At 34.7% G+C, this 72,089-nt stretch overlaps 2 protein-coding genes across 2 annotated transcripts; one reads left to right on the top strand and one right to left on the bottom strand.

Moving 5' to 3' along the window:
- The first annotated feature begins 10,497 nt into the window (after positions 1-10,497).
- Positions 10,498-26,090, top strand: LOC133197631 (matrix metalloproteinase-2-like). Its single transcript, XM_061333748.1, has 9 exons — positions 10,498-11,850; positions 15,757-16,022; positions 19,602-19,783; positions 21,189-21,287; positions 21,441-21,599; positions 21,759-21,931; positions 22,292-22,439; positions 22,701-22,970; positions 23,270-26,090. The coding sequence occupies exons 1-9, from the start codon at positions 11,602-11,604 to the stop codon at positions 23,533-23,535; spliced, it is 1,812 nt and encodes a 603-aa protein (XP_061189732.1). The 5' UTR covers positions 10,498-11,601; the 3' UTR covers positions 23,536-26,090.
- A 333-nt stretch (positions 26,091-26,423) lies between these two features.
- LOC133197632 (short-chain specific acyl-CoA dehydrogenase, mitochondrial-like) lies at positions 26,424-59,448 on the bottom strand. Its single transcript, XM_061333749.1, has 12 exons — positions 59,342-59,448; positions 58,272-58,423; positions 57,406-57,555; positions 57,059-57,170; positions 48,488-48,603; positions 38,369-38,404; positions 37,740-37,910; positions 37,533-37,589; positions 37,169-37,249; positions 35,665-35,760; positions 32,745-32,801; positions 26,424-26,735 (listed from the first exon to the last, which is right to left on the bottom strand). The coding sequence occupies exons 1-12, from the start codon at positions 59,403-59,405 to the stop codon at positions 26,580-26,582; spliced, it is 1,248 nt and encodes a 415-aa protein (XP_061189733.1). The 5' UTR covers positions 59,406-59,448; the 3' UTR covers positions 26,424-26,579.
- Positions 59,449-72,089: the final 12,641 nt, after the last annotated feature.

Below are 72,089 nucleotides of genomic sequence, written 5' to 3' on the forward strand. Positions count from 1 at the left end.
GAATGAGGGAAAGGTAAGAACCGCCATCTGTAAGCCTTATAGTCGTAGATATTAGGGGTGAATTAAACCCACTCTCAACGTACCTCCTTTCTTTGGACGTTAAAGATGCATGGGGTAGACCAACTTTCTACAACCCTAAAGGTTTAGATACTGGGGATGGGTAAGACCTACTCTTGACAAACCTTCCAGCTTCAGACATTAGGCATGAGTTAAGACCACCTTAAACTATCCACTCTACACAAGCCTCTTGCATTCGGGATAAGTAAAACCCACTTACCTCAATCCTTCTAGCCTCGGACGTTATGGATGGGCAAACTAACTCATTACAAGCCGTTTAGCCAAAGATGTTGGGGATGAGTCTACCTGACACTTCACAAACCTCCCAGCTTCGGTCAAAGAAACTTCTTAGCTTCAGACGTGAGAGACGAATTAAATCCATTTTCCACAAACCTCTTAGCTTCAGATGTTTAGGATGGTAAAGAGATACTCTTCACAAACCTTCTAACTTCATATGTTGAGGATAGGAAAGTCACACTCCACATAAGCCTACTAGCCTCAGACATTTGGAATGGTAAGACATACCCTTCACAAACATGTAAGCTTCAGAAGTAGGGCATGAAATTGTAATATAAAATTTATATAGCACTCTATCAATTAGAATCCTCTATATAAAAAGAGATAATGTTTAAAATACATAAAAAACATGTGAATAAAATTAATCATAATGTCACTATCTAAATATAAAGCCATATTTATATTAAGAAATCACAAATTAAAAGCTAGTTTGAAAAGATGCGTTTAAAGACCCTTTTTAAAACTAGGCAGTGAAGCACATTCTCTAAGTTTAAAAGGCAGAGAGTTCCAGAGACTCGATGCGGCCTTCTAAACGACGGTCTCTGTATGTTTTCGTGCGTGTCAGAGGTACCTGGAGAAGATGCGAGGATTCTGAACGTAGTGATCGTGGCGGGTTGTAAACAGTCAGGATATCTTTCATGAAGACTGGAGATAGGCTGCGAAGAGATTTGAAAGTGTATAGAAGGATTTTATATTGGATCCTGTATTGAACTGGGAGCCAGTGAAGATGGATCAAAGTTGGAGTGATTTGGTCGGATCTTTTGGAGCGTGTGATTAGTCTTGCGGCTGTGCTTTACATGCTTCGTCACTAATAAACGGACGGATACGGCCAATTCTGCGAATGTTCATATATGCTGAACGCGAAATTGAGATACATTGCTTTTTTCCTTGGAGAAGGTTTTGTAAAAAAATACGCCTAATTTTTTTTTATATAAAAGATGCATCACTAACGATACAGTTACCGAATCCTAACTCAGAACTCTTCATATTTTTAATTCTATGTTTCGTTGCAAAGACTTTAAGTTCAGTTTTATTTTCGTTGAGTTTAAGAAGGTTGGTACTGATCCATCTACGTATGTCCGATAAACAACATGAGAGTCTTTGAGACATATCGGTCCAATTATCACTTGGTTCAACAATGATGTATATCTGGGTGTCGTCGGCGTATATATGGTACGTCATTTTATGACGTCTGCAGACTTCGCCGAGGGGTTTAGAGAATAGACAATAGAGTCTCGGACCCAAGACCAAGCCTTGAAGTACACCGAATTTTAGAGAACAAGCGTCAGACAACGATGAACAAACAGCAACACGTTGATATCTGTCACTGAGGTAAGATTTGATCCACTTCAATGCGGTAATACTAAACATATTGTCCATACGTTTAAATAGGATGTTGTGGTCTATTACGTCGAAAGCCGCAGATAGGTCGAGCATACCAATAGCGCAGCAATTTTTGTCAAGTGCACATACGATGTCATGGTGAACCTTCATAAGCGCAGTTTCTGTGGAGTGTTCCGTTCTGTACGCTGACTGAAAATTGTCATGCAGTTAATGCATCTCCAGATGAGCGTTGATTCGTTTTGCTACAATTTAACCTTTTCGAGTATTTTTGAAATGAAGAGATTCGACACAGGACGAATAGTTTTGAAATTATCTTTGTCTAATCCTGGCTTTTTAATCGACGGTCGAACAATTGCCTGATTAAAGACACCAGGGACGTTAGATTCCGATGGTGACTTGTTTAAGATTGAAGTGATAGACGGCAGGGAACTCCCAATGCACTGCTTCAATAGATGTGTAGGTAAGGGGTCAAGTTCACAGGATTTTGCTGATGCTTTAATTAGGAGTTTTCGAATCTCTTTTGCACTTGCAGTTGCAGTTGCGAATTTCGTAAGTTGCTGACCATCAAATGGAATATCAGAGTGAAAAGGATCTGTTACATCATTGTACAAGGCGTTTCACACAGTGATGCTTGGATATTGCTTATTTTTCCGTGAAAATATTCAGGAATGTTTTCCGATAATTCCTTTATGCTGGCAGATGACGGTAAAACCGGGTCGGACTTGATTCCCATGAGCTGATTCGTCAGATAATAGAGCTTTTTAGAGTCTCTGCTACACTCTGTAATTTTATTTGAATAAGATTCTTTCTTGCACTGCGTTAAGGAGTTGCTGTTTGATCGAATTGATTCTTTGTATAGAATCTTTGTAAGATGATGCACAGTCACATTTGTCCGTCGCCAAGTGCGTTCTGCTTTTCGCTTATTTCGTTTAAAAAAACCAATGCGAAAGGTGCATGATCATTAATCACCTCGCGAATATGCTCATTGTACAGGTCTACCGTGCTTTCGATTGAAATATCGTTCTGTATTTCCGATTGACGAGACTCAATATCAAGGCAAAATTTATCGTGATCGATTTCGCGTATTTTGCGAAAAGAAAAAGACTTCCGTTGTTTTTTGTGCTAGAAGGATGGAATGAATCCCGTTATGAGCACAAAATGCAATTCCTTTTAAATCACATATGAGCTGATTATCAACGGTTTGAGCGGAATTTTGAAATTGTGCTTCTGTCTCTGGTAATGAAAACATCGAGAATGTGTCCACGCAGTGAGTAGGATCCATCACATGTTGTGTTAACCCGTGCTCTCGAAGCGAGTTCATGAACATTTTAGAGTTTGGATCCTTATCCTTGTCAAGATGGAAATTCATATCACCGGTAATAATTGGTTTGTCGGATGAAACAACGTACATGACGACTCAAATACTGCGACCATTCATCAAAAAAATTCAAAAAAACTTTTGCGACGGTGGACGATAGACAATACATATGCGAATTTTAAAGTTCTGTGTAAACACTGTGCATTCCATGTCTTCAAAATGATAAAACGAATTGTCTACCTGTAATTGAGTAATACGAAGATTTTTGTTGTAAATGAGTGCAACACCACCACCACCATTACAGTTTTTTCTGGGGACGTGAAGTATATATCATAAGCGTTTGGTCTCCTATCACGATGCTGTCTATGTCACATCCAAGCCAATTTCAATAAGGGCTAGGGCATCGATGCCGTTAGATACAATGTGATTGCATAGCAACAGTGATTTATTTTTCACTGATCGAGCATTCAAAGTATATAGATCAAAATTTTTCACAGATTTTACAGGCTGTTCCAGCTGAATTGAAATAAGATTTCAACCTATAGGCTTAAGACGTAGGGAATGGGAAAGACCCACTATCCACAATCGTCTTACTTTAGAAGTCTGGGATGAGTTAAACCCATTCCCCATTTAAACTTTTGACGTTGGAGATGAGTTAAATCAACGATACACAAGCCACCTAGCTTTTGATGTTGTGGACGGTTTATACCCTCTCTCAATCTCCACAAGTCTCCTAGCTTAAGATGCTGGGGTTGAGTTAAACCCACTCTCTGTAAGTCTCATAGCTTCTAACGCTTGGGATTGTTAAGACCAACTCTCCATAAGCATCTCAGCCTCAGACGTTGGAGATCAGTATGAACCATTCTCCACAAACCTTCTTCTTTCAGACATTGAGGATGTATCAATCCCACTCTACATCAGCCTCCAAGCTTCAGATATTCGGGATGATTTAAAACCTTTCCATAAGTCTCCTATCTTCAGACGTTTGTGATGGGTAAGACCAATTTTTCACAACCTTTCTAGCTTTTTATGGTGGGGATTGATAAATCTCACACTCCTCAAGCCTTCTAGCTTTAGGCTTTCGGGATGAGTAAATCCACTCTTCACAACCTTTCTATAGCTTCTGATGTTGGGGATGAGTAAGGCAAACTCTCCATAGCCTCCTACTTCTCATGTACGGAATGAATTAAACCTGTTCTCCACAAACTTTCTAGCTTCAGACTTTAGGGAGGGGTAAGAATCACTCTTCAAGCCTTCTAGCATCAGACTTTTGAGATGAGTTATACCCACTCTTCATGAGTCTCCTAGCTCCAGACTTTAGGGAATAGTAAGACCCACTCTCCACATGCCTTTTAGATTCTGAAGTTGTGGATAGGTAATACCCACTTTTTCACAAACCTCATAATTCAGACGTTGAGGATGGGATCCTTTATTCAGAAACTTCTTAGCTTTAGATGTTGGAGATGTGCTATACCCTTTGACTCTCTACAAGCCTCCTAGTTTTAAACGTTGGTGATGAGTTAAGCCCACTCTCCACTTCTTCTAGTTACAGATGTTAAAGACGAGATAAACCACTCTCCATAAGCCTCCTTGCGTCAGACGTTGTTGATATGTAAAACCCCATCTCTATAAGCTTCCTAGCTTCTGAAGTTTGTAATGAGGTAATTAACTTTCCATATGGCTCCTTTTAAAGGTACTGAACGCTATGAATTGGTAAAACCCATTCTTTGCAAACCCTCTAGATTCAGACATTGGGAGTGAGTTAAAATATCTCTCAACGAGCCTCCTAGCTTCAAACGTCGGGGATGGGTAAGACCTACTGTTTACAAGCCTTCTGACATTGAGGATAGATAAGGCTCACTCTCCACAAATCTTCTAGCTTTAGACCTTGGAGATGAGTTGAACCCATTCTTCACAAAAGCCTTGTAGCTACTCAACAGTGGAGATGGTTAGGCCAACTGATCGCAAGCCTCCTACTTCACTGCTTCAGGCGTTGGGGATGAGCTAAACTCATTTTCCATTTTCCTAGCTTCAGACATTGATGATGGGTAAAGCTCAGCATTGTGGATGGGTAAGACCCACTCTCCTACATTGTAGCTTAGGACGTTGTGGGTGCGTTAGACCTACTCTCAACAAGCCTTCTAGCTTCAGACGTTAGGGATGGACTAAACCAACTTCAATAAGCCTCCTAGCTTCAAACATTGCGAATGGCTATAACCCACTATTCTCATCCTTCAAGCTTCAGATGTTTCAGATGAGTTGAATAAAACCATCAATCTAGCTTTAGACGCAAAGAATGGAGTAAACCCACTCTCAACAAGTATCCTAGCTTCAGACGTTAGGGATGAATAAGGCCTCTTCTCTCCGACTCTCCGAGTCTTATGGCTTGACGTTCAGAATGAGTTAAACCCACTCTCCATTAGCCTCAGAACTTCAGACAATGGGGATGAGTAAGACCTATTCTCCACAATCTTCCTATTTCGTATGTAGTTGGCCAATTTAGACCAACCTTCTAGCTTCAGTGATTAGGTATGGATATCACCTACTCTCAACAAGCCTCCTGACTGTAGACGATAAGGATGGGTAGATTTTAGGATTTTAGATTTTGAGGATTTGTAAGATAAACTCCCCACAATCCTCAAGCTTTAGACGTTGAGCATCTTCAAGAAACATTCCTAGCTTAAAAAGCTGGAGATGCGTTAATCCTACTCTCAACAAGACTCCTAACTTTAGACATTTGGAATTGATAAAAACCACTCTCCATAAGTTCTTAGCATCATACGTTGGGTATGGGTATGACCTACTCTCAACATCCCATCGAAAGTCCATCTTGGCCCTGAATGTCCAGTGGATTGTATCTTAGTTTATTAGGAGCCATTTTCGTAAGCCATGATTTGTTTTTCGGTCTACTCTGATCCCTATTACAAGAAGACCTCTAGCTAGAGAAGAAGATAAGAAAGAATTTGAAAAGAAATTTTATTTCAAGAAAGAGTTTGATGGTTTTTAATGTGAAATCCTGTATTTAGATTTAGACGTGCAGAAAAAAATCACACACCAATATATATATGAGTAATAGGACGGACCGGTATTTTGTCTTTGTTTATGTAATTTTTAATATATCATGAGCCCTGCTAGAATAGAAAGACAGAAAGAAGGGATCTAGTTTAGAATTTATTTCATTTGATTGCATCTTAACAATACATGTATGCATATAGACTAAATTAGTTTTATTAAATTTACTTTATATTTATAAAATGTACATTTGAAAATCAAAGACGTACAATAGGCCTGTATTTCAAGACAAGACTAGTATTATGTTCATGGACCGTGAATTTTCAGGTATAATGCATGAAACAGGTTTTCTTAAACTTGCAACATACTGACATGTCCATGTTAATTTGTATTTTATACTTTTATCTTGATTTTTCAAGATTAATAATATATGTATACCAATTTGCCACATTAGACCATGCATGATATGAATAAAATATCAAAAGAAGATACAGGATATTTTAGGTATTTTGATGTCCCAAGACATTTGATATGATTTATATATATATTACATCACGTACAGCATCCGAAAGCGGACATTCCTTGGTATTTAAGTGACAATGCCTTTGACTGAACATTGACCGTTTTCTTCTTCCTGCGGGGGATAAACAATTTCTTCTTTACTTCTGTGTTGGGTTATTGCTCTTTGTTACATTTCGCTCAAATACGTCATAATGGACTGAATATACTCCGGGTGACTCACAACCAAATTACAGCCCCTGGCCAGATATTAACAGACCAAGCTATTTCTATAACTTATGATTGTCATTCTTTTCGTATTGATTTTGACGCCATTATCTTTCCTCTGCATCCACGCAGAATTAACTTATGCAATCAAGTGTTTTTATCATCAGCAAAAATCTGCTGGCAAATAATTCTAATGAAGTTAGTAATGTAATTATCATCTCAGACATGACATGAGGTTTGGGAATATTCAATATGACATATCTTCATTGCTCGATTATTCCATATTCTTTGCATGAAATACATTTATGCATGATCGCAGAATAATATGTTGTTATTTTTAAAAAAAGTTTTGAGAAATCAAATATATATGTATTTTTTTCCTAAAAGAAATGAACGTTATATATTTTAATTTATAATCTAATCGATAGGTGCAAAGACCATCAAAATATGCGAAAGAAGCATTTATTGATTCAGTCAAGTAACCAGGAACCTGTTTTACAGAAGAACTTACGATAAAGACCAAAAACTTAAGTAGATTGTAAAATTTTACAAAATTAATGATTCTGCTTGAAATTGCTAGAAAAAATATCTTTATAATTCTTTTTGAAAGTTTAAAACATTTTTCAAATTAATGTATAAAATAAGGGGTAATAAGCAGAAATAAATTTTGTTCTTAGTCGTAAGTTCTTTAGTAAAACAGGTTCCAGTTACATATTTAATATCTTTATGGGAAATAGAAAGACTTGGTAAATATTAACAATTGAACAAATTAATCAAGATATGAAAACATTCCGGCGGCAAACTTCAGTGAAGAGCCGGATTTCTTGTCTCTTGTGCTTTTACAATAATGGTATTACATCTCTGGAGCATCACTTGACCCTAGAGACATTCATCCTGAGTGGGTGCGAGAGCAATTTGTCTAAAGATAACGAATGGCCGGTGCGAAATGTTCGTTCGGGCAAAGTTCACGGTCAGTGTCTGACCGATGTTAATGTAGTCGTTAGACTGTGCTGTAATGGCTTGTTGTATGACTGTCTTTTAATTACCTGAATAATGTCCTTGTATAGGGGTCAAACAGCTTTTATTCGGAATACTATATCTAATAATTTGAATAATATCACAGTGCATATGGCATATACTTATTAAAATATTAAAGCAAATAATCTAAGAGATATGTCACTGATAGAATGCTACATCTAGTCATTGTGAAGGCTGACCCATTCCCAAGATGCATTCATAAAATACATGTGGATATGATGTGTGACAATTAGTTATCAACTAGAAAAGAAGCTAGATAAATATCATGATAGGTGTATAGACTTTCCTTCGCAGGTGTATTTTAGCATAATATTATGACATTAATATTAGAACCTTTTTAAAAAAGGTGAATAAAATGCATGTAACAGGAGCAGGAGTAAATATGTTTTATTAACGGATACTATGCTTTATGTGGGGGAATGCGTAAAATGCGAGAAACAATATCCGAAACGCGTGACCAAAAAAGGTCGCCGTAAATCAAACGCTTTTACAATTGATGGCTCTGTAACTCTCTGTTATGTCTGTCCGAATTATCTGCTCCATAGAGCTATAGTTCTGCAGCTAGAGCAAAAAAACATAATTATATAAAATGTACCTGAAAGGAAAAAAGTCTAAAGGCTGCGCATATATATTAAAAGTTATCCATTTGAAAGCTTGTTGACTGAGAGACATATTCCTTCATCTAAGCATCATGACATTTGTACCTTTGGCCAAACCGAGCTATTTGTCGTGATAAAAAAATCTCAAGATTCTAAACGGTTCACCATCATTTTGTCTTTCTACTTTGTTTTTTTCATATTAATTATTATTTTACTGTTTATTATCATTAAATTGAAATCTTTTAATGATTGTCATGTTTGATTTTTTTTTTTTACATTTCGCTATTAAGTAAACGACACAGTCTAGAGATTGAGATGACAAAGTGTGATAATAAAGGGCAGACAGACGGGCAGATAAAGCTCCTCATTTTGGAGAAATGTAAAAAAAAAAATGTGAATACGTGAAAAAAAAAGCTGTCGAAAAAAGACATTACTCTAGTTTCCAATTTGTTTGGTGATGTAATAGGTACTATAATAAGTAACTAATTGTAACTGAAAATAAAGTGTGATGATTGTCGAAACAATGCTATCAACAGACGCAGTTATTGTGTAAAATTGACAAATAGAACACCATAAGTGGGCTTCGTTAGTTCTCCATTGATTTATCTCTCATCAAAGCAAACCATTTAATTCTGGGTAAGTGGCTTTCCTTTATTGACGTGTCCCACACTTCACTTTCCTGTTGGTCCACATGAGGATCACTAGCGCCCTACAAATATTTACCTAGACTAGCAAAGTGGTCAATTCCACTGTCTGTGGAAGACCACAGCAAGCCCAGGGTTTTCTTATTGCGATCATAACTGGTACCCCTACAATAATGGGTGTGACGGGTCAAATGTCGATCGTAGAATGACACTTTAGAACTGTACTTTGCCTGTATGACTTTTAATTAAAGTATACTTATCTTAAAACCTGAAGAAACAGTTCGAGTGCGGAAACAGCTATTGAGGGCACTAAAGATTTGAAATGAATGAATTACAATCATATTTTAATGGGCAGTTTTGACATCATCGAGTTGTTGACCGCGGCTGGTACGGTTTCAAGTCTTTAAGGAAGAAACAAAAACACAAAATTATTCTTTAATTCCTCACCATTTCCTGTAAAAAATTTTCTGTGTATATTTACTAGATATACCAGTCCTACTTGTACTTTAATTGAATTTTATAACTCAAATCTAAAAATAATGTAATGAATGGAAATTACTTACTAGTATATAGTAGCATTGTTTTATTATTTATATATTTATTTATCTTTTTGTCATCTGTACTTTTGATTTTAAAAATACCTTCACGCAGACAAAATACAACTGACAGCACCCTATATCTATACATTCAGTTAATCTGTCGTGTGGATTACAGACTTGATTCTTTATTGATATATCGTCCTCTGAAGATTAACTGATTGCATGATAACCTAATTATGGACCAAAATGTTTGCGGTTGCGGTGCGGTTTGATGTCTTGTTATACCTGCGCGAAATCCCCACCCAGCTTATATTCCCTGGGAGTGTTGTATCGTATTGCTCTCGCTCAAGAAATTCTTAAAACGTGCGTTATTTGCTATTCTGTCATATTCTGTTTCGTTCTTCGCCTATAAACACCACATAACTATTTAACTGTATCGTATTAAATTATTCTTTTGTAGTTTGAGGGCGACAACAACGCACCTGATTGTGAATGTTATATTGATTCGGCTCTTTATCAAATATTGATTCCGTGGCAGATTTAATGTATATATTATCATGAATCATACATTAAAAGAAAAAAGCAATGTATTTATATATTGATTGCAATAATAGACACATTGAATTAACGTTATTGACAGCTGTTGGCTGTCATATTTATCTTCAAATCTTTTTCATGCTATTATATTTTAAAGGCTCGTCCTGATGTTAGTTTTTATTTGATGCATGTTAAGTCCTCTAGCAATAAAAAGGCTCAATCTGAACCAAGTTTTGCATTGTGCAAGCGATATCGATGCAAAATCCAATCAATGTAATTTACATAGTAATCAGGCTGGTTACAGTACATGTAACATTGCCATTATCTCGTTTCCATCTTACAACGTTTAATATCAGTCAAGATATTACAGGGCGATTCCGAGACTTTGTTAGATATTTTAATAACCTCGACTACGGTTCAGTAGATTCATTTGGGTTTTTGTTCCTACGGGATTTGTGAATCGATATTGTGATTGAACTGTTCGATCAAACGCGCCTGTATCGACCATATGTTTCTGATGAAGAGGAGTAGCATGTGAAAACAAAGAAGGATGTTCGGAAAAGATATTCCCCCAGTACAAGTGCTAATCAAAACCACGTGCTGACAGTAGCATCCAAAATTACCCACCATTCTCCTCAGAATCCTGTGACTCATCATGATCTTCCATGCTCTTTGAAAACATTGATAGACAAGGCATTTGTCTGGAAACATAACCTCTAGCAAGGGAATCGCTCAACTCCGATGCACAGGAACTTTTTCAAATAAGCCTGGATATTGATTATTATAGGATATTTTCTATGTATATTGAGGATAGTCAAAGGAATATACGGAAAATAGCCGGTGTATCACATATATTTCTCTTATGATGAAAAGATGTTTACAGAAACCCGGAACAGTTTTTGTCCGATTAACCAAGGCGAAAAGGATATACGTATGAGCGGTTTCTTTGTTTACATTTGTAGAGGATGATCGCCTCCGGAGGAAGGATGAAGCATCACTGAATGTCTTCATTGTAGATATGAATTAATTAGCTGTTTATTAGGAGGTGTGAATAATCTTGTGACTTTTGTCTTAAGACTTAGACCTTATCTTCGTTATATTGTGAAGGACTCAGTAATTTATGCTCGAGGGATTAGATTAGGTAAGCGGAGGGTTCAAGCAAGGTGCGCCCCACGGTGTGCAGGAAACGGTGAGGTTATTTAAGTCGTTTTTTGTGTGAATCAGTAACACTTGACCTGAAATATACGGCGATTCTTTTTCTAATAAAAGAAATCAAAATGTAATTGGACCAGATGCTCAGCGAATGATAAATTAGACTAACGGCTGGATTCTGAAGACGGCGCGCTGGCTATTATTGGGGTTTGTTTCTTCTCAGAGGAAAACAGACAGTCAGAGGGTAATAATAGACGCTAAAACAATTGATGCCTACATAACCGAACCACATTTAATATATGGTTAATTTATGAAACAGTGAATGTGCCGTAATACACATGGAGGCTGATCGGGAAATGTACAAGCAGATCCCTGGCGTGTGTTACTGTGGGCACTACACAGGCGTGGAGGGTGCGGGAGAAACGTCTATCAAAAGGAGGAATATAGGTTCTAATAATGGACATGTGCCTTCACGTCAAACAATGAAGACTTCCTTAATCTTTGTGATATACATAGTGTTTTTAGTAACAGATTCGGTGTTAGGATCGCCAGTTTCAGGAGGTTCTAATCTAGATGCAGATGCTTTTGTAAGTAATTCTTATATCGTCTGTTTTGTTTCTTATAGCAGACGAGAGCTGGTCGCTATTAACATGATTAACCTTGATATATATACGGAGTGAATCATTAAATCTACCTTCATTCAGGATTTCTGTATGTAGGTGTTATTGACCATGTTTACTTAGTATATATGTTTATACGCTTAAATGATTTTTATAACAACAAACTTCGTTAAACTGAAAGGAATGTTTTTACATGTGTCTGTAAACAATGTAGTTGTGTTTTGAAATGTAATACTTCAAACGTGTCCAAAGGGATAGCTTATCGTAACTCAAAGGGGGCCTATAAACGGCGAACTTACTATAGGACATGTATATTAATAAGAAGTTCATACAAGTAATCTCAATTTATTCAAACTAGTTACAATTTCTTCCTCGCCATTCGAGATAAACAAGTATATTTTTCATGGAAAAAAAACCCTGAATCCCCTCTTTTTTCCAAAAGAGGACGCGATGAGATGGAGTTACAAGTGCTGTTATGGCATCTTCCTTCTTGAGACGTAAGAGATGACACTCATGTGTGAGATGTTTATCAGTATCTTCAGAACATATGGCTGTGTGTAAAATAGATTATGTCATAGATACAATCTACAGATGACAGACCGACTGCATGTATTCATATTTACAGTGTATAGTCATCTTACTCCGAGATTCTTCTTACGTAATGTCAATCTTGCATAAAAAATACAAGTATTTGCTAAGTTTTCCTGGGTGTAAAGAATCTTTAAACCCGAGGGTAAAATTTCTGCAAAACAATTTTGCATCATCACACATAATAAATTCCCTCATAAATGAATGGTGATTTTTATTCTGTCTATCGATTTTATGGTATGAAATGACCAAAGCCCTGTGATCATGCAGGGCACATTAGATATTGTAATTGCTTCACAATGTGTGACATATATTGACGTGTTAAACTAGCACATGCCAGCATTCACTTGATTATTTGTTAATAAGATGTTTTTGAGTCAAATAGATGAAGTGATAGGTCACATTAAATTAATCGTGATGGTTAGGTTTTTAGTGTATCACTATCACACAAACCTTTGGAGAGTGAAACGCCGTATACTCATCAGTTTGTGATTCACAGAGAAAACAGCTGATATTATTTTAAGAAAAAAAAAATCGTTATACATTGCGTTGTTTTTCCTTTAATCCCTCATGTTTTAAGTAATATAAAGGCAATAAATACAGGTACCATTACTCAAGCAAATTAAGGGTTTTGATCAATTGATTAAATTCAGCACGGCGTCTGAAAAATGTCCCGAGTGACGGACTTTATGCTTCATCTCTAGAAACGAAGTGATGCGGGTATAACTTTGAAATATATACGATTAAAGTAAGAGGAAAGAATTTAAAAGCGTAATAGTAATTTAAAACTTCTGTTATGATTTAATTTGGAATGACAAAATTCTATAAAAAGTTATTATAATTATGAATTCTGTCGAAGATTATGCCAGACGATGGGTCAAATATGAATATGAAGACCTTGACATTTTGTCAGAATGTATTAAAAAGTATCAGACTGTTGAAATCTCGCGTTAAACGGTTCAGGGGCAATATGAAAATAATCTATCCTTCTGTCTTCAATAATTCAGGTGAAAAAGAAAAAAAAAAGATTACACGATTATTATATACTGGTCCCAGCTGACAAAGCAGGTGACATTACATTGTCTTTGTAGGACTCATTATTATAATTGCATTTTAGAGGAACTTGGATTAAATTCTTCAAATGGTAATCCAACGTATATTTATAGTTCCCTCTTAAGGATGAAATTCTTCAAAATCATGTGTCATTATTCCCTACAACTAAATTGATTTTGAATCATCATACCAACATGTATACTGGATTTCTAAATTCATAAAAATCCTTGCAAAGAGATACTGAACGGTTTCTAGTTAATTTTCTACCAAGACTCTTTACTTCTCACGGAAATATTAACAGCAGTGAAGGAGAAACTTCAGGAGTGCTGTACAACAAAACATATGAGAAGTGGTGTTAATCAGATGTGGATACTTAAAAACTCCAAGGAACTTTTAGAAAAGTTGAAATCACAAAATAATACCAAAATCAATAGCATCAAAACGTTTGACTTTCAATCATGTCAACAAATTTATACAAACATTAAAGACTAGCTTTTTTGACATCGTAGACAATAAGTTAACGCTTTTAAACTTGTAAATTTGCACACCTTGTCATCGGTTATCTGCAACTTATTTTGTTAAAAATATTCTAATTCTACACACAAGTATTCCGAGGTTGATATAAAAAGATGCTTGAGTTTCTCATTGACGATATTTTTTTGTAGTTTTTGGAGACAAGGTCTTCCAACAATCTGTTGGAATTGTCAAGATGACCTGTTTTTATATTAATATGAAGCAGAATTTATTCAAAAACTTCTACACGAAAAGAAGTCTCTTGCTGTGGCCTTCAATTCGACATATAGATATATCGACGATGTTTTCTCAATTAACAATATTCATTTTCATTCCTCGTTGATTCGATATATCCCACTGAACTCGGAAGTAAAAGATACCAGAGTCTGACGCATCTGTTTCATATTTCGATGTTATTAAAATAGAGAAAGACAGTGATGGCAAACTGTTGATTCGATAGGCAAGAGCACATTCTACGTATACGTTCGAGCAAATATCTAAACGAGGCAGGTTATTGACAAATAAGTTGATGATACAAGGATATCAACAATCTCGTTTATAGCCAACATTTCGCAAATTCTGTGGTGGATACAATGGCCTTGTTTACAAATACATTTTGTAGTTAAGTCGAATGTTGACTGATATCTTTCATACACATTTTAAGCCATTATTTTCACGCTGAATATGTCAAGGAATTTTTTCGTTTAACCGATCAAGACAAGAAGCATATGTTGGGTGTGACAGGGGATGCTTACTCCTCCATGGCACCTGATCCTACCTCTGTTTTAAGAAGTCCATTTTGGCTCTGTTCATAACTTGTATTGTTTAGAGGTCTTTGAGAATTATCACTGTTCTTCGTATTTCACTTTTAATAATAAAAGAGATCATTTATATATTTTAGGATCATACTCTAATGATATACAGTAACTTTATTTTTCAAAAGAAAATACTCGGGGTCATAAATTGGACAACTACAGTTGTGTTGAGTCAAACATTGTCTCTTGAAAAAGAAAAGTTTTTTATAAGCATGATAAGATAAATAAATAAAACGATTTACATTGTAATTTGATACGAATTTGTTGGACCTTAGCTCAGTGAGGGGCATGACACCGAGTGTACAAAGTGAGTGACATTTCTTTAATAGATCAAAGTGTGATGATTAAGATGAGCGATATGACCCATGGACTTGCTGTATAATTGAATGGCCCTCTTACATGTAGTTTTAACATTATATAAAGGTCATAGTTTGTAAATTACTTTTCTGGTTTTATTGTTCATGTAGGTCTGCTAGTATCATGTAATTTAGATATGTATATCAGTATTTCAAACAGTTAAAAAATGAAAGAAAAAACGCAAAGTACATATGAAACAAAGTTTAAGAAGACTTGATGACGATATAAGTAAATTGATATCGGCTGTATCTCATCTTAGTAATTATTACATCCCGTATTAGAAACGTTCTCACACACATGAAAAAACTTGAAATTTTGTTTACCCGCCAGATTTTTCATATCCTCACTTGATTTCTAATTCAATCGTAAAATACCCCCGCGAAGAAATGGCGTTCATAATGTTTATGTTTTGCATACGTCAGTTGTTAGTGGACCACAGCAATTAAACTAAATATCGTCATACACTTTGAGAAACTGAAATGAAATTTAAATAAACAATTTTGTGAAATATTATTAATAATATTATGTCAATGTTTACTACCTTTAGAGATACCTTGGAAAGTTTGGTTACATATCTTCAGCTCAAGCAGAGAAAGGTGCTCAAAACCTTATTTCCATGGACATCACGGAGTCTATAAAGAAATTACAAAGGATGGGTGGGATACCACCGACAGGCGTGCTCGATGTTCGAACTCAGGAGCTCATGCATAAACCGCGGTGTGGTAACAAAGATCCAGTGGAAGAAGAGGGGGCCCGGAAAAAGAGATACGTGCTGGCGCCTTCTAAATGGGACCATAAGGATCTAACATACAGGTTAGTAATACAAGTATGAGGGAATAAATAAAGTCAAAAGAATTACAGCGCTTATTACAAAGTGGTGGTCTGTATGTGCAACAAAGTATGTGTGTCAACAACTTTAATTTTGCTAAAATATGCTAGCCAAAGTGGTTACGTGCATGTGTACGGATTAAGAATCACAACAAAGGGCCAAATTATGAGACATGGTAAAAAGAATAAAAATATCCATGATTTACCATTTCTAAGACACACCCACAGTAAAGGAATATTCATATCTAGATCAGCAGGTTTGATATAATTCTCAGTGTGCTTCTGCAAAAACAATAAATTTTTAGCATATTAAAATCTCCCCTTGATATGCCCCCGTTTTTAATACCGGACATGTGTTCTAAATTTAAGGACTTCTTCAAGTTGAAACCAGACCTACCATTACTCACGAAATCATATGACATCTGTAATAAGTGTGAGAAAAGCGCCATTTCTCTGCTAGGGTTTGATCTTGTTTGGCTGGTAAACAGTAGCTCTGTGGCTGTCTTATCTCACCAACAGTTATTTTTCTGCATATTAGAGTTTGCAATGGATTGCAAGATAAATGTAAGCTGGTACATAGGGTGAGAGATACGAATGTAAGTAGCGCAGTGGCCAGTACTTTCCAGAGGAAATTTTCAGCTGTGCTCCGTCACCATCTTTGAGATTTTTCTTTAGAACTACATGTTGAGGTTAGTGATGACCATTAACATTGAGCCACGTGACCTTGTTCGGCCTGGTTGTTATGTGGTTATGTGACATCACAACCTGCATGAATGAGGGCATATGGTTCAGCAATCTACCGATCTATTGATGAGATGTGCTGAAAATGGTTTCTTTTATTCTTCATTCGGCGGACTGTATTCTATTAACTATTGGAAAATTTGTTGATTGGAAGCTAGAAATATTGAGTCATAGCTAATCGGTTATTGTGTTTTTTCTGCAGTGAACTACTCTCTGCATCACGATTCTTTTGTCCCCGCCAAGATCTAAGAGATACACGCTTCATCAATTCTAACACTAGTCGCTGAAGCAGTGAGTCACCGACACACAACACCTACAAACAACTAAAGCAAAATTCATAGCTATATCTCAATTTGTCGAAGTACTTTTTTCCCTAATATTTTATGGTGAACGTAGACAGGTTTCCGTGCTACTTGTACGAATTGACTGCCTCCCTAAGGACAAACACATGTTCCTTACCACAAGGGTAAAAAATAACACAACTATGCAGTCAGGCCGTTGTCTTGACAACCCGATCAGAGTTATGCACTTTTCATGCTCTAAATTAAAATATATACATGTATATATATATATACAAGTATTTCAACATTTCAGTAAGACTCTTATGTCAGATTGTCAAGTACAGACCTGATTTTAACAACACAATGTTTATGAATGGGAAAATAGGAAACATTAAGGCAGACTATCGTTAGGGAAGAAGTGAGTAAGGTTCCTAAAAAGTATACGTCTCATCATAAATTTCAAGAGAGATTTTGAGTACAACGTATCATAATTCAGGGGAGGGGGGATTATGTAAACAAATTATATAACAACGTTCACAGATGCCCCTTTCATCCCATCATTCGTTCTACAAGAGATTATGCGTAACTGGAATTTAAATGTAGTTTTAGTGAATATGATGTGTGCAATACTTAGATGTTTAGAGACATAATAATAAGACGGTGTTCTATAAATTATAATCTCTCCATTGCAGTGATTAGCTTGCCAATTCAGCCCATGTTAGATATCACCTTGAACAAACTATTTTTATATCTTAAAGCAAATTCTGTGTTCTTTCCAAATGTCAAAGATTGTTATCTGTGGTATCGGTGATAAACTATTCTAGCACGCCTGGTTCCTATATTGAGTTCATATAGAATGACCAGTTATTTCATTACGAGTTGCTTTAATTTGTATTCCGACATAGTGGTATTTAGCCATTGCAAATGCATGCTCATATCGAACCTTATTCTCTATATAGAGGTAATAAATCCGAATTCCTTATTTCAAATCAGACGAAGAAACAGGTTTCTCACGAAAATGCATAGCATAGTACATCTGTTGTCAAGTACTTGGTCTGGGAGGACAATGAAAAAAAATTTGAAATTTTCAAAAATAATTAAAGCAGGTTTCGTGAAAATCTGATTCATTTGGGAATATCCGGAATTACAGTTCTTTATTTTGCTAAGGGATAATATTAAGGGAACGTTATCCACATTTGGTATATAAGCTATTCGCTTTTTTTCCCAAAAGTTGTTCATGGATGACAAAGAAAACACTTATCAGACTAAGGTCTACGATTCTGGTTGTAGGAAATGATTCATTCTTGCAATTAAGAAAAGCACTTTAAAGATGAAACAATTAAATAGGTCTTAATACAGGAACTAAAACACTTATTGTATAATGATATCAGCATTTATCATTATTGAAGAGATAAAAGATAATGAGAATTTAGTCATTTCAAAAATGGAGCCTTATTTACATCGGATGCTAGTAATTAAAAGAAAGCATTTCGTGTTTATAAAGTGTACTATAGATAAGTTCTGCAAGGTCCTGCAGGCAAATATGTCATCACCCTGATAGCAAGAGGCGCCAGGAGTCCGAAGCCGGAAAACCATAGGCTGCCAGGGGCCGTGGAGAACAAATTGGTGTATGCCAAATATAATCACCCCTAGTTTTAGTTTCTATCTAGATTGTCTCGGTAGTCCTTTGGCTTATAATTGTTTGGCTTCCTGTCTAAAACCAGAAAAAAGAGAGTGGATTACATTTTGTAGGAAATCACGTTTTATCGTTCGATCTATAGCAAACATCGAAACACTCTCTGGTAGTCATTTCTGAGTCATGCAGACTTGAGGATATCTTTTGCATGTTGCTTTATTGCCTATAATGGCTTGTCTATGTGGAATCGGATGATATAAATTCAGTCATTATTGTCAATGGTTTTGAGAAACAGAAACTTTCGACTTCTTTTTGGAGACTCAGTCAAGATTAAAGTTGACATTACTATGGTGGTTCCTTGCAAATGCAACAGGAGCAGATCGCCTGTTACGTATACGATAGAAAATAAAATGTAAGCTAAGGATCCATAGCTCTGAGATTGCACTAGGTAGCACGCCCAATCACAATTAGTAAAGTGACACTTTTAGAAGCACGTTTCGTGTCGTATGGAATTAACCACAAAATGCGATGTCAAACTTTATTTCCGGTAGAGGCTGACCTTTGGTATCGTTAGTGGATTCATTACCCAGGTGCTGAGGGGTCTTCTACCTGCTTCATTAAGTTTGATATTTCTTGGTTATAAATCACTTTCTCAGAGAACCTGACGCTGGCGATAATGTCAACATCTGTGTTCTGTGTAATCAACTTGTAACTGATTCTAAGGGTAGGAACTCAAGTTAACTCTATGGTACATTTGTCTGTAATGGTACTAGTAATTTATACACCCTATGTTACGAAGGAAACGTGTATCGTTGCAGTTAAAATGTTAAGACACCATGAAGTATTTTTTGCAGTAATGTAGCTGAAAGGCAATAATTATAATAGTGTCTCTAAATTATATTTTAGAATTGAGAACTACACGCCAGACCTACAGTGGCAGGATGTCCGTCGAGTCATTGCAGACGCTTTTAAAGTTTGGAGTGACGTCACTGACCTAACGTTTACAGAGGTCATGAATACAAATGCAGATATCATGATAAAATTTGCTAGAAAATATCATAAAGATGGTTATCCATTTGATGGAAAAGGTAATTGACAGAAGTCTAAACGGCACAAATACACTTTTTTGCTTTTGTTATTTATTAGATTTAGCAGACGTTATTCCTTTTTCTATAAGAAATTGCTTTGGGTTTGGTAACCAGAATTAACGTCGAATTGAATTATAGGAAAAATAATTTTTTTTCTTCTAAAAAACGAAGTAATTTTGCTGTTGGACTTGTCTTCTTTTGCTTTGAAATATTATGGGTCATTTTGTCCATAAAAGAATTTATGATGAAAAGGATTGATTGCTTCAGTTGATTTGAAACACTATTTGTTTCCACACATAGAAACGTGTCACACAATCCATAACAAGGCTCCGGGGTTGTATGACAAAAACTAATCAAAAAGAAAACATAAAAGTAACTTAAACAGATTGAAGACATGAAGATTATAACCATAGCGGCCTCTAGGTCAATAATTCACGAGGAATTGAACGTGAAAGAGAGAGAGAGAGCAACACGTTGCTCGCCGTACCAGATGTTCTTTTGAGGTTCGTTTCATATACTTTGGATCCACGCACAACTGAGTGCATGCAGTAGCTTTGAGATCACTGTTTTGTTTGTCGGGAAGCCGTTACACAGAGGAACACACTATCAGCAAATTGCTTTTTTTAACCATGAACTAAAGCCTATCTACTGTGTATGAAAACAAGCAATCAAGCATAGAGCCAATAACCATAGTAAATCAATGATGAGTGTACATATATGTATCTAATACAGAAAATTATACGTTTCTGGGGAGAAAATTACTACTACACACTTCTTCATGAAACTAAATATATCTAATATACTAGTATCTCATAAACGAAATAAATATTGGGAGAACACGGGCGAAACACATTTAAAATTAAATGCAATTTAAACACGGTTTAAGCTATGTAAGCAATAATGAGATGCTTTAAATACAGGGAAAATTGTTTTCCTTCAAATTTCGGTAAAAAGAACATAATTACGTAGTTTGGAAGTATGCAATATTGAAAGGAGATACAATCGGCCCTGTCTTAATTTATGTGCTGCCCGGGGTAGACATTTTAACTAAGGTTTACACTAATCTCTCCATTTGCGGATCCATCTTTTTTTCCATAGGGGTTCCATACCCCCTACAAATCCAACTCAGATTTTTTTTTGACAAGCAAAAAGAAGAAAAAAAACCCAAAGTAATCAACTTGTCTAACCCGAAAGCATATTTCTTGGGGGAGGGGGTCCTTGTTTTTTAAGAAGAAGGGTTCAAGATTATCTTTTCCTTACTTTACAAATTTGAAAACTCTGAAAATCCCCCGGGGGAGGGAGGGTGGGTTTCGGTCACCCTCCACCCCGTTGGTTCCGCGCATGCTCTCTACAGGTCTTATTCTTTGCTATATGTACCTTACAAATTACATCAATCTATCTTTAGGTCTCATTCTGGCTCATGCTTTCTTTCCTGGAAAAGACAAAGGGGGTGACACTCATTTCGATGAAGATGAAAAGTGGACGATCAATTCAAATGAGGAAGGTAATTGACTGTTATGGTTTTTCCAAAAAGTTATACTTCCATAAGAAAGGGAAATATTTGTTATCTTCTGACTGGAAAGGGACATCCTTTTCCTACAAAAAGGAAAATCATCTTACAAAAGTGTTCACTTACATTTTCTGTTGCTATTTTTAGGTGTAGACCTATTTATGGTAGCTGCTCACGAATTTGGGCATGCTCTGGGACTGAGCCACAGCAACGAGCCCAAAGCCCTTATGTATCCTTGGTATCAGGGATACATTCCAAACTTTCAACTTCCATACGATGATACCTTAGGAATTCAACTTATATATGGTATATAGAAAAACTCGAATATACACAAGACATTCAAAAAGACAAAAGAGATCTTACCGCTGTTCAATGAAGTCATTTAAGGGGTGTTCAAATAAAAATCTTTTGAGTTTTATATATGAAATTTTTGAAGAAATTGAACAGTTGAAGTTTTTTTCTTAGGTGGTAAGGGACCTTACGTGACTTTCCGACCTCCACCAACCACCAGGCGTCCTGATACAAGGGAGGGATATAGCACACTCGCCCCTCCCCGTCAAGCCCCAATAGACCCATGTAAGGGAAATTTTGACGCCATAGCAGTTATACGTTCTGAAGTCTTCATTTTTATCGGAAAGGTATGCAAGTTATATAAAGGAATAATTATAGGTATATCTGCAAGAATATGCAAATTTGACAGCAAGCCTAGGTTTACTATAAATTAATAAATGTTGAAGTCATCGACTTAAATTTAGAGAAGACAGGGTGTTTCATTTATCTACATATATGTGTACATATTAAATTGTCAGAAAGGAAATAGTGACTCAGGTATAGGCGTTGTGAACCCTGGTCCCATTGTTTTCTCTGATACCATAATATGTTATCATATTATACATGTATGATATCATATTATAATATGATATCATATTATATTATAATAAAAGGATTCCATGAGCAGAATTTTGAATGCATAATAAGTAAATATTTTTATCTAACAGTATTTCTGGAGGAGTCCTGAACCCAAAACCATTCTTTCTAGTGAGCCATCCATTATTCACGACTTCTGGTACAGATTTCCGGAAGAGGTAGAGAAGATTGACGCGGCTTTCGAACACCCCACTGACCGCCGAATCTTTTTCTTCTCAGGTAGCTTATTTATTTTCTTCTTATAAATATCTTTAAAGTATTTCAGTGTCGGAGCTACAAAGAAAAATATTGTAAAAAATATCCTACAATTCCTTCATTTGCACAAAAAATGATTTTTTTTTTAATTTACCAGCATTTTTGTATAAATTTGATGGAAAAGTTATCATGTCAAATAAATGTTTTGAATTATTTCATTTATTGAGGTGTTGTTTGTAAACAGAACACATCATTAAAGAATGCCTCATTATTTGATCTACTTAGGAAAGAAGTACTGGATATATAATGGTAATAGTCTTGCCAATGGACACCCTACTAATGGTAAGCCAATCACAGACTTTGGAATTCCGGAAGACATTCAGAAAATTGATGCGGTGTTTGTGTGGGGCTTTAACAAAAGGATTTACCTTGTTAGTAAAGATATGTACTGGAAATTCAAGGAGTCAGACAATCAAATAGAACCCGATTATCCCCGCGACATGAGCATCTGGAAAAATGTTCCTATTCCAATTGATACTGCTTTCAAGTTCCAAGGTTTGTTCAGATAGTTAGTACTTTCTCAACATACACTTACTTTATTTTTTCAAGCTTCTGGTAAACATGCAATATTGGGTATATTCTGTAATTGCAATAAAATGTAGTAACAGTGAACACACATAATAATGAATTCGAAGATTTAAAACATACTAGTATTTCAAACATATCAGATAACAAATTACATTTCTAAAGAAACAACTGTTCATCCTCGTTGCACATTAAGTGTATTTTCTTAAGAGCTAAATTTCAAAAAAAGGTATGATAGGGTTTGAAAAGCATATGTTTTCCTATTACAGAAAACACCTATTTCTTCAAAGGAGATAAAATGTATAAGTTCTATGACATGAAGATGAGAGTACAAGTAAATTGGCCGAAACCAATTGAAGAGTTCCTGGGATGTGGAGAACGATTTAGTTTACGTAAAAACAATGCAAAGAATTCCCCCGAGAAGATTGCTCAGTTTCAAAACAGTAGTTCTTCAAGCCACACAAGTTTTACAGGACTTTCTATACTTGTAATTATACATGCTATATATTTATGTATATGTTCTAGGCATATATGACCTGTTCTGATATCATTGTTTGAATGATCTGACCAAAGGTACCTGTAACTTAACACCTGTAATACCAGGTGATCATTTGAAATGTCCTGTTTTCCTAAAAATATCAATCAAAAGTAATGTATGAAGAATAAGATCCTTGGCTTAAATTAAGCTTTATACTGGACCAAAACTGAAATCAGACAGCAAACAAAAAACAATAGTATTAGGATCATCTTATTTAGGAAAAATGAGGTCTGTTCTATAGTCGTGAGCTTGCTTTTATATGTATAGAGCTGATGGGAAGGGATGATATCCAGAGGATAAAGTAGAGGTTGATGACTATATTTAACATTGGGGGAAGCAATGACACATGATCTAAAAGTAAATCCTCCATCAGAATTGGTGCATAATATATTTTTTTTCATGTCACTAAGGATACACATTATATCCAAGAGATTTTTATTTGGTACTTTTTATTACCTCAAGCTCAACAATGAGATCAAAGTGAACAACAACAAAAATTTACGAATATCTTGTAGTATTTTGCCACCTAGGCACTGCAAATTCAAATTGGTTAAATAACTTCCACTCACAACTTTATTTGCTATCAGGGACTCCTAAGCATGTTAAGGGGAGGGTTAATTGTTGTAGTAGCAATTTAAGAGGGAAGATGTTTCTGTGTATAAATTTATGTATTTACACATCAGGTGTTTTATTTTAGCCCAGGTGATCAATGGCTGAGTATCAGTCAGTACATGTTAAGCCTCATTGTGATCAAACTATCACGGTTGTGACTCCTGTCTCTGTATGCCTTATGTGTTTTTGCTATATCATATTGTTATGTTTTACATGTAAAAAAAAAAATCCTTCTCTCAGTGTAATGAGATTTCATGTGTTTTATTTATTTGAGTTTTTACATGTAATGATAACCCTGTGATATGAGAGTGTGTAAAAGTGTCTCTTCATTTTTTTGCCAGGATTCAGTTCCTTATATTTTGTATAGGAAATACCTTGAGATTCTTGCCATTATCTTTTAATTGGTTCAGTAGCATAATAGTTTTTTCAGTGTTCATTTGTTTTATTATTTTTTTTTAGCTTAATTTAGCACTGACGTAACAAGAATTCACATTCACTGCTTGAAAAAATATACGTCTGGCACTAGTGCCAAAAAAGTGTGCACATCTCAGAAAGAACATAAATAAAAATACATTTGAGATTGCCTTGCATCTCTTGATGAAGCATACATAATTTTGCAGCCTTCTTATTTCTGATAACAACAAAAAAAATTTCACATAAATTCATGTGTAAATTTCAGTATCTTTACCCTGGTTCCTAGGGTTGTCATTAACTTAGTTAAATGCAGTAGCCTACAATTTTCCTGTTAAAATTAACTTCTTTAACACTTAAAATACATAAAAAGAGAAAGTAATGTATCTATTTATTCACTTCTAAATGCAAAGACATCCTTTTAACACCTCAGTCTGTAATTACTGTAGTTATCATAGATAGGTCTCTAGTGTAATTACCCCCTCAGTCATTTGGATCCCAGATCTAAGAAATCCATTGTCACATTCACACTATGATTTACTACCATATAATGATATTTAGCTTAGAATCATGAGTTTTGATGCTTTATTATAATACTCATATTCCCTTATTTATTTTTATACTACATATACATATTATAAATTCACTCATTGATTAGTGAATTAAGAGTTATCAGTTCCTATAATACTCATCAGTCACGAAATAGTGCTTCTGTAATAAGCTCTAGTTAGTGTAGAGTTTGTACTGTATTTTATCCATTCTTAAAACATATACTGCATTTTGTAAAATATTTATATATATATAAAAAAGAAAAACGAATTTTATGAAACCAGTGACATATTATAGTTAAAAATATAAGTGCATGCATTATTAAATTACTGTAGATTATTTCTTAAGCCTTCTCAACAAATTATTTTTGATGTTATGTCATTTCCTCTGAACTGAGTAATAATGTAGAGGATAAAGTGTGTCCTTCACATGAAAATTGTCTTGCTTTGTGTTCAATGCCCTAGTCATAATCAGTTTCCATTTAAATTGTACTGACACAGTTTTAGGGGTTCTAAGTGAGAACATGGTGCTGATGAATTTTTATAGTGCAATGACAAACTTCCAGTTTACAAGTAAAGCTATAAATGTAACACTCATAGTACACTTTAAACAATGTTATCTTTATTGTGTTTAATGTCAGTGTCTTGCAGATGCATAAAAACAGTTGTGTCCCAAATCTGATACTCTCAATTAATCAGAGCAATTGCCAATCAAGACCATTAGTTTACACATCATTTTACATCTCGATTTGAAACATGTCAAGTTCATTTGCATGTGTTAGTCTTTAAAACAAAATCTGTCTTAATTACAAAATTGATGTCCACTGCATTATCCAATATACCAAAATGTTACAGAAAATGCTATTGTTTCATTATAAATTTTGCCTATTTATTTCTTATCAATGTCACAGTAGCTCTTGTGACACAGTTTTTAAGCACAAGTTGTATTTTATTTATGATGCTAATAAATTTTAAAGCTTCTATGTTGTTTATTTCATACGTTAAAAGAATGTTGTGAAATACAAGAAGACATGGTTACCTACAGGTGGAGATTAAATACAATACCGATGCAGAGGCACTCAAAATTTTATTGTAATAATTACAGGTAGTAGGAGCTCTTTAAAGTTTTGATAAAACTTAATATATCGTCAAGTGATTGTGCATCAATGTATATAGTTTACACATGATGAATCTACACAAATGATTTCATTATGACGAACAGTGTTTGCACAATGACCATATGCACTGCACTGATTCAGTACATTTAGCCTACTGTACAATTTGACCTCATCGTCTATATAATAATATTATCAATTGAAAGACATTATTCCTTTATTTTTCTGTAATACAAGATTATTGTGTAATGTGTTATAGTCATATTTTGTTGATAAGAGAGATGTGTTTGTACAGCATATCACAATTCAGCCCTTTTGCATTGTCAAGGTCACAGACTCTACTTTTCCTGTTATGTTAACTAGATTGGTACTCCTTAAGTAGACTTCCTGCTATCACTAGTCTCTGAATCTCACTTGTTCCCTCGTAAATTTCTGTGATCCTGGCATCTCGGTAATGTCTCTCAGCAGGCATGTCTGTCACATAACCCATACCTCCCAAAATCTGGATGGCCTGCAAAATCATGCAAAAACACTGTTAATACACACAGTGCAGCCACTCATTACTTTGAGATCATATTTCAGAAGCAGAGTCTCTACTTGCTGGAAAAATGAGATTATACAACCACTTAACAATACGTAATTGGTTCTTTTCTCTTTTTCACATTTTGGACAATGATAACACATCAAATGTTTATCTTAAGAACTCAGGCAGTTTATTTCTTCTTACTCCACTGTCAACATGTCTAAAATTTATGGTGTTTTTTTTTTTTATTTTCAGGGCTTTTCTTCACCATTTGAACTGATTACATGTAACTTGTAGCATGATCATTTATACTTGGAATCATTTTATCTGCCCAGGCTACTAGATCATGAAACTGTCTGAAGCCAGCTCCAGGCTGCAACATGCAGCCATTATGAAATACTTGAAAATTATTTGGCATATCTTTGCATGAGGCATGTTCATAATTGCAAGACCTAGATCAATTAACCAGGAACAAACATATTCATTACAAAACTTTATATAGAAAACATCAAAGAACTGACAGGAAAACTACATCAAAATACACAAGTACTTTCATCAGATTTTGACTGGTTCACATGGTATGAGTCATCCATATTCTGTAAACTTTCTACTGCAATTTGATTTGAAACTCAATCGGACTTTTGCAGACATTACATGATATTAATCCACCTAAATACCCCTGGTACAGTAATGATAACTTAAAATCAATAACATTGACGAGTCTGGCTTTTTCCATTTCCTGTAGGAACACATTTAATGATGACTATTCCTCTAGATACGGCTACATCAGTCATCACAGACCCTCAAAGGAGGGCTTATTGATATATGGTTCTGGATACAATTCAAAAGAGTTTAATAATAAAAGCTCAATGGTAAAATTTTTAAACAGCATCTGTTCCTTGTATAGATCATCTGTTCTTTCCAATTCCAATCACTTCGGATGTGATTTGCACATACATCAAATATACATTATATTATGTTGTGTATATACCTGTACATCAAATTTTTTTTTTAAATAGTAGTGCAAATGACAAAAATACTTGGAAATTAAAAAGAGAAATTCTGAATGGAGGGGGAAAAGCACTAAATGGGAAACAGATTTTTATGAATGTAAAACATACTAGTAACATTTGTATAATTATTGCCACATACAAGATGATGTTATTAACAATGAGGGAAACTACTTACCCTAATTATATATACTTGTAGAATTATAGTCATTAAAACCTAAGTGCTCAACAAACAAGCTAATTCTCTACAGCTGCCGGTGAGTCACTTAATTAAAACCCTGAATTATGGGTTCTAGTAAAGAGTTTAGAAGTAGGATAGGACAAGTCAGTCATATAATAGTAAATATCCTTATATGGGTGATTCATAAAAGGAAACATACAAAAGAAAACTAAAAATTTGTACCAGAGGTATGAGTGTGGAGTAATGATAAATAAATTGCCACATAAGCTATATCACAGAACATGAGTATAAATGAATTATTGATTGGCACGGCAAGTATTGTAGAAACTTAAAGCTTTCACTAAAGACCACTGAAAAAAATCTTTGAAAGATCTTCAAATGTCCAAAATTATTCTTACTTTTTGTCAAAATATTTTTTAAGAAAATTACATCTCCTAAGTTAAACTTATCAATTAAGGCCATCTTTACAATGCATGCATTAAGTACACTACACAAAATGGCACCATGCTGCCACAAAATCAATACAATCTTTCCTCTGTCCATCTTATACCTCTATAGGAAGTACAAGTTTCTGAGTCAAACATAACATTTTACATGGTGTTCACATTTATTTTCTCATCTAAAGATACTAGCATAACTGAAACTGACAATGGCCTTAAAATTTTGACCTCAATAAGTCTCTTCCTCTAGTACATGTACCTACACATAATAAATAATTACAAGTTGAATGGTAAACTTTTTTTGGGTGACCTAAATATCAGAATTAATGACAAGGATTCAGACCATACCTGCTTTATCACTGAATTATTTTTTTGTTTGACTATCAACTTATTTCTCAGAAACATACATAGATCCATGGGCCACAATGCTCACCTGAGTCATCTTGGCCCTGCTATTTTTCAAAAAAAAAAAAAAAAAAATATAAGATTTATTTGCTCCCTATTCCCCAACATACCCTTAAAAGGTTATGATATAACCCACTGGGATGCTTCAATATTGATATGATTATCATGGCTCTGCTGTTCCCAGTGGATAAGATTTTTTTTCATGCTTTTTTCCAACATACAAAACTACACATGCATTATGAAAAATTTGATAAAAATTTTTAGCTTAGTGTCCATAATTAATAAAAAAAAAAAAAAAGTTCATACAGGTTCCATATCATTATAATTTAGTGTGGCTCTGCTACTCTTGAAAAGATCTGTTTTCATAAAATCCCTTGTAAAACTCTAACATCCTATTGTTGCCCCCACCCTAAACCAGAGGGCCATGATATGATAAAACTTGAGTATTCACTACCTGACGATATTTGCATTTTAATATGAGTAATCATGACCCTGCTGATCTTGAGAAGAAGACCTTTTAAACAAGAGACCCATGGGCCACAATGCTCACCTGAGTATCTTTGGCCCTGCTGTTCTTCACCAGATTTTCTCCCTTGTAATAAGTAATAATACCCCAGGATGCTTCCATATAAGTTTCAGCTTTTCTGGCTCAGTGGTTCTTGAGAAAAAGATTTTTAGAGATTTTTCCTATATATTTCAATGTAAAACTTTGATTCCCCATTGTGGCCCCACCCTACCCCCGGGGATCATGGTTTGAACAATTTAGAATCTACACTATCCCAGGATGCTTCCATACAAGTTTCAGCTTTTCTGACCCAGTGGGTCTTGAAAAGGTTTTTTAATGACCCCACCATATTTTTGTCTTTTCTTGATTATCTTCCCAAGGGGGCTTGGCCCTCTATTTTAACAATTTAAACTCTCCTTCACCCAAGGATGCTTTGTACCAACTTTGATTAAAATAGGCCCAATGGTTCTTGAGAAGAAGTTGAAAATGTGAAAAGTTTACAGATGGACAGGTGGACAGCTAGACAGATGGACAAACGATGGACAATAGGTGATCACAAAAGCTCACTTGAGCTTTCAGCTAAGGTGAGCTAAAAATGTTTTCTATATATTCATACATAAACCTTTCATCTCCTTTCTTGGCCCCACTCTACCCCTGGGGAACATGATTTGAACAAATTTGAAGCTACATTACCTCAGAATGCTTCCATATTAATATGATTATTTATGGCCCTGCAGTAACCTTTAGAAAAACCAGAAGTCTCTGATGAGACTGTAGCTCTACTGGTCTGTTTGTATAACAAAAGAAAAGTAGCACTTGGATTTGACACATTGCAACATGCAACAATAAATAGAATTATGTATCTTAATGTAGTCTACTTTTGTGACAAGTTATATTGAAATCAAATGAAAACTAGGAGTAGTAGCGTTTTGAAAGTATTTCACGGAAATTTCTATTTTTAGTAACCATGACAACACCATTCACCCAAATAAAAAAAAAACAGAAATACATATTATGTATCATAGTGTATTCTAACTGTGTGCCAAATTAGATTGAAATCAGACCAAAATTGTAGGAGGAGTAACGTTTTAAAGGAATTTCAAAGAGATTTCTATTTTAAGTAACCATGGCAACACTGTTCATCGAATTCAAAAACCAATGCAATAAATTATGTAACTTAGTATAGTCTTCTTGTATGCCTAATTATATTAGAAGCAGACTAAAACTGTAGCAGGAGTAGCGTTTTAAAGAAATTTCACAGAAATTTCTATTTTTAGTAACCATGGCAACACCGTCCATCAAAATCAAAAACCGATGCACTAAATTATGTATCTTAGTGTAGTCTACCTCTGTGCCAAGTTATATTGAAATCGGACCAAAACTGTAGGAGTAGCGTTTTAAAGGAATTTCACAGAAATTTCTATTTTTAGTAACCATGGCAACACCATCCATCGAAATCAAAAACCGATGCACTAAATTATGTATCTTAGTGTAGTCTACTTGTGTGCCAAGTTATATTGAAATCGGACCAAAACTGTAGGAGGAGTAGCGTTTTAAAGGAATTTCAAAGAAATTTCTATTTTTAGTAACCATGGCAACACCGTCCATCGAAATCAAAAACCGATGCGCTAAATTATGTATCTTAGTGTAGTCTACTTGTGTGCCAAGTTATATTGAAATCGGACCAAAACTGTAGGAGGAGTAGCGTTTTAAAGGAATTTCACAGAAATTTCTATTTTTAGTAACCATGGCAACACCGTCCATCGAAATCAAAAACTGATGCACTAAATTATGTATCTTAGTGTAGTCTACTTGTGTGCCAAGTTATATTGAAATCGGACCAAAACTGTAGGAGGAGTAGCGTTTTAAAGGAATTTCACAGAAATTTCTATTTTTAGTAACCATGGCAACACCGTCCATCGAAATCAAAAACCGATGCACTAAATTATGTATCTTAGTGTAGTCTACTTGTGTGCCAAGTTATATTGAAATCGGACCAAAACTGTAGGAGGAGTAGTGTTTTGAAAAATTGTTTACAGACAGACGGACAGACAGACAGACATACAGACGGACGACGGACACCTTACTATCGCATAAGCTCTTCTGGTCTCTGACCAGTAGAGCTAAAAATTAAGATTTTTATGCTCCCATAATATAAGATTCAGGGCATATAGTTTTTACTCTGTCTGTCTGTTTCTCTGCATAAACTTTAACCTTGCCTATAACTTTTATCTGTTGGAGCTTGGGCTTTTATTTTTCAAATGTGTATTCCTTGTGACAAGAACTTTCTTTGGGTACTAACACATTTGACCTCTTGACCTTGGAGTTTGACCCGATTTTGCAAAATTTTACCAAACTTTAATCTTGGCCATAACTTTTGAATGGTTGGTGCTAAGGCTTGAGATAAGACCTTTCCTTGGATATAAATATTTTTGACCTTAACCTTGGAGTTATACCTACTTTTGAAAAACTTTAATCTTGGCCATATGTTTTGAATGATTGAAGCTGGGGCTTTCATATTTTGTGTCTGTATTCCTTGCAGAAAAACCTTTCTTAGGCTACAAACAAATTTGACTTTTTGACCTACATTTGAAAAACATTAACTTTGGTCATAGTTTTGAATGGTTGAAGTGAGGGCTTCATATTTTGCATGTGCATCTTTGTGACAAAAACTTTCTTCAATCAGGTACCAACAATTTTTACCTCGATCTTGGATTCTGACATACTTTTGAAAAAACTTCAACCTTGTCCATAAGTTTTGAATGCTGTGCTGGGCCTTTCATATTTCACAGATGTATTCCTTGTGACCAAACTTTTTTGTAAGTACCAATATTTTTTACCTCATGACCTTGAGCTTACAGATTCACCTATTTTTGAAAAATTTTAACCTTGTCCACAGTTTCTGAATAATTGCTGCAAGGGCTTTCATACATTTTGTTTGTATATTGAACAGTGATCATTATACCTGAGTGCTAAAAATGTTTGTGTAAACTAAATTTTTGGTAAAAAATTAAGATTAATTTTCCATTTTTAAAATTCTTTTTTAGTGGTACATTAGTAGCGTTAATTCATGACGACACCAACCACCCCATGCCTGGTGATTGCACTTTAATATAAGTTTATGTACAGTACTGATCAGGCAACACTTGGTCTATCCACAGACCAAGTGCAAATCAATATGACCCCTTCTTTCAAAGGTGGCTAAAAAAACCCTTGACACTACCTTATCTATTATAAAACAATATAAGAAAAACAAGAGGAATCTAAAACAGAAATGCTTCCAATCACATTTCTATATAATGCACTATTCAAAGAAACATCTGGAAATCAGCGAAAGTAAATCTATCCGTAAAACAAGTATCATTAAACAACAAAAAATAAGTATCATAAAACAGCAACATCATAAAACAACATCATAAAACAACATCATAAAACAAGTATTAGGAAACATCTTACCTGATGACTACAGAATGTTGCAGCCTCTGAAGCTGCTAGTTTGGCCATAGCTGCTTCCTGTAAAAGATGTTGTAACCTTTAGTAACATTTACAGGCATTATGATAACTTTCCAATACCTTACTCAAATCAAAGATAACTTTTAAAAGAGTAGTTCTATAACAGTACCCTTAACAGACAGTTTAATAGTGACCTAAACACTAGATCTGATCATTTTAGCAGCTGTAACTATAAAGTTATGACTTTGCCTGTTTGTAACCTTATCAGAAGTAATGGTAATCTTTTTTATTTACATTTGCAAATATTTTTCTTAGATGAACCTATTGAAGAGGAAATATGTTCAATTCTGTATGAACTTATTAGGGGGTCAGAGGTCATGGCGTGACCGAATCACACAGCAAGACGATATCTTGTCTACATATTTCTGTCACAGTGACACTGTTTCGGAACTTCTGAGCCGTTAAAGCGATGAAAAAGATAAAATTATTGAAACATATATTTTTTTTGTTCAACAAATGATAATTATATCTTTCTTGGGTGTGAAGAATGTTTATAATTAGCCTAAAATCACGCTTACCTTTTTAACCCGAAATTCCTTTGAAGGTATGTAAACTGAAGACGATATACCACCGCTTTTGACTTCATATATAAAGAACTCATACAATAATACTAAGATTATTCTCAGTAGCGATCATTGTTTTTTCATTACAAACAGTTATTTCCTGAACTGGACGGCTTAACATCCATGTAAATATTCAAATGTTGGAGCGAGGCGAACTCTGAAGAACAAACAGCTTCTAGGTCATTGCGCGTCACAACATAGCAATACGGCGGGCCGTTTGTGTAATAAATGCAGTTCTACTCAGAATATTCGTCTCAAATGTAAATAAAAGTAATAAACAACAATGTTAAAAAGTTCACTGGGAAATGAACTTGGTTGGTACGTGATCAAATCTTCTGAGAAGCCCTTCGGGCTTCACAGGATTTGATCACGTGACCAACCAAGTTCATTTCCCAGAGAACTTTTTAACATTGTTGTTTATTTCTTAATTAATCATGCCAGATGTTAATGATAAACCCCGTACTGATGTTAAAATAATCTTATCTTTAGTTTCCTCATTCAGAAGCTGCTTTCTCTTTAAATATTTAGGTTTATAAAATCCTCACCAATGGATTCAAATATTTTACCTTACACAACATTTAAAACCAGAAGTCTCTGATGAGACTGTAGCTCTACTGGTCTGTTTGTATAACAAAAGAAAAGTAGCACTTGGATTTGAAACATTGCAACATGCAACAATAAATAGAATAATGTATCTTAATGTAGTCTACTTTTGTGACAAGTTATATTGAAATCAAATGAAAACTAGGAGTAGTAGCATTTTGAAAGTATTTCATGGAAATTTCTATTTTTAGTACCGGTAACCATGACAACACCACTCAACCAAATAAAAAAAAAACAGAAATACATATTATGTATCGTAGTGTATTCTAACTGTGTGCCAAATTAGATTGAAATCAGACCAAAATTGTAGGAGGAGTAAGATTTTAAAGGAATTTCACAGAAATTTCTATTTTAAGTAACCATGGCAACACTGTTCATCGAATTCAAAAACCAATGCAATAAATTATGTATCTTAGTATAGTCTTCTTGTATGCCTAATAATATTAGAAGCAGACTAAAACTGTAGCAGGAGTAGTGTTTTAAAGGAATTTCACAGAAATTTCTATTTTTAGTAACCATGGCAACACCATCCGACAAAATCAAAAACCGATGCACTAAATTATGTATCTTAGTGTAGTCTACTTGTGTGCCAAGTTACATTGAAATCGGACCAAAACTGTAGGAGGAGTAGCGTTTTAAAGGAATTTCACAGAAATTTCTAATTTTAGTTACCATGGCAACACCGTCCATCGAAATCAAAAACCGATGCACTAAATTATGTATCTTAGTGTAGTCTACTTGTGTGCCAAGTTACATTGAAATCGGACCAAAACTGTAGGAGGAGTAGCGTTTTAAAGAAATTTCACAGAAATTTCTATTTTTAGTAACCATGGCAACACCGTGCATCGAAATCAAAAACCGATGCACTAAATTATGTATCTTAGTGTAGTCTACTTGTGTGCCAAGTTATATTGAAATCGGACCAAAACTGTAGGAGGAGTAGCGTTTTAAAGGAATTTCACAGAAATTTCTATTTTTAGTAACCATGACAACACGGTCCATCGAAATCAAAAACCGATGCATTAAATTATGTATCTTAGTGTAGTCTACTTGTGTGCCAAGTTATATTGAAATCGGTCCAAAACTGTAGGAGGAGTAGCGTTTTAAAGGAATTTCACAGAAATTTCTATTTTTAGTAACCATGGCAACACCGTCCATTGAAATCAAAAACCGATGCACTAAATTATGTATCTTAGTGTAGTCTACTTGTGTGCCAAGTTATATTGAAATCGGTCCAAAACTGTAGGAGGAGTAGCGTTTTAAAGGAATTTCACAGAAATTTCTATTTTTAGTAACCATGACAACACGGTCCATCGAAATCAAAAACCGATGCACTAAATTATGTATTATAGTGTGGTCTACTTGTGTGCCAAGTTATATTGAAATCGGTCCAAAACTGTAGGAGGAGTAGCGTTTTAAAGGAATTTCACAGAAATTTCTATTTTTAGTAACCATGGCAACACCGTGCATCGAAATCAAAAACCGATGCACTAAATTATGTATCTTAGTAGAGTTTACTTGTGTGCCAAGTTATATTGAAATCGGACCAAAACTGTAGGAGGAGTAGCGTTTTGAAAAATTGTTTACAGACAGACGGACAGACAGACAGACAGACAGACAGACGGACGGACGACGGACACCTTACTATCGCATAAGCTCTTCTGGTCTCTGACCAGTAGAGCTAAAAATGAACTTACTTTAGAGAAAGGTTTTCCAGCATCTTTCAGAAGTGCTGCCTTGTATGTTAGGAGCCTGGAACTCTCTATCTGCAGAGCCATGTCTGCTAGCTTGGACTACGAATCAAACATAAAAGAAAAACATAACACTATCAAGTATCTGAGAAAAACATATTTTATATCTAACTATTAAACCATCTAATACTCTAGTCACATGAAAATGAACTTTTGTTAAGTTTTTGTTAAAGCAATACAAGCTTTTATTGATGCTAATTTTTTGCTTGACTCTTTATGCATTATTTAAATGGGTCTGGACAGAGTTGCATTGTTTACATTTTAAATTTCTACGCTTATTCAAAAAAATAAAACCCGTTAAATGAATTGATCTCACATGAATATTCTTAGAATACAATGACAACGACATTCTTCATTACGGTACATCATGTCAAACATCTGGTTTTGTAAACAGGGCACAAGCTCTGTTATTGTTAATGTTTATGTTTCACCAGGCATGTTCAATTTGTTAAACTCTGCACACATCACTGAGCACAGACTGACAATACTGGTGAGTTTGTTTTGCTTTCTCACATTTCTACTCTGAATTTTCTGGATTATAGTTTAAATATTTTTCATGAATACACAACAAAATTTCTACTTTTTTTTACGTATTAAGGATAAAGTTTACTTTGTGAAAGTGCAAGGATGTGTCAAACAAACGCATCCAGAAATTCGTAGTTTCAATAATTTCCAGATAAAAGAAGTTTCCTAACATTATATTTCAGTGTGAAATGCTATAGCATCTTATAAGTCATGATATTATACAGAAAATTTGAAAAAATATCAACTTCAGATTTGTGTCCAGGCCCCTTTAACACCTACCCATTAAACTAAGATAATAATAGATTTCTGATAAGAAATTCAGAATTAGAGTAACTCTACTAAATTGCATGCATGCTGTGCACTTTTCTTGTAACAACAATTGCCTATTATCTCTCTGGAACAATAACGATTAATACCGAACCTGAATGAAATGTGGATAGCCAGTTTATATAAAGATCGGGTTGGATGTAAGAAACCTTTATATTTACTTTGTTTTTGAAAATTTGATCTTTCCTCGAATGCATTTAACCCTTTAAAAAGAGTTAGAAAGAAAAAAAAAAACCCTGCAAATTTTGAAATATGCAGTTTTCTTGTGGAATTATTTGGCTTGATTTAGATCAATCTTCTCCCGACATGTGTTTACAAAACTCCGACATGCGCAATGACAACATTCTGAACTTGTGACCTCTGTGTCAGCGCATATTATGATTATGAATGGGAAATAGTGGCAGGAAGACATTAATTAAAAAAACAGTATTTTTTAATGATTTGACAGGTTTAAAATTGCTTCAGATTTGCCCGTATTCAATAAAAAAAAAAAATACAAACACAAACCTGATACAGTGATATTTTGTCTAATTTGATAGTTTTACCATCAGTTACAGCTTGTTTTAAGGTCACTTGTTTACAAGAAAAAAAAATCTACCTGAATAGTCTGCATCTTTGAAATGGGGTTTCCAAAAGCCATCCTCTTCTGAGCATAATCTATGGCACATTCAAAAGCAGCCTAAAATTAAATATACAAAACTATATGTGCTGTATGAATTTCTTTAGTACAATTGACTTTTACTATTTAATGCTGAATACAGAATTTATTTCACTAAACAGTTCTTATAATTTCTTTACAAATTCCATTTTTATATAATATTGAAGTTAAGATTTATCCGCTTTATATCACTGACTTGATCATTATTTAATCAATTTCAGTACAGTTTTAATAGCATGACTGAGCTAAAAGCAGTACATACAAACCTACCTATAAACAGTGGTAAGTCACAAATTAATCTCACCTGGGCTATCCCCAAGCCTTGGCTTGCAATACCAATTCTACCAGCATCCAGAGTTTGCTGAATTAAAAAGTAAAGATTTTTCTATAAACATAACAATCGAAAAAAAATTATTAAACGTTTCTTAAAATATAAGCAACAAAGAAGGGAAGACAACTCTTATAAAAGGAAATCTTGTACATGTACATGTACTAGCAAGTGTTTTATTACCATGGCAATTTTGAACCCAAATCCTGCTTCCCCCAGTAAATTTTCCCGTGGAATCCTGCAATCTTCAAAGATGAGGTAACATGTGGAGGTAGCTTTAATCCCTAGTTTATCCTCCTTTTTACCAAGAGAAAGTCCAGGGATGGGCTTAGGCACTAGGAAGGCACTGATTCCCTAAGAAAACATCTTAAAAACTGAAAATCTGGTTAAAGAATTTAAGGTTATTTTCATGGTAATTTTTGCACATTTCTGTAATCACAATCTGTGTGGGCAGAATATTGTCATTCTTTCAGAAATCACAAAATTGAGGCTGCAGTCCCCCTGTCAATAAAGGAACATTTATTGTTCCATGTAATTTATAATTTTTTTTCAAAAGTATTATTTTCCTTCCTTAATTCTCTATCTTGGGCTGCTGTTTGAATTGCCTCTGTGACATCAGGCAATCAGATATATTACAACACATCTAAGAATGACTTGTTTCACAAATTTATAAGATGTATAGTTGGTGGTAATCTAGAAACATGAAAATGAAAATAGAAATCCAAATAATGTCAAAAAAGCACTGCAGCTGTGCTTTAATTTGTGCTTTTAAAAAAGGACCAATAATTTTGTTGGGCAATATTTTTTCCTACCTTGTGTTTCTTATTTTTATCTGTGGTTGCAAAGACCTAAAAATGATAATAATTCTCATTAGTCATACATAAACAACATATTACTAAAATGAGAAAACGTTTTCCTTTTAAGGTTGGTTGCTCATTAGACTTCAGACAAACATTTAAAAACAATTACTCTGTATATATAAAATCAAGTTCACAGAACAAAGAAAAAAAAAGATATATTTGTGACCAATGATGCCCACATATGAAAGCTCAATGCGAAGGTTAAAGTTTCTCAAATGAAAGTCATACTCCAAGGTCAATGTCCAAAGGTGAAAAATATAGGTACCCAAATAAAGGTCTTGTCACAAAGAATATACATGTGAAATATGAAAAACTTGCACCAACAATTCACAAATTACAGTCCATGTTCAATTTTTCAAAAGTAGGTCAAACTCCAAGGCCAAGGTCATGAGGTCAAAAATGTTCATATGCAAGGAAAGGTCTTGTCACAAGGAAAACACATGTAAGATATGAAAGCCTTAACACCAACATTTAAAAAGTTATGACTAAGGTTAAAGTTTTTCAAATGTAGGTTAAACTCCAAGGTCAAATTCAAAAAGTGTAAAAAATGTTGGTCCCCAAAGAAAGGTTTTGTCACAGGTAATACACAGAAAGGTCTTGTCACAGGTACTGCACAAGTGAAATATGAGAGCCCCAGCACCAACTGTTGTGGCCAAGGTTTAAGTTTTTCAAAGGTAGGTCATACTCCCAATGTCATGAGGTCTAAAAAGCTGATAACTATGGGAAGGTCTTGTCACAAAGAATACACATGTGACATATGAAATACCTAGCACCAACTGTTCTAAAGTTATGGCCAAGGTTAATGTTTTTAACATTCACTTGCGTATCGTGAGCTTTTCAGACTTTGACCAATTTGGGCCCACCTGGAACTGGCTTAGACTTATATCACATACATTTTACAGTTTGATGAGAACTCTTTAATTGTTATCAAATTTATGCAGCTTGTCCCCTATAAATTCATGATTAAATGAAATAAACATTGTATAATAAAGTGGTATAAAAGGCCTTTCACAGCATTTCACCTACAACCAGGTTTAAAGTTACATAATGGGTCAAAATCATGTGTTTCTTTTAAGAAAGTTGTATCACAAAACAAAAGATTTATGTGAAATATGAATATAGCAAAGTTTTGGCAACTCAACTGCACTGTAAAGCAAGAAAAAAGCTGCAAAATGTAAGTACCAGAAAAACAAGTGTTGTATCTATCACTTTGTTTTTATCGTCAATGCCCACAATGTCAAGGTCACGCGTCCTTTATTTTTAGCGTGAAACTTGTAAACAACATTACATTGGAGCAAGCAGAAGTGAGAAATAAGTTCTGATCATCTTTTTTGAAGATTGTATAAAAATTCTCCGTCATCCGACATATTATATCTGTGGAATTGAAACCATGGTAAATTCTTCAATTTTCAGCGCATCCGTACAATAAAGAGGAAGAAGTGAAGCAATATTTTTGTGTTGGGTTATGCAAAGATTTTTTTTACTTTTATTTTTCTCCATTAAAGTAGATTTTTTAGGTTATGAAACCTGTAATTTTCTGAAACCTAATACTTTCAAAAGCTGAACAAAATTTGTATGTGTCATGCATAAATTCTACTTTTGTCGATTTTCGCGTTTTTCCATCACGGTGTCACTTTAAATGCAAAGTAGCTGTTACTATAAATAGATCTTTGGCGCATTGGAAATGTATTGAATTTAGGAAATCAACTTAATAAAAAAATTATGCAGAACTGCTTTTACATGTATATTATAGAAAACATTTCCGGTAAACTATTGCTCTGTTTCAGTCTATAATTTCACAAAAAAACTTTCTAAAGTATACCGGTATACAAGTTATTTCTCTTTTAATACCTCACAACCAGCATCTCTGCATATACATATATCACTATATAATCAAATCAAAATATTTTTTCATAATTTTGATATTTTCAATTTGTTTGACATTTTACAGAATTATGTTTCAAGATTTTTTCTTGACTGTTTTCAAGATATTTTTTCATCAATTGTCTAGATCACTATTGTTTCGGGAACTACTGCTGCATCTTAACTATCCACTTTTTAGGTCACCTGAGTCACTCAGGTGACCTATTGCTATCCGTTCTCGTCCGTCGGCATGCGTCGTGCGTCGTGTGTAAACATTTGAACATTTTTAGCTTCTTCTCTGAAACCGCTCAACCAATTTCAACCAAATTTGGCATATAGCATCTATGGGTGAAGGGGAACAAAAATTGTGAATTTCATGGTCCCTGCCCCCCTGGGGCCTGAGGGGTGGGGCTAAAACCACCAAAAATAATGCAATCTTTAAAATTCTTCTTCTTTACTCCAGGACATCAAGCAGTCAAACTGTTGGCATCATTGTAACAAGCATTGAGCCCTCTACCAAAATTGTGAAATTCATGGCCCCAGGGTCAGGGGTTCTGGCCCCAGGGTGGGGCTATATAGATCATATAGTGAAAGTGCATTATTCCTTTGAAAATCTTCTTCTCTGCTCCTGGGTATTAAATAAAGTAACTAAGTACATAGTTATGATGAGCAAGAGTGCCTCTTCCAAAATTGTGAAATTCATGGCCCCAGGGTCAGGGGTTCTGGTGTTAGGGTGGGGCTCTATTGATTATATAGTGAACAAGAGGCCCAAGGGCCTTAACGGTCACCTGAGTATGATAAAACAATTTCAAGGATGCATAGAGTATAAAATGAACCGAAAGGTGAAGCTTTGTTGCCCAAAAGCAAGAAAAATAGGGTGATCATGATCAACAAAATAATTGGTCTTAATATTCATTAACAGTTCATAAATTAGGTTCTAATCTGTTCCCCATTTATCACTATCACTATACAGTATACTAACAAATTATCAATGCTTCTGTACTATTTTAATCCTTTGTTGAAATCTCTTACATTGGCATCTCTTGGTCTTTGATGAATATTTAATAAGACAAGTTATTTTTGTCTCATTTTTATTTATCTACTACTTACAAGTCTATCTGATCATTAAAACTATGAAAGTACTTTTTGTATTATATAATAAAAGTTTTTGCAAAATTCTCTATTTACCTTTCAAGTACATTATTTACAGTGATAAATTATCAAAAGTAAATGGCAAAGGGGAATAACTCCTCTCAGTAGAATACAAACTAATAGAACCCTGGCCAGGACCAGAACACTTGACCAAATGGTCCAGATGTTCAAAAATCTGGTAAAAATTCCCTTCCCTATAAAAACTTTTACTCTGTTTGCCTCAGATATGCCCAGGTGCGGAGAAGATTTTTAAATAAATAATGCATTTTTACTACAGATTCACTATATTATCAATAGAGCCCGCCCCCCCCCCCCCCCCCCCCAAAAAAAAAAAACACCAGAGCTTCTGACCCTGGGACCATATGTTTGCTCATCATCACTTTGTTTATCTGCTTAACACTAAGGAGCAAACAGGATTATTTAATAGAATTAATGCATTTTCACTAAATTATCAAGAGCCCCACCCTCACACCAGCATATCTGACCCAGGGGTCATGAAATTCACTACTCTGGAAGAAGCACACTTGCTCATCATAACTATACACTTAGCTTCTTTGCTTTTTTAACCAGAAGAAGAAAAGAATATTTTCAAAGAAATTTTGCTTTTCACTTTATAATCAATAGAAGCCCCCCCCCCCCCCCCTCACCTCAAGTCATAAAATTCACAATTTTGGAAGAGGCATCCTTGTGTATCATAACAATGTACTTTAGCCTGTTTAAGCAATACCCAGGGGCAGAGAAGAAGATTTTCAAAGAAATAATTCACCTTCACTATAGGATCTATATAGCCCCGCCCTAGCACCAGAACTCCTGTCCCCGGGGCCATGAATTTCACAATTTTGGAAGAGGCATCCTTGATTATCATAACAATGTACTTAGTTTGTTTAAATAATACCCAGGTGCAGAGAAAAAGCTTTTTAAAGAATTAAAACATTTTCACTTTATAATAATCAATAGAGCCCCGCCCTAACACCAGAACCCCTGATCCAGGGGCCACGAATTTCACAATTTTGAAAGAGGCATCCTTGATTATCATAACTATGTATTTAATGTGTTTCAATAATACCCAGGAGTAGAGAAGAAGATTTTCAAAGGATTAATGCATTTTCACTATATAATCAATAGAGCCCCACCCTAATTCCAGAACCCCTGACCCAGGGGCTATGAAATTCACAATTTTGAAAGAGGCACTCTTGCTCATCATAACTATGTACTTAGTTACTGAATTTAATACCCAGGAGCAGAGAAGAAGATTTTCAAAGGATTAATGCATTTTCACTATATAATCAATAGAGCCCCACCCTAACACCAGAACCCCTGACCCAGGGGCCATGAATTTCACAATTTTGGTAGAGGTACTCTTACTCATCATTACTATATACTTAGTTAGTTTATTTAATACCCAGGAGCAGAGAAGAAGATTTTCAATGAATTAATGCATTTTCACTATATAATCAATAGAGCCCTGCCCTAACACCAGAACCCCTGCCCCTGGGTCCATGAATTTCACAATTTTGAAAGAGGCACTCTTACTCATTATAACTATATACTTAGTTAGTTTATTTGATACCCAGGAGCAGAGAAGAAGATTTTAAATGAATTAATGCCTTTTCACTATATAATCAATAGAGCCCCACCCTAACACCAGAACCCCTGCCCCTGGGGCCATGAATTTCACAATTTTGGTAGAGGTACTCTTACTCATCATTACTTTATACTTAGTTAGTTTATTTAATACCCAGGAGCAGAGAAGAAGATTTCCAAAGAACTAATGCATTTTCACTATATAATCAATAGAGCCCCGCCCTAACACCAGAACCCCTGCCCCTGGGGCCATGAATTTCACAATTTTGGAAGAGTCACTCTTACTCATCATAACTATATACTTAGTTAGTTTATTTAATACCCAGGAGCAGAGAAGAAGATTTTCAAAGAAATAATGCACTTTCACTATATGATCTATATAGCCCCGCGCTAGCACCAGAACCCCTGACCCTGGGGCCATGAATTTCACAATTTAGGTAGAGGACTCAATGCTTATCACAATGATGCCAACAGTTTGACTGCTTGATGTCCAGGAGTAAAGAAGAAGATTTTTAAAGATTGCATTAATTTTGGTGGTTTTAGCCCCACCCCTCAGGCCCCAGGGGGGCAGGGACCATGAAATTCACAATTTTTGTTCCCCTTCACCCATAGATGCTATATGCCAAATTAAGTTGAAATTGGTTGAGCGGTTTCAGAGAAGAAGCTAAAAATGTTCAAATGTTAACGCACATCGCACGACGCACGCCGACGGACAAAAACGGATAGCAATAGGTCACCTGAGTGACTCAGGTGACCTAAAAATGCATTAATTCTTTGAAAATCTTCTTCTGTGCTCCTGGGTATTAAATAAAGTAACTAAGTACATAGTTATGATGAGCAAGAATGCCTCTTCCAAAATTGTGAAATTCATGGCCCCAGGGTCAGGGGTTCTGGTGTTAGGGTGGGGCTCTATTGATTATATAGTGAAAATGCATTAATTCTTTGAAAATCTTCTTCTGTGCTCCTGGGTATTAAATAAAGTAACTAAGTACATAGTTATGAAGAGCAAGAATGCCTCTTCCAAAATTGTGAAATTCATGGCCCCAGGGTCAGGGGTTCTGGTGTTAGGGCAGGGCTCTATTGATTATATAGTGAAAATGCATTAATTCTTTGAAAATCTTCTTCTCTGCTCCTGGGTATTAAATAAAGTAACTAAGTACATAGTTATGATGAGCAAGAATGCCTCTTCCAAAATTGTGAAATTCATGGCCCCAGGGTCAGGGGTTCTGGCCCCAGGGTGGGGCTATATAGATCATATAGTGAAAGTACATTATTTCTTTGAAAATCTTCTTCTCTGCTCCTGGGTATTAAATAAAGTAACTAAGTACATAGTTATGATGAGCAAGAATGCCTCTTCCAAAATTGTGAAATTCATGGCCCCAGGGTCAGGGGTTCTGGCCCCAGGGTGGGGCTATATAGATCATATAGTGAAAGTACATTATTTCTTTGAAAATCTTCTTCTCTGCTCCTGGGTATTAAATAAAGTAACTAAGAACATAGTTATGAAGAGCAAGAGTGCCTCTTCCAAAATTGTGAAATTCATGGCCCCAGGGTCAGGGGTTCTGGTGTTAGGGCGGGGCTCTATTGATTATATAGTGAAAATGCATTAATTCTTTGAAAATCTTCTTCTGTGCTCCTGGGTATTAAATAAAGTAACTAAGTACATAGTTATGATGAGCAGGAATGCCTCTTCCAAAATTGTGAAATTCATGGCCCCAGGGTCAGGGGTTCTGGCCCCAGGGTGGGGCTATATAGATCATATAGTGAAAGTACATTATTTCTTTGAAAATCTTCTTCTCTGCTCCTGGGTATTAGATAAAGTAACTAAGTACATAGTTATGAAGAGCAAGAATGCCTCTTCCAAAATTGTGAAATTCATGGCCCCAGGGTCAGGGGTTCTGGTGTTAAGGCGGGGCTCTATTGACTATATAGTGAAAATGCATTAATTCTTTGAAAATCTCCTCTGCTTCTGGGCATTAAGGTGATAAACTAAGTACATAGTTATGAAGAGCAAGAATGCCTCTTCCAGAATTGTGAATTTCATGGCCCCAGGGTCAGGGGTTCTGGTGTTAGGGCGGGGCTCTATTGACTATATAGTGAAAATGCATTAATTCTTTGAAAATCTTCTCCTCTACTCCTGGGCATTAAGGTGATAAACTAAGTACATAGTTATGATGAGGAGGTGGGCCTCTTCCAGAATTGTGAAAGCCATCGCCCCAGGGTCAGGGGTTCTGATGTTAGAGCAGGGCTCTATTGATTATATAGTGAAAATGCATTAATTCTTTGAAAATCTTCTTCTCTGCTCCTGGGTATTATATAAACAAACAAAGTGCATGGTTATGATGCATAAGGATGCCTTTTCAAAAATTGTGAATTTCATGGCCCCAGGGTCAGGGGTTCTGGTGTTAGGACGGGGCTCTATTGATTATACAGTGAAAATGCAATGTTTCTTTGAAAATCTTCTTCTCTGCTACTGGAGATTATTTAAACAAACCAAGTACATGATTATGATAGGCAAGGATGCCTCTTCCAAAATTTTCAAATATATGGCCTCAGTTTTTGGGGTTCTTGAGGAAGGGGGGGGGGGCTCTATTGATTATATAGTGAAAAAGCATTAATTCTATTAATTAATCATTAATTAATCCTGTCTGCTCCTTAGCATTGAGCTGATAAATAAATTGCTTAGCTATGATGAAAATGGGAACTTCGAACAGAATTTTTAAATCTTGTGGTCCTAGGGTCAGGGGTTCTGGCATAATAAGGGGGGTGGTGTGGGGTGGGAGGGGCTTTTGATAATATAGTGGAAAAGTGTTAATTCTTTGAAGTCCATAGTTATGATGATGAGGGTAACTCTTCCAAATTTGTAAATTTCTTGACCCTTGGTCTTGGGTTCTGGTGTTAGGGTAAGGCTTTGTTGAATCTGTAGTGAAAATGCATTGTACCTGTGAAATTCTTCTCTACTTCTGGGCATATTGGAAGAAAACTGAGTAAAAGTTTAAATGATATAAGTAAGCGTGTATCTACCAGATTTTTGAACATCTGGACCATTTGTCTAAGCATTCTAGTCCTGGGCAGGGCTCTATTAATTTGTATTCTACTGAGAGAAGTTATTCCCCTTTTCCATTCACCTTTGATAATTAATCACTGTAAATAATGTATTTGAAAGGTTAATAGAATAAGATAATTATGCAAGAATGTTTATCATATAATTCAAAAAGTATTTTCTTAGTTTTAATAATCAGGTAGACCTGTAAGTAATAGATAAATAAAAATGAGACAAAAATAACTTATCTTATTAAAAGTTCTTCAAAGACCATAAGAGAGGTCAATGCGAGAGGTCTTAATATGGGTTTAAAAATAGTACAGAAGCACTAATAGTTTGTTAATAGTCTGCATGGTGATAGTGTTAAGTGGGGGACAGATTAGAACTTAATTTATGAGTTGATACTGAATACTAGACTAATTATTTTGTTGATCCTGATCTTCCTACTTCTCTTGCTTTAGGGAAACAAAGCTTCATCTATCAGTGTATTTAACTTCTAAATTGTTGTATTATACTCAGGTGACCGTTAAGGCCCTTGGGCCTCTTGTTCTCTTTATGTGTCTGTTCTTTCCAAAATGGCAAAAAATTCAATGTCATTCTAAGTCTAGGTAACTTTAAATTCAAATGTATAAACCAGACAGGTTGGAACAATAATGTATAGATCTCTGTCACAGGCCTTTAGATCACTTTAATCCGACTTACAAAAGAATTGGGGTGTTAAAAAAATATATCTTTTTTATACATCCAAATTTATTTTTTTAAAGTCGGATTTAAGGTGAATTTTATCCAAAGGCCTGTGATCAATACAAAAAAAATCTGGATTTTGGGGGGATTGAACAGGAGACCACAAGCACAAAAGAAGTTCAGCGTACACCATTAGGTACACACACTATTATGAAATGCCTTGTCTTAAATGTATATATACATGTAGCCCTATGTTTGAGCCTTTTGGAAAATAAGGTAACTGAAGTATGTAATCAATTTTTGATATAAATACCAATTTAAACCAAAATGATTTTAATATAAGAGTATATGAATTTTGTGGATTATATCTTTATTTCTTTTTCTTATTAATACACAACAAAATTTCTACTTTTCTTAAGTATTAAAGGACTTATCGCATGATTTTTCAAAAATCTTAATTTTATGAAAAATATTATCTACAACCTTGTTTATTAAAATACTGAATACAAGAAACGTTGTTGAAAGTGTATATTAAGAGATATTGAGAGTTGAAATTCAAATACTACAATATGCATATTTCAGTTGGATTTCGGCGAAATACTGCTCTGACGTCATAGGCGACAATTCAGTGATAAAGAGATGAAAAGTTGCACACTATTTATGGAGTTATTAACGACAAATGCAGCTAATTATGAAAAATGCTGAAAAAAATTAATTCCTAATCTGCTTTTCAATTACTATAGATACATTAACTAGTTCTAAGGTATAAGACTTTTGAGATATTTTCGTTTTTTATTCCAAACATTTAGCATCTGTAGGTCTGATTACGACAATGTTTCGTGATCAGAAAATATTTTTCCGAGACCGCCATCCTTTACAAAACATGAAGGCATACTTGCATAGATTAGTATTATGTTAAAAACGAAGAATAACAAAGTTATGTAATATTAAATTTGTGAATCGAATAAGTTAATACATGTGATAAGATGACAAATCAAATTGTATTGTGATGGCGAGTTTCTTCATCTTCGTCGCGTCTCCCTCGCTATCATCGCTGTTATTTTTACAAAGTTAACAAATTTTTCAGATTTTTTCTTGCTGACAGTTCTAGAATATAAGGTTGGATATTCAAATTCATATCGATAAAATCAGTGATTTGGTCCTCCATAATGCAGAAAATTCAGGTTGTATCACGGATATTTTAGTAAGATTAATGTGAGGAGCTGATCAGCCATTGTCACCTTTGACGACACAGGGTCATGTGATCGCTATCTAATTAATTTAGATTTTTAATTCAGGGGTTTTCATTTGAGTCAATAATTGGTAAATTATCGTGGTTTATCCGCAGTAAAAACACAAAATTTATAAACTGTGGTCATAAGGAACGTTTTACGCTTTTAATTTCAAATAATTTAGAAACATGCGATAAGTCCTTTAAGAATAAAGTTTACTTTGTGAAAGTGCAAGGATGTGTCAATCAAACACATCCCGAAATTCATAGTTTCAATAATTTCCAGATAAAATAAGTTTTTTATTATATTTCTGTGTGAAATGCTATAGCAACATTTAAGTCATGCTATAATACAGAAAATTTGAGAAAATATTATTTTCAAATCTGTGTCTATGCCCCTTTAAATTCACTAGCCCTATAGGCTTTAGGCAATAGAATTTTTCAGCCCCCATTACCAAACTTTAGGTATTTTTCAAGGTAATTGAACAGATAGCAAGTCAGAGAAATCTCATACCACGGCTGCTTCTGCCTCGTATCCATTAGTAATCCAAGCCTTCGTTCCATTTAACACCCAGGAGTCTCCATCCAGACGAGCCGTAGTAGAAGCTGCCCCAGCATCACTGCCATTACCTGTATATTGACACAATTTATAAATTAAATCTTGATTATTTTTATAAGATATTTTCCAATTTATTCCTACAGTAATTGAAACAAGAGGCCCAAGGGCTGAGTATCACCTGAGTATAATACAACAATTTAGAAGTTAAATACACTGATAGATGAAGCTTTGTTGCCCTAAAGCAAGAGAAGTAGGAAGATCAGGATCAACAAAATAATTAGTCTAGTATTCAGTATCAACTCATAAATTAAGTTCTAATCTGTCCCCCACTTAACACTATCACCATGCAGACTATTAACAAACTATTAGTGCTTCTGTACTATTTTTAAACCCATATTAAGACCTCTCGCATTGACCTCTCTTATGGTCTTTGAAGAACTTTTAATAAGATAAGTTATTTTTGTCTCATTTTTATTTATCTATTACTTACAGGTCTACCTGATTATTAAAACTAAGAAAATACTTTTTGAACTAGAAACTCATTACTAGTAATGAGAAGGTCTTCCGTTATACTACTTCCTGTTTGCATCAACATGTCTTTTCCAACGTCGGTATTAGCCTATAATTTATGTAGAAACAAAATAACTTAAAAAATTACTTTTTTGCTTCGTTTTCTGTCACGACCGGAAGTAATGACGACACACGATCTTTACACGATGCAAATGAACTGATGACTGACTATAAGTCCTGAAAGTTTTAGACTTCAGTCTATTATTGTTGCCGAACAAATGTGAAAACAAATTCTAATTTTGAGGACAGGAAAACACATGACCGGAAGTGAACTGAATAAAAATCTCTGAATTTTCTCTTGACTTTTGCAGTATCTACAACATATGTAAAAAACATTTCAAATACTTATCCATAAGTAATATTTATGAGAAGGTTAAACCACGAAATAACGTAGTTTATCTCTTAAAACCGGAAGTTTAAAGTTTTTGTTTCCGATAGAATCTAACATATTTTAAAACAGCGAAAGAGAAGCAATAAAGTGATGCAAGTTTTAATTTTAAAAAGAAAAGTTGAAAATTTTGATTTTTTTGATCACTTCCTGTGACGACCGGAAGTGACGGCTTACGCGTTTAACCCTATATGTTTTGCCTACTCACCAAGGTTTATTACTCCTTTAAGTTTAGTGTCTTAATTTTATGTCGTTTCCGAGATCTTTCTGAAATAAATTTTCATTTTGAGGACAAGAAAACACGCGACCGGAAGTGAATTTTACTAAAATATTTCACGTCACTCTAGACATCTGCAGTCTCAATAACATATATAAAAGTCATTTAAAGAACTCTATCTATAGGCGATATGTATGGGAAAATTAAATACCCTTTTATGTAGTTTTTCTCTTATAACCGGAAGTTGTCGTTTTTTGTTTCCGGTGGGACCAACACATATCGTAACTGTGAAAAAGATACAATTATATGATGCAAGTCTTATTCCAAAAGAGAAAAGTTGAATTTTTTTATTTCTTTGATCACTTCCAGTGACGACCGGAAGTGACGACTGACGCTCTTAACCCAAATTCTTTTGTCTACTCCTCAAGGTCTAATACTCCTATAAGATTGGTGTCTTAATCTCTTAGCGTTTCTGAGATCTCACTCGGACAAGTTCTCATTTTGCGGACATTCAAACGCGCGACCGGAAGTGAATTTTACAAAGATATTTGACGTTACTCTAGACATTTGCAGTCTTGATAACATATTCAAAAATCAGTTCAAATACATTATCTATAAAAAATATTTATGGGAAAGTAAAATACTCAAATTATGCATTTTTTTGCTTATAGCCGGAAGTTGACGTTTTTGTTTCCGGTGGGTCCAACATATTTCGAATCTACAAATAAGATGCAACAATGTGATGAAAGAAAAAAATCAAAAAAGAAAAGTTGAAAATTTCGATTTCTTTGATCACTTCCTGTGACGACCGGAAGTGACGGCTGACGCTCTTAACCCAAATGGTTTTGCCTACTCCTCAAGATCTATTAACCCTATAAGTTTGGTGTCTTAATTTCTTACCGTTTCTGAGATATGACTGGGACAAAATATTTTTGAAAAAAACGGAAATCGGACATATCTGACGACCGGAAGTGAATTTTGAGAAAATGAAAAAAACGCCTGGAGATATTTTCATTCTCTGTCATCCCTGAAAATTTCAAGAAAATCCGTCCAGCCATCTCTGAGAAATCGCCCAGAAAAGAAAAGGGGAAAAAAAAAATAATAATAATAAAAAGAAGAAACAGTAGAATCACTATAAGGTCTTCCGTTTAAAACGGAAGACCTTAATTATATGATAAACATTCTTGCATAATTATCTATTCTATTAACCTTCCAAATGTATTATTTACAGTGATTAATTATCAAAGGTGAATGGAAAAGGGGAATAACTTCTCTCAGTAGAATACAAATTAATAGAGCCCTGCCCAGGACTAGAATGCTTAGACAAATGGTCCAGATGTTCAAAAATCTGGTAGAAATACGCTTACTTATATCATTTAAACTTTTACTCAGTTTTCTTCCGATATGCCCAGAAGCAGAGAAGAATTTCACAGGTACAATGCATTTTCACTACAGATTCAACAAAGCCTTACCCTAACACCAGAACCCAAGACCAAGGGTTAAGAAATTTACAAATTTGGAAGAGTTACCCTCATCATCATAACTATGGATTTTAAAGAATGAACACTTTTCCACTATATTATCAAAAGCCCCCCCCCCCTCGTTATGCCAGAACCCCTGACCCTAGGACCACAAGATTTAAAAATTCTGTTTGAAGCTCCCATTTTCATCATAGCTAAGCAATTTATTTATCAGCTCATCACCAAGGAGCAGACAGGATTAATTAATGATTAATAGAATTAATGCTTTTTCACTATATAATCAATAGAGCCCCCCCCCCCCCTCCTCAAGAACCCCAAAAACTGAGGCCATATATTTAAAAATTTGGAAGAGGCATCCTTGCCTATCATAATCATGCATTTAGTTTGTTTAAATAATCTCCAGTAGCAGAGAAGAAGATTTTCAAAGAATCAATGCACTTTCACTATATAATCAATAGAGCCCCGTCCTAACACCAGAACCCCTGACCCTGGGGCCATGAAATTCACAATTTTTAAAAGGCATCCTTATGCATCATAACCATGCACTTAGTTTGTTTAAATAATACCCAGGAGCAGAGAAGAAGATTTTCAAAGAATTAATGCATTTTCACTATATAATCAATAGAGCCCCGCCCTAACACCAGAACCCCTGACCCAGGGGCCATGGCTTTCACAATTCTGGAAGAGGTCCACCTCCTCATCATAACTATGTACTTAGTTTATCACCTTAATGCCCAGGAGCAGAGAAGAAGATTTTCAAAGAATCAATGCATTTTCACTATATAATCAATAGAGCCCCGCCCTAACACCAGAACCCCTGACCCTGGGGCCATGAATTTCACAATTTTGGAAGAGGAACCCTTGCTCATCATAGCTATATACTTAGTTACTTTATTTAATTCCCAGGAGCAGAGAAGAAGATTTTCAAAGAATTAATGCTTTTTCACAATATAATCTATAGAGCCCCGCCCTAACACCAGAACCCCTGACCCTGGGGCCATGAATTTTACAATTTTGGAAGAGGCACCCTTGCTCATCATAACTATGTACTTAGTTACTTTATTTAATACCTAGGAGCACAGAAGAAGATTTTCAAACAATTAATGTATTTTCACTATATAATCAATAGAGCCCCACCCTAACACCAGAACCCCTGACCCTGGGGCCATGAATTTCACAATTTTGGAAGAGGCACTCTTGCTCTTTATAACTATGTACTTAGTTACTTTATTTAATACCCAGGAGCAGAGAAGAAGATTTTCAAAGAAGTAATGCACTTTCACTATATGATCTATATAGCCCCACCCTGGGGCCAGAACCCCTGACCCTGGGGCCATGAATTTCACAATTTTGGTAGAGGGCCCAATGCTTATTACAATGATGCCACCAGTTAGACTGCTTGTTGTCCAGGAGTAAAGAAGAAGATTTTTAAAGATTGAATTATTTTTGGTGGTTTTAGCCCCACCCCTCAGGCCCCAGGGGGGCAGGGACCATGAAATTCACAATTTTTGTTCCCCTTCACCCATAGATGCTATATGCCAAAATTGGTTGAAATTGGTTGAGCGGTTTCAGAGAAGAAGCTAAACATAGGTAATCAAAGATTACGAAGCTCACCTCGACGAATGTTATCTACATGTAAGGCAAATTTCACATCATATTTTTTTCTAGTTAGGGTACATCCCAAGATCAATGTCCATGCAAGTTTGATTTAATTATAGACCTGCTCAAAAAACTTTTGACCTGTTTAGTAATCAAGAAAATTTTGGTCACTTCCAACATCCAAAGCAAGTCTGGAAGTTTTCATTCTTAGATGCACCATCTATGCAAGTTTAATCATAACAGGCCATAATATTATATAGCTACTCCAAAAAATTACCCTGGTCACTCATCTGGAAAATGTACATCAGATTCAGAATCCAAGGCAAGTCTGGAAGTGTCCATCCCTAGATACATCATCCATGCTAATTTGGTTAAAATATGGCTAAAATTCACTCATGTGGAAAATCTAGGTCAGATCCAGCATTCGAAGCAGGTTGGTTAGTGTACATCCCTAGATGCATCATCCATGAAAGTTTGGTCCATTTAGGGCTTATAGTTACTTGGAAACGAGACTACTCCTAAATCTAAACCTGGTCTCACATGTGGAAAATCTAGGTCAGATCCAGCATCCGAAGCAAGTGTGGTAGTATCCATCCCTGGATGCATCATCCATGCAAGTTTGGTCCAGGTAGGGCTTATAGTTACTTGGGAATGGACCTGCTCCTAAAACTTTAACCTGGTCACTCATCTGGAAAATCTAGATCAGATCCAGCATCCGAAGCAAGTGTGGTAGTGTCCATCCCTAGATGCATCATCCATGCAAGTTTGGTCCAGGTAGGGCTTATAGTTACTTGGGAATGGACCTGCCCCTTAAACTTTAACCTGGTCACTCATCCGGAAAATCTAGGTCAGATCCAGCATCCGAAGCAAGTGTGGTAGTGTCCATCCCTAGATGCATCATCCATGCAAGTTTGGTCAAGGTAGGGCTTATAGTTACTTGGGAATGGACCTGCTCCTAAAACTTTAACCTGGTCACTCATCTGGAAAATCTAGGTCAGATCCAGCATCCGAAGCAAGTGTGGTAGTGTCCATCCCTAGATGCATCATCCATGCAAGTTTGGTCCAGGTAGGGCTTATAGTTACTTGGGAATGGGACTTGCTCCTAAAACTTTAACCTGGGACGCCGACGCTAACGCCGACGCCGACGCCGGGGGTATAGCATAAGCTCATCTCGACTTCGTCGAGGTGAGCTAAAAATGTTCAAATGTTAACGCACTGACGCACGACGAACGACGAACGCCGACGGACAAAAACGGATAGCAATAGGTCACCTGAGTGACTCAGGTGACCTAAAAATTAAAAGTTTACAGAAGCTGTACCCCAGCCTTCCTAATCTGGATATAGGAATTTGAACATGAATCTAGAGCAGTGTGAATCCATTTCATTTAAAACAAGAGGCCCAAGGGCCTTAACAGTCACCTGAGTATAATACAACAATTTAGAGGATCCATAGAGTATAAAATGAACTGAAAGGTGAAGCTTTGTTGCCCAAAAGCAAGAAAAATAGGGTGATCAGGATCAACAAAATAATTAGTCTAGTGTTCATTAACAGTACATAAATTAGGTTCTAATCTGTTCCCCATTTATCACTCTCACCAGACAGTATATAAACAAACTTATAATCAGTGCCTCTGCACTCTCTTAATTCCTTGTTGAAATCTTTTACAATGGCCTCTCTTGGTCCTTGATGAACATTTAATAAGACAAGTTATTTTTGTCTCATTTTTATTTATCTGTTACTTACAAATCTACCTGATCATTAAAACTATGAAAGTACTTTTTGTATTTTACAATAAAAATTCTTGCATAATTCTCTTATTCTATTAACCTTTCAAGTACATTATTTACAGTGATTAATTAACACAAGTAAATGGCAAAGGGGAATAACTCCTCTCAATAGAATACAAATTAATAGAGCCCTGACCTGGACCAGAACACTTGATCAAATGGTTCTGATGTTCAAAAATCTGGTAAAAATACGCTTCCTTATTAAAACTTTTACTCTTTTTGCCTCTGATATGCCCAGGTGCAGAGAAGATTTTTAAAGCATTAATGCATTTTCACTATATAATAAATAGAGCCCCACCCTAATATCAGAACCTCTGATCCAGGGGTCATGAAATTCACAATTTTGGAAGAGGCAACCTTGCTTATCATAACTATGTATTTGTTTAAATAATACCCAGGAGAAGAGAAGAAGATTTTCAAAGAAATAATACACTTTCACTATATGATCTATATAGCCCCGCCCTAGCACCAGAACCCCTGACCCTGGGGCTATGAATTTCACAATTTCGGTAGAGTCACCCTTGCTTATCATAGCTATGTATTTAATTTGTTTAAATAATACCCAGGAGTAGAGAAGAAGATTTTCAAAGAAATAATACACTTTCATTATATGACCTATATAGTCCCACCCTAGCACCGGAACCCCTGACCCTGGGGTCATGAATTTCACAATTTTGGTAGAGTCACCCTTGCTTATCATAACTATGTATTCAATTTGTTTCAATACTACCCAGGAGTACAGAAGAAGATTTTTTAAGAAATAATGCACTTTCACTATATGATCTTTATAGCCCCGCCCTAGCACCAGATCCCCTGACCCTGGGGCCATGAATTTCACAATTTCGGTAGAGTCACTCTTGCTTATAATAACTATGTATTCAATTTGTTTCAATAATACCCAGGAGTAGAGAAAAAGATTTTTAAAGAAATAATGCACTTTCACTATATGATCTATATAGCCCCGCCCTAGCACCAGAACCCCTGACCCTGGGGCCATGAATTTCACAATTTTAGTAGAGGGCTCAATGCTTATTACAATCATGCCAACAGTTTGACTGCTTGATGTCCAGGAGTAAAGAAGAAGATTTTTAAAGATTGCATTAATTTTGATGGTTTTGGCCCCACCCCTCAGGCCCCAGGGAGGCTGGGGCCACGAATTTCACAATTTTTGTTCCCCTTCACCCATAGATGCTATATGCCAAAATTGGTTGAAATTGGTTTGCTGGTTCCAGAGAAGAAGCTGAAAATGTTCAAAAGTTTACGACCGACGAACGACGGACGACGATGGACGAAAAGAGATAGCAATAGGTCACCTGAGTGACTCAGGTGACCTAAAAAAAAAACATTGACTCGTACTCTTAGTTTTTACTAAGACACAGGAAGTGATGAACCTACACTACATTAGGATGCTTACAAATTCATTTTACAATTTAAGACCCTGTAGATCTTCAAAATATCTTAAATAATGCTTTCAAAATAAAACATCTTAAATCTTTATTATAGCCTAATCAAGACCTAAGAGACCTACACATGTAGGCCTGAACAAACTTGAATTTAATAATATAATGAAACGTCCATAAGTTTTGTCATTACATGTCCTAATAAAGCCATCTTTAAACAAGAGGCCCATGGGCCATAACACTCACCGGAGTAACTTTGGCCCTGCTGTTCTACACCAGATTTTCCCCCTTGTAATATGTATTGTGGCCTCACCCTACCCCCAGGGATCATGATTTGAACAATTTAGAATCTACACTACCCAAGGATGCTTCCACATAAATTTCAGCTTTTCTGGCCCAGTGGTTCTTGAGAAGAAAAGTTTTATAAGATTTTTCCTATATATTTCAATTTCAAACTTTGATTCCCCATTGTGACCCCACCCTACCACCGGGAGTCATGATTTGAACAATTTAGAATCTTTTTAACAAAGGAAGAGAAAAGAAGCGCTTGGACTTGAAACTACGCAAAATCAATAAATTAGAATACTGACTTTTCATTGAGATTTGAAGTTAAAAACCAATACAAAGAATTATGTATCATAGTGTAGTCTACTTGTGTGCCAAATAATATTGAAATCAGACCAAAACTGTAGGTGGAGTAGCATTTCAAAAGAATTTCACAGGAATTTCCATTTTAAATAACCATGGCAATTCCATTCATCAAAAATCAAGAATTATGTATCTAAGTGTTGTCTACTTGCATTCTGAGTTATACTGAAATTAAACAAAAACTGTAGGAAAAGTAGAGTTTTGAAAGTATTTCACAAATTTCTATTTTTAGTAACCATGGCAACACCATTCATTGAAATTTTCAAAGTTCAACATTGATTTTGAAAATTTATAAAAAAAAAATTCCTTACATACCTACAGACCCACCTTTTTTATCTTGAGTTGGGAGAGGGTAAACAAACTTTTTTTTTAAGATAGCCTATTAAAAGTAATTTCAGTGTCTTAAAATATCATTGTTCAAAGTAATATTCAAACCTGGTTCACTGAGGCCAAAACACCCAACTCTGTCTCCATGTAAAAAAGGTTCCTGAAAAACTTCTTTTTGTGCGGCTGTGGCCCATTTATTTATTGGCCCAAGGTAAAGTGACTAAAATTAAATATTGATATAAATATTAAGCAGAACCTGAAAAACCAATGTGAGCTCAATATCCTAGCTAATGAGAGATAAAAGAACCAATAAAGCAATCTGCATATATTATTACATGTACTACTTATAGACACATTTTGAATTGTAACAAACCTCCATTGCAAATTCATGTGCTATGATCCAGATTTTTCAAGAATGATTTTTGTGGCTCTTGAATTTTAAAAACAAAAATTACATTATTGACACTCATGATACACCCTGTAGATGCACAGCCTCGGCTGATTTCCTCCATCGCAATGGCATAGGCTAGATAGTCCAGTCCTGTCCCTCCCTCCTCATGGGGAACATCAATCGCCATCAATCCCAGCTCTCCCATCTTCTTTATCTATACAAAGTATATACAATACAGCCATACATCTTTCTAATTGCTTAAATAATTATACACTGTACAATAATTAGTAGATATGGTTAGTTTTAGCTTTCCATCTATAGATGCTGATAAATGCATCTTGATGAATTTTATGTCAGGTACTGTTTAAGTCTTCAAAACCTTTAAAAAGTTACTAGTCAGTAGGGCTAGTGGAACTGTAATATTATCTAGCCCAGGAAAAATTTTTAATAGCTCAGAAATTTTTTTTCAGATTTTCATTTTCAATGCTTTGATATAAATTAATTTCTCTTCAAAAGTCAAGAGTAAAAATCATGAAGTAGCTTGTAAAAACTACTGTGGGACAAAAGTGTCTTGGGGACAAAGAGTCAGCTAAGACCAGACCAAGAAATTGATTATCTCTGGAGTCAGCTAGGTTACTGTAGATTCCTAATTAGACATGAGGAATTTATTATCGCATTATTTCATGAGAAGCATCATGCAAAATAATTCACAATTATTTTCATCACATCACTGAAATACATGTAAATACAATGTACTCTATTTATAGTCCACTAGGAATTCATGTTCTCATGACTTGATATGTACAATTTATTTTACAAATACTTTAGTACGTACATTAAGTAAGGATTTTACAGTATTGTGATCCCTTTAAACAATACTTCTGAAGGCTGATTTGTATCGTTAGTAAATTATGATGAAAAAATACTTACCACGTCTTTTGGATATAAGTGCTCCTTATCTAACTTTGCAGCAATTGGCATCAGCTCATTATCAACAAAGTCCCTGCAACTTTTCTGCAGCATTCTGTGTGTGTCTGGGAGATCTGCCAAACTGGACAAGGACCTAGCATTGTTGAGGTATTCTGTAATAAGCAAGAGCAGACTGAGGAAGCAAAACAGCCAAATGGTAGAAGAAAGATGCCATGCATTTAGTCTTTAACTAATCAAATATTATCAATATTCCATGGAAGCACAGACATGACATTATTCATGTGTTTCGGTGCAAATGGAATGCAGACATTCTGATAAAAATAATAAAAATATATTAAACCTCTATGATGCTCTATACTGACAATTAAATTTGGAAGCATCCAAAATTTAAATGGCAGCTGTACCAGTAAACAGGTCCAGCACAATCTCTTGATTTAGCTATATATAGCTTGAATTACCTCTATAGCTTTCTTAAGCTATAGATTCAAAATTAGCTTGATAAAGCTACTTCAATACAGGTTTTTCAAAAATATGGTTTTCAAAGTTGAAAAAAGGTAGGCAGAGTAGCAAGACCAGCTGGTGTCGCTGAATTCCCACTTTTCAATATGGCTTCTGCTCTGATTCTCACCCTATTCTCTTTAGAGAAGTGGACACATATAACCAGACTATACATATAAAAATACATGTGCATTTTTATATATGTAGATAAGATTAAGATGCCCCTGTGGTTAGAGTTTAGAGGAATCTCGGATTAGATACAGATATTTAAAAAAATAAATCGTAGGATATATACTATGAGGCCTTTGCATATTTTTTAAATTTTCATCTCACATTTGCACGTCTGCTTTATAAAACAACATCGGGTGGAGGAAAAAGTTAAACGCTTCATAAAACGAAAAGAGCAATGGTTGCACAACAGAGTAAAATCGGGTTACACAACTAGGGTAAGCCCTCGTAAGTTTTCCGCTTAAGTTAATGCTGCTAAAGAAATACATCTTTGCAAAATAAGCAGTTTGAATAATCTTTCAATTAATGATTCATCATGTTCATAATTTGTTCTTTCTATATACCTCTGCTTACAACTTTTGCGGTAGTCTGTCCTGTTCTGAGCAGACAGCGAGCTATCGACGCCATGATTGTTGTTTTCTCATCTCCTCCACCACAGAAGACTCAAAGTCCAAGTCAAAGGAATGAGAGTTATCTCTCTTTGCATGATTTTAATAATTCTCGACATTATCAACCCTCCAACTATTCGAGTATGTAACTTTCTGAAAAAAAGTGCTTTGATGTTAGAAAAGAAACTTCAACATAACTGATATGCCATGATTTTTATGTATGTTAATTGTTTGTTGTATTCATGACAATATGCTATTCTCTTTAGTGAAGTAGACAGGCTTTCACCTGGATGTAGGCGAAAGCCGGTTCACTTCACAGGCACTTGGGGTATGGACCTAACTCCCCCCCCCCCCCCTTTTACATTTTTTTTCTTTTTTAAATCTGGGGCCGATGCACCTTTTTTTTATTTTTGTATTCTAATATGCACTATATGTTATCAATAATGTAACTCTTTTGCTTAGAAGAACTATAAGCTGTTTTTAAATATATCGTTTTCGACTGATATATATAACTCTCTTATGTATCAGTCGAAAACGATATATTTAAAAACAGTTTATAGAGGCAAAAGAGTTACTTTATTGATAACATATAGTGCATAGTAGAAAACAAAAATAGAAAAAGGTGCATCGACCCAGATTTAAAAAGAAAAAAAATGGAAAGGGGGTGGGGGTGGGGGGTTTAGGTCCATACCCCAAGTGCCTGTGGTCCACTTCTCTAAGAGAATAGACTATATGCCAATGTACATGTACGGTGGTGTTGTCAATTATAATATTGAATTAAAATTATATTTATTTTAGATTTTTTTTCTGAAATCTATCTAGAATGAACACGTCCAGAATATGCAGACCAATAACAACTACGTAGAAATATTTCTCATATTTCTCATCAACAGCCAGGTATCCAAAGTCTGAGACATAAAAAAAACTGTCAAAATTATTAGGGGGGGGGGGTGATATCTTTATTTTTATTTCTGTTATAACATGCATTTTTACATAAACATTACAAAACTACAACACATGCTTAAAACACTCGTACATAATAGAAAAAAGAAATCCGCTTAAACAGTTTTGAAAATGAATAAAGTATGCATGCATTTATAACTATGCTGTATTGTAACCTATTCCTTCACTGAGAAATGTTTTTAAGAAATCCCAACATCTTTATTTTGGCTGCTTTTTTATGAGAGAGAGATGGGGGGGTATAGCTCTATAGTATCTATTTAAAGTACTTCCAAGTATAAGCATGAAAAGACGTACATGTAGTTACATTTTCATTAAGCTAAGTATACTGCATTGCAACCAGAATTATGCTCAAAGTTCTGAAAGCAGTTTCTTTAGAACTGTTATATCGAAATATGATTTCTTCAGGAGTAAGATTAATTGTTAAACCCCATATACTTCAAACGAAGTTTATCTTTTAAATTAGACCATATAGTAACGAAAAAAGGACAGACACAATTGATGAATGGTTGTATCTTTTTGTATCATGACCAAGAGAAATATATTTTGTTTATATGTCATGTATAACTTTACATTTTCATTACTATTGTAAATAGCTCGTTCGACAGTCATTATACTTATTGTATGTATTACAGGGAAAGGCTTTCTCAAGTTGTAAGAACTTGTAACCAATCCCTTTGTATTATTCATACAATAAAATATGTTCAAAATAAAACAAAGAGAAATTAATAATAAAGTTGTATGGGAGTGTTTCTAATGAGACTTATATGCGTCCCTGTTTACACATGTAATAGGAAGTAAAATATAACGCAATTGTTACAAGTACCAAAGCTGAAAGGTGTATGTATAACACATATTTTAATTTAATCAATATTATATTTTATCATATGCTGGTATAATTCCTAACTCTCTGATTGGCTTTTGTAGAGGTCATACTTATTTATGTACACCTGCACTCAACTTTCACTTTTTTTAACAATGGAATAAAAAAATGAATCAATAACTTCAAAATTGATAAAATTACTTATGAAAAGTTATGTTCATCTGCACCCAACCTTCCCAAGAAAACATTTTTCTACGATGGACCAAAATAGATATAAAGAACGTAATAAAATTATATAATTGGTTATGATGAGAAGTTTTTTTCGCTTGCTATTTTTTCAGTCAATATAATGATTTACATATACTAGTAGCTACCCTCAAAGTACAATATTTACCTCACCCTTCGGGCTCGGTGAATACTGTACTCGGGTGGCTAAAACTGGATTGGACATCAGACATCATGCCTATACAAGTCCTCTCCCAAAGGGTCAAGGTTGCAAATGTATAATATTGTAAGAATGGACAATGACTACTTATACATAATAAATTATATAAGTAGATATTATAACTAAAATAATAATTTTAAAAAAAGTAAAAAAAAAAAATTAAAGGAGTATAATTCAGTTATAATACATTATAAGGAACCTTTATAAAGGAAGTGATCGTGAAGTTGTCAAACTTGTGTTCTACATGTACGTAATGGCACAGAATGAACAGTCAATTATCTAATAAATAAATAAATAATATACGAGTTAGACTTACTCGAAATACCACTGAACGAATAAACTTTACTCCAAAATGAAATATTTATGGGAATGTGCTCACCCCCTTAAATCCCTTGTCTGGAATTGATAAATTAACTTTGATCAAAGAGACAAGTACACCTACATTTCTCGGCTTTCACGAATCTTTAAAACATGAACAGATTAATGGTGATTAAAAACTTATATTGTAAAATGAAAAAGAAAAGTTGATATACACGGCGGCTTGAAATGCACAGGACTTTCCAAAGCTTGTTTCGACAAACTAGGATATTGGCATTTCATGTGCAAATGGTCTGCATTTTTCAATGTTGAGGGCGAGACCACCATATCTTATTTTGATAAACCCCTTGCTTTTATTGGAAACCTTATCTTTTTCATTTTCTTATTACAGGAATATTATACCTATTACCTGAATTAAAACCAAATTTTTGAATACAGCACAAAATGAGACATCGGTACATGCTTGAAGAACAGGGAATGTATTCTTGATTATCGCATCAGACTTTGCAGGAATGTCTCATCTAAAATATGCAAAATCGTAAATATTATTCTATATAATCAGGGATGGGTAAAGACAGTATAACATTCCGAGGGACTGAATTTTTAGAGAAAGGTCACTCCCTGACAATGGCCATTTAGATACACAGTGTAAGAATAGCCTTTGGTTGTCTGTAAAATTCGGAATTATGAAGACTCGAGATCTCTTTCTAATATGATCCCGAAAAAAAAGCTGAAATCGAATTATTCATTTATCTCATTAATCTGCAGGGATTGATTGATATTTACAATTCTTTTCCACTGATGTCAAATTACGCAAAGCCCACATTAAATACAGAGAAATATGTTGATGGTACGAACATTGAAACTTGACGATACATTAAAATTATGATATGGCCAACAAATAATAATATTATTAATAATAATTATTATTAAGTACCTGAATTACATCCGATAATCAACATACATTTATTGACAAAATCTGACAAAATACTCATTTTCCATTGAATGTAAAGCACTTGACTTTATATTAATTATTTGATAGACAAATATTTTTTTATCATTATGAAAGACATTAAAATTTTACATGTATTTGAAAGTCGACATTCCTTTAACTGATTACTTGGTTATCTCCACATGTAGTTAAAACAAAAATTATTGCCAGTAAATACAAGAAATTCTTTAGCTAAATAGAGTACCGGAATATTCCGAGCGGGCATCATAAAGTTACATGAAATGTATTCATACAATCCTATCAGACACGTCTTTACTGATAATATCAATGTTAACATTATTAAATTTAAACTCCTAAAATTAAAAGGTAGTTTTCTCGTTAATAAATAATAAGTCTTACAAAATTAAGCCATGGTGAACCCTATACATGAGAGTCTTGACTTCATTAACAAGTTTTGCTACATCTATATTTAATAATTCTTTATGTTAACCGTCTAACTACAAGGACCCACTTCAATACATATACTTAATGTTGCACAGCAAAACAGTTTGACTGGATAACAATGAATTGACAAAGCTTTGATCACCGAAATGGTACACGGTTTTTAATAATCCATCACTTTTTAGGTACTTATAGCAGACCCAGTGACTCGCTTTGAAAATTGTTTTTGAAAATCCTTGCAATTTTTAGTTGATCCAATACGTTATGTAGTCCAAATTGTTGATCTACAATATCCAAAGCCTGGATTTTTTTTCTAACATGCATGATGGATCCAGCAGAAATCACTGTTGTTTACTTACCTCGGGAAAATACATGCATAAAATGTTTTTAATTACTTTATGATGTTATGATCATTTACTGTAGATTTGCTCATCAATGGGCAGATAACTCTAACTGCATAAAACTACCAGGTAATTAGAACTCTTCGGCGAGCATCGTTTAGAGCTTCCTTAAACACAAATTATTTTCAATTTAAATTCAAATTAATTTCAATTATTTTCAAACTAAAGGTCACTTACTTTTCGTTATGTAATTTTTATTACTGTATTGAGTCGTATTTTAGCGGTAATATCATGTTGTAAATTTTGAATATATTAGGGGGAGGTAAATGCAAAAATGTATTTACCTCCCCCAGTAAATTCAAAATTTACAATATGATAGTAATCATATTTGAGCGCCATTCGTGCGGCTAATAAATGTTTGGCTCCAAATGCGCTAATTTATGATTATGAAGAAGTTTGCGCTAAATCTTGAATGAGCTAAGACCATAGTGCCGTCGCTTAAGGATATCCGATCGTCAGCCAGGAAGGATAACTCTTAAATTTATTATTTTATTTAAAAAGTCTCAAAATGAAGCTTAAAATTGAGATCCTTTCGTGCAACAATTTTCATTTTATGCATCTTAATATGATTCAAGGTTCTTTGAAGTCTTAGAAACGGTCTTGTAAAAAGTTGACATTTGTACCCCATAAACGAAAAAAAATGAATTCAGTTTTAGAGAAATCGAATTTCCTTTGGTCTAGCATTAGATACCAATGCCTATTTGCATGATATGAAATTAGAAGTGAAATGTGATGTCTAGCAATGATACCACAAGGTTTTTACACTATGTTTTATATGACAATTGAAGTAAAATAAAGAATGAAAATACTGTATAAGCATAAAAAAGATGCAATTTTCTCCAAATGCCTGCATGGATACCTATATTTTTCTATCCTAAATTATATATTTTTTGATCAATTTTCAATTAGAAAATGCATAACTGATGTTTTTATTCGCATTTCCTGAAAATATATTTGAGATTTGATAATTTTCCCTATATAAATGATTAACTATAATGATGAACTTTGAAGAAATTCCATGGGTAAATTCGCGTTACTATGTGAAATCAGAGACATTTTTGTGAGCATTTTCAATTAATTTGAAGCTGATTTTCAGGGCACTGTTTTATGAAAGAACTTACGACCAAGACCAAAATTTAATTCTGCTTATAACTTTTTAATATATACATTATATTGAAAATGGTTTTAATCTTTTTAAAAGGAATGTAGTAAGATATTTTACGCTAGCAATTTTAAACAGAATCATTAAATTTGCAAAATTTTACAATCAACTTAAGTTTTTGGTCTTAGTCGTAAGTTCTTTTGTAAAACGGGCCCCAGAAGCTGAGGATCGGACTACCTTAAACCACGTCTGATATTCTTCCAGTGCGAGTTGCGTTCCTTTTAACAATAAGAATGATATTTTCTTTAAGATCGGTAAATGTGATAACCCAAACAGCAATGCCATCAACCACAAGACATGTAAGTACTTTTATAAATTTCTTTTTAGCGTGAGAAAAAAAATAAATATCATGTGAAAAATAATGTGTATAATGTTATAAAAATCATTTGACCATTTTCAAGTTTCAGAAATATTCTTGTAAAAAAAAAAAAGGGACCATTGGCGGCAAGATAAAGGGACCAATCCTGTAGCGGCACAAAACAGTGGGTACTGTACATCACCTGGAGAGTAGAAATGGAAGGTGTCTGCGGACAAACACATTATACAGGTGTGAAAGATGAGAGAATGTTTCTTACCAAAGAGAAATCTGTTTATTTTAGGGATGACCAAAGAATGCAGCCTTTTGCTGTGGTAAGGGGAATTGACGTTTGTCCAGTATAATAAACAATCTCTGGAGCCTGCGGCCCAAACACCTGGACGTGCTGGCCATTTCTATCGTTTGGATTTCAAATTCGTTTTATTTCAGGAGAAATACGAACTAATCTCCGTTTTATCAGGATATAAATATTTCTGTCAGAATTGTAAGTATTTAAGACAAATGACGACTTGGACTACACAGAGAAGAGATTTATACGCCGCTGAATTGAAATCCGATCTTGTCATTGACGATGGAGACAGTAATTAGATTTCAATGAGTTGAAGGAAGTGGCCGGATGACAAAAGAGGATACCCGATACATGTTATATAATTCCCAACACACCGATACAGGTGCGCAAACTGTAAATGACATTTCATTTATTTCGAAGAGAAATTTGTATACAATTAGTTACAGAAGAGCTCGTCTGACTTACTATTAAAGGTCAGTCAGGTTCATTCGGACATTTGGGGCGCGGTTAAGAATATTCCTAAAATTAATCTCACTGAATATTGAAAATTAAAAAAAAACATAAAGTATATAATGTACATTTATAAGAAATGAATTTTTATGGATTAAAAGATATATTTGAAAATGTATTTAATACTGATAGGTGACATACACTATGTTTTATTTGTAACTGCATCAATAAATATTTTGAAAATTGTTTGAAATTTTTTTTCCATAATGACAAAAGAATTATTTCGCTTTCTGAATGTATAAATGTTTAAAATATTGTAACAAAGGCAAACGTAAATTCAAATATTTTCATTAATTATTAAAAATAATTAATGAAGATACACTTTTACTCATCACTCAGAATATGAATAAGCAAATGGTAACTTCACTTTAAAAAAATAAAACATTAAAAAATGATGCTACAATCAGTCTCATTATCGAGTAAACATCTGACGAAGGTAAAGATGACACTCCAAAGAAGACAGCCACACTGGGATGTCAGGTGCGCTTCGATTTACCAAGCAAATATTCATGTCATATAAAAATTAGATTTTTTTGCTGTTGTTGTTGCTGCAACATTAACAAGCAGATAAAAACGCTGATAAATATGATTATTTAATGAAAATATGTCGAAATTTTTGGTGTGCATGAATATTAACGGGGAACATGTTACAAGTGAGTAGTTTGAATGTCATCAGTATTCATGAACAATGTGTTTAATATTTTTGGATTCATATTGAATACAAATTCAAATAGAATTCACAGGCTTTGTAATTCTCGATTTTTTATCTATAATTTTTATGTTCATTTCGGAAACTAGTTATATCCATATATAGTTACACACGGAACGTTAACCCAATGAATATCAAGCTCTCTCTCTCTCTCTCTCTCTCTCTCTCTCTCTCTGCATTGGAATTTTACAAGCTATTCCCCTATGAGGGAGAGAAAAAATCATTTAAATTAAATGCACATTACTTTCTCTCCTTGTATTTTATTTATACGGAAGTTTTTTGCTGCTATTGGTGTATAATGTTATGCTAATAATGCATTGCTACATGGAACATTACCCCCAGAGATGGAACTTTGATAGCGAGAAATACGTATACCGAAATGTCGATGTTATCTACGACGATTCTCCGGCAATGAAAAAGCTACACTAAATGGCAACAAAAATTACAACCTTTTTCATAATTTGGTCATGCTTTCTAAATTTTATGGTTTTAAATAAAGATTACAATTATTTGCATTTTTTCTAGACTGTCAGTATGCATGCGAACAATTACGATGGAGTTGATTCAATGTACAATATTCATTTTGATGTTGATTAAATCAGACATTTTTTTTCTAAAATGCTTCAAATCTTTGACACATATCGTATTGTATCCAGTGAGAAGGGTGCACAGCGTATAAATATGGTCTCGTTTGTTTATCTCTCAGTTTTTCCCCCCAAAGATTAAAGTATTGCATGTGACATTACATGTTTCATCTAAACTAAGCTTTGTGTCCTGTATTAATTTCGTTTGCCAGAGATCTACATCTAAGAACAATGATGGACATTCCAGCCAAGTCGAGGACTCGCAGTTTTCCAAAACTACTTTATTGCACCTATTATTTATGAACAGATTCTTGTTCCCTTGAGCACTACGATACCTATAAAATTGTAAGGAATTTATCAGTGTGTCCAAATTTTGTTCAACTTGAACCGGAAATAAATCAGAGAATATGTATATGGTTTGAATACAATTCTTGGTCCTTGCACATGGGAGGAAAATCATGGAGCAGTTATTCGTGTCCATTTCAGAAGACGCCGTCCACAGCGTAAATCATCTATATTATGTCTCCAGCATGCTCACTCAGCTATCCACGGTCAGCAAAAAAGTGTAACGCTCGGTGTTTTTTAGAGCACTGAATCTCTTTGAGGTCTACAAAAATAAATGTTTCCTTCTCCGAGAAACAAACACATGAAACATATTTCAGCGTCGTTAACCTGGCCCAAACTTCCAGGAAATATCATCATTTGTGACGGAAACGATTCTTTGACAGACTTAGTGGCACCGTGCCGACATTTGGCTAACCGACCCGATGCAGCTAAAAAAAAATTGGTCGTAAAAAATGCTGTTTTTCATATGTCTTCAGAAAATAATGACTGTTAAAAGCACCAATACCTATGCGTGGTTTCATTTTTTTTTTTACTTCAAATAATATAACTTTTAATATAACAATAACATATATAATAATAATAATAATTTGTTTTAAACTATATATGTAAATCATAAAGCAATATGATGTAACATTGAAATGGTAAATTTTCAGATATAAATTTTATTTTTACCAATACTTAAGAGGAACAGAGGTCTTGGTTTTACTTTTCGGAAATGTTTGATGAAAGGTTAAAAAATTGTGAAAGGGATATTTTTTGCCACCTTCACACATTTAACTTTATGGCAGACCAATTTAATACATACTGGTATAAAGTTTTGCTACACAACGCTGTAAGATTTTTAAATCCTGTGCTTTTTAAAATAATGTGTTCGCTTTCAACATAACTGTTGAAAATATGGGTCTCATAGCAAGCATGGATAAAATATCGAAGTTCTGAAAGCGTTATTCTGTAATTCATATCAAATCTCGACGTACTAAAACACTATACGAAAAAAAAATGCACCTCTCTGATCAAGGCATGTATAGAGATCCAATTCAAGACTTGAAGCATGTTCAAACAAAACTCTTTTCACGCAGTAACAATAGTGGTAAGCTGTCACCGTATTTTATTGTCTTGGATATAAACGAATGACAGGGCTAGGTCTAAGAAGTTTGGATATATTTATTTCAAAGAAGTCCAACACAATAGACATATAGACGAAAACTCCAGGCTCCATTGATCAAACTTCGACAATAATATCCTCCTGCTTACACGTGGGGAAAATACCGCATATCTCATTAAATTGTCAATTTGCAGTTTTGTTTATTGAGAGCGTGTCATCATTTACCAGTTAAGACAAGTAAACGATATCGATAGGGGTCCACGGAATTCCAGACATAGCCAAAGGAATGGTCACCAAATGCTTATCAGCAACCGCGTCAAAGTAAATCTATTGATCCGTCATTTTATTATCAATTAAAATCGTCAGAAATCAAAAATATTCTAATATACAAATTGTAATGTGCATTTCATTATACCAACAAACTTTTAATGGCCATTATACACCATCTCAAGGCATAAAAGAACTTTTTAAGTTTCTAAGCGCTAGACAAATCAAAAGACACGGGATTTAGAAATGGAGACCAAATTCAACCGAAATATTACCAAGGTTTAAACCAGGTATTAGAGACAGTGCTGTCTAATGCATCTAAAAGGTCAGACACATGTATATATTTTTGAATAGGTTTTTATATTTATATACTTTAAAAGAACAATATTAAGATCTTTGATCCTTTGAGCGATGACATTCAACGTAATGAAGTCATCAACCAAAGAAAGGAAAACACCGATGAAAGGCGGCCACGGAATCGGTAATGGAATAGTGTAAAAATCTACACATAACCTGACTCCTATCCCCTCGCCCTGGACCTATAGATAATGGCCTTGCTGGGTCCACTCCTTGGGTCTATACTTTGGATTATGAGGCAATTAAACCATCATAAATCACCTCCAGGTCCGGCGGACAACCTTCAAACCTTGGGCCATTCTAGCGGGTAGTCTGTTGTTTCCTACCTTGCTGGTATACCATTGCTGCGGTTCCTATTGTTTGGGGGCAGCGAAACAGAAACTATAATGGATGAAGATATTACATTAATGTGAACCTTAAACGAGAAGAAAGTTGCCGCATTAACAGAACTTTCCATTGAGAGTGAAAAATGAGAAATTATTCCCTTAAGATTTATTATTAAGGCTTGTATGTGGCTGAATGACATTCTGAAAGAAAATTACTGAATTAGAATACATTTTTCATTTTTCCGTGTTGATTTTCAAGGTGATATTTCTTAATATCTCACATTTATGAAAATCTCTCTCATCCCTGTTTCTTATGTTTTTATAAAACTGCAATTATTGGTTATTTTCATACCAACCATCTTTCATGGCGAATCGTGTATACATATGTTGATTGTTCATGATGTTACGCTCTTTTTTTTCTTTCGCGAATTTCGAAAACAAAGCCTGAAAAGTAATCAACACGGAAATGTAAAAATCGAAAGCATGGCTTAATAGTTAGGTGTGCACAGTCTATATCATTGTCATTAAGTTTATGTAAACGTTACTTTTGCCGGAAAATTAAATAAACGTATTTACCCAGGAAAAGGAAGATTACAACTTAGAAAATGATATAGATTATAATGATATCTTGCCTTCTTAACCTGTGTTGAGCATTATCAAAATAACTCCCCATCTTTATTAGATGGTCTTTTTTCTTGAAGTCACCCTGCCCAATGTGCAAACTTAATTTTTTTGCATACAACAACTTTATGATTGCTAGATTACATTTCGAGTTTAAAAGTAATGAGGAACAACCTATTTTGTTTTCCCCGCCGCAAAAATAAATGAGACCCGGTGCCGACTTGTCTGTCGAAGCCTGCCTCAGATGAGCAAAGGTGACGGTCTTCTATACTTACACCAATGCCTAATGTGCAGAGGTTACGTATGATTTCAATATATTCTAATTAACATTCGAGTTCTACTGCATCGCGTTGAGATCAAAGGTACTGCCGAGTAAAGCGCGATGTCGAGTATGAGCCATAACAATTTCCAAGCAACAAGATGGCGACATTGCATATGGTAAAGCAATAGAAAGGCTAGTGTTTTCAAGTTGAACAAATTGCACAGAAGGGTGTTTGTTTACGACTTCATGTTATTCTTGTTAAAAACATTTATTGATCTATTAAAAACCGGAATCCATTTTCCTTTCAATTTCATCTGCTACCTAAATATTCATACACCATCTTTTTCTCAGTAAAATGATTTGCCATGTCGAAGATCATTTGCATCAATACTATTTAAATCTGACAGAGGAACAACCGAATGATACCAGGATCAATTTAACATTGACGTTTGTTACATGTGCAAAAAGAGGAACGGTGACAGTTCACCACAAACGAATTTACTAAAAATTTCTAAAACCGCCATCGAAGAGACATTAGCGATAGAAGCCAATTGACTTTCACTAGAACATGAATTTCAATAGTTGAAGCACACACCGTATTGGAAATCTAAAAGCAAACAGATGCATCGACCGAGATGGCTGGGTCTCTTTTGTTGGTGAAAATCTTCCCGCTGTGTCAAATAGACTATGTCACGGCAGTACGACAAAAACAGCAGTCTCTCAAACCGATCTACAGAATAAAATCTCCCCTCCCCTTTCACACCCTAATCCAAAAGTGATTTGCCCGCTTATTCAAACTTCATCATCCGTCATGCATGACTTGATTTACCATTTAGGGTTTAAAATTTGACACGTTTTATTTGGAATGGCTGGGAAGAATACCATATATCCGATGAATTTCGGGTCCTTTCAGACTGTGCGATTGCACCATGATGTCTATTTACACACATTTGGTACATTTGTCACAAATCTAAAGGGATAATTCGTCTATTTCCAAAATTTCTCTTCAAATTAATCCGTGGCTGCTATTAGATCGAAAAGCATGCGAGTCGCGACTCTACCGGAATTTCGGGATTAATTTTCATAAAACTGCATGTCTGGAATATTTTCTTGATTATACGTATTGTGGAGGAAATGTGACATCGAAAATGCCTGTAAACACAGAATCAGGATTGGGGTCAATTACTTATTTCAATTACCCCATCCCTACACAGAATATCTGTAAAAGTCTCTAAGACGCAGAATTCATGTACTGTATCATTATTTCATAATTTAATCACACTTGGTGTAGAATTAATTGAAGACTTGATTTCAGATCGATGGTTGCAATAATGATCAATTAGTTTTCAATTTTTCTGCACATCCTGACATAAATTTTACAGACATACTGAAAAAGTCTAATGAAGCGTGATTTTCATATTGTGTTGAAATAAAAGGACAAACATGTAAAATCGACAAAAATTATGGAAATTGCACTATTTCTAGCAAGATGTATGACTAATTATGTGTG

Source organism: Saccostrea echinata, unplaced genomic scaffold (assembly GCF_033153115.1).
Source record: "Saccostrea echinata isolate AGI-Se365-2 ecotype Australia unplaced genomic scaffold, CSIRO_AGI_Sech_v1 ptg000030l, whole genome shotgun sequence".
NCBI classification, from domain to species: Eukaryota; Metazoa; Mollusca; class Bivalvia; order Ostreida; family Ostreidae; genus Saccostrea; species Saccostrea echinata.

Coding starts and splice junctions, on each gene's coding strand:
- LOC133197631 (XM_061333748.1), top strand. CDS start 11,602: ATGGAGGCTGATCGGGAAATGTACAAGCAGATCCCTGGCGTGTGTTAC. Junction 21,932..22,291: donor TCTTCATTTTTATCGGAAAG/GTATGCAAGTTA, acceptor TTTATCTAACAG/TATTTCTGGAGGAGTCCTGA. Junction 22,971..23,269: donor TACTGCTTTCAAGTTCCAAG/GTTTGTTCAGAT, acceptor TTCCTATTACAG/AAAACACCTATTTCTTCAAA.
- LOC133197632 (XM_061333749.1), bottom strand. CDS start 59,405: ATGGCGTCGATAGCTCGCTGTCTGCTCAGAACAGGACAGACTACCGCA. Junction 58,424..59,341: donor CGCAAAAGTTGTAAGCAGAG/GTATATAGAAAG, acceptor TGCTTATTACAG/AATACCTCAACAATGCTAGG. Junction 37,911..38,368: donor ATAAAAATAAGAAACACAAG/GTAGGAAAAAAT, acceptor ATGTTTTCTTAG/GGAATCAGTGCCTTCCTAGT.